The 68,756-nt window shown below is 48.3% G+C and overlaps 4 protein-coding genes across 4 annotated transcripts; 2 read left to right on the forward strand and 2 right to left on the reverse strand.

The window, feature by feature from the left end:
• Window positions 1–14,309: 14,309 nt before the first annotated feature.
• LOC127030969 (olfactory receptor 11A1-like) lies at window positions 14,310–40,669 on the reverse strand. The gene is made up of 2 exons (XM_050917648.1): window positions 40,495–40,669; window positions 14,310–15,279 (listed from the first exon to the last, which is right to left on the reverse strand). Exon 2 carries the CDS (start codon window positions 15,276–15,278, stop codon window positions 14,310–14,312), a length of 969 nt encoding a protein of 322 aa, XP_050773605.1. The 5' UTR covers window position 15,279; window positions 40,495–40,669.
• LOC127030970 (olfactory receptor 1020-like) lies at window positions 24,876–25,844 on the forward strand. Its single transcript, XM_050917650.1, has one exon. It carries the CDS (start codon window positions 24,876–24,878, stop codon window positions 25,842–25,844), a length of 969 nt encoding a protein of 322 aa, XP_050773607.1.
• LOC127030971 (olfactory receptor 11A1-like) lies at window positions 38,017–38,985 on the reverse strand. Its single transcript, XM_050917651.1, has one exon. The coding sequence runs from the start codon at window positions 38,983–38,985 to the stop codon at window positions 38,017–38,019; it is 969 nt and encodes a 322-aa protein (XP_050773608.1).
• Window positions 40,670–48,743: 8,074 nt separating the features above from the next.
• LOC127030972 (olfactory receptor 11A1-like) lies at window positions 48,744–49,706 on the forward strand. Its single transcript, XM_050917652.1, has one exon. It carries the CDS (start codon window positions 48,747–48,749, stop codon window positions 49,704–49,706), a length of 960 nt encoding a protein of 319 aa, XP_050773609.1. The 5' UTR covers window positions 48,744–48,746.
• Window positions 49,707–68,756: the final 19,050 nt, after the last annotated feature.

A 68,756-nucleotide genomic window follows, 5' to 3' on the forward strand; every position in this document is an offset into this window, starting at 1 on the left:
AATCTAGTCCTTTCTCTATCCCATGTAAAGAATTACGGCCGCCACTTCCCATGAAAACAACAATATGTACATATATTCAGTGCAGCAAGTCGCAGTTAAAGATAAAACCCATAAGCATGTGGGATGTACATGTACTCAGAATTACAGGGCCTGGTTCTGCTCTCACTTGGGCAGCTGTAAAATTTGGAGAATCTCCAGTAGAAGTTAATATTGCAAAAACCAGTTTGGGAGATCAGAATTAGACCTGGTGGATTTATTCATCTGAGGAAAGGCTGCACCAATGTTCCTGTTAAAGCTGTTCCTTTTCTCTCGCTTAGCTCCTCAGACCTCTTTTAGTGTGGTCTGAAACTTCCCAGTGGCTAGCACATGTTGAGGAACAAGAGATCCTTTGTGTCTCTGCATGGCTTGAATTCAGGGCATGATTTAGCAAAGCACTGAGCCTAGATTTCTAAAGCAATGTAGGGGCTGCTGAGCTCAGCGTTGCAATGCCTAACTGATTGAGGAGCCTAAATGCCATTTTCAAAAGGGATTGGGACACTGAGGAGTCTAAATCCTGTTGACTGTCAATAGAATCTGGGAAAATGAGATTTATGCTCAGGCATTGCGATTGAGTGCTGCAGCACATAAATAGCTTAAAAAAAATCTGTCCTAAGGCACCTTGGTTGCATAGGTACTTTTGAAAATCCCTCTAGGTGCCTATCTGCAACTTTGGATACCTAAATGCCTTGAAATATTTGTTCTGCATATGCTTTAATGGGTGGGATTTTGGTGCCACCTGCTTGTGCCTATGAAAGACCCACCTGAGTTTTTAATATTTTTATTTTGACCTAGATGCACTTCATAGAGAAAGCAGAAAAGGACAATTGAACAGTCATCACCGAATTCATTCTCCTGGGATTTGGGGATCTCCCTGAGCTGCAGACCCTTCTCTTCCTGCTGTTTCTAGTGATCTACATTGCAACAATGGGTGGGAACATCCTCGTTGTGCTAATTGTGACTGATCAGCATCTGCACACCCCATGTACTTGTTCCTGGGGAACTTCTGCTTGGAGACTAGCTACACCTCAACAATCCTGCCCGGGGTGCTGGCCAGTCTCCTGACTGGGGACAGAACAATCTCAGTCAATAAAATTGTGCAGAACAGCTGCTGCTTTGGGTCTCTGGCATGCACAGAATGCTATTTCCTGGTAGGGATGTCTTATCGGTATTTAGTGATATGTAAACCCCTGCACTATGCAATCCTTATGAACAGCAGGCTGTGCCTGCAGCTAGCAGCTGGGGCTTGGATCAGTGGATTTCAAATGTGTGTAATAGAGAAGTCTTTTTATGTCACAATTTTCTGTGGCTGCAATGAAATTGACCATTTCTTTTGTGATTTCACCCAACTAGTCAATTCTCCTGTAGTGACACCAGCCTGATCACACAGGTTAGTTTTATACTTGTGTCCCTTGATTCACTTTACCCATTTCCATTAACCCTGACATCCTACGTGTGTATTGTCAGCACCATACTGAGAATCCCCTCCACCGCCAGGAGTTTTCCACCTGCTCCTCCCACCTCTTTGTGGTAGCTCTTTCCTGTGGGATCCTGCTCATTGTCTACAGGCTACCAAAATCTGGCACCCTGAGGGCCCTGAACAAAGATTTCTCCCTGTTCTACACAGTCTTGACTCCCCTGGTCAACCCCCTCATCAACAACCTGAAAAACAGAGGTCCAGGAGGTCCTGTGGAAAGTCATCATTTAACAGGTGTTGGTCAAATGAATTCCAGTGGAGTCACTAATACTAAAGGAATCTACCTGGCTTAATGAGCAAGATAGTTAACATCTTTGGGGAATGAGGATATAATAAACTTTGGGATGGTGGTATCCTATTCCTGGCTAAAGCTGATGCTTGCTACTGCCTTAATTGGAAACCTGACTGTATCATGCACCCTACACAGTGACATTTGAAATTTAAGTTACGTGTTTCACCTACTTCTCTGCTCTCTCTGAGTTGGGGAAAATGCCATGTTTTATGCAGCACTGGCCTCAGACCTGTGGGTGGGATTAGCTTGTTAAAATAGTTTCTCTCCTCTTGGTGCCCTGGATTCCCAACAGCAACATACATTTATATCTAGGAATACTGTATTTAGAATATCAGGATTGGACTAATGACCTCCTGAGGTCCCTTCCAACCCCCTGCTCAAAGCAGGATCAATCACTTGTACTATGTCTGTGAGACTGCACCCCATATTCTTCAGAGTGATATTAGTATGATATAATCAAAATTATGATGTATTTTATGCAAGATAAGTCTGAGGGGTCATTGGAAAGGTTATGATTTGCTGAATGATTATCCTATTGGTATGCATGTATTGTTTTGTAGCCAAACTTCTGAATATTGACTATGTATCTATTTCACACAGCTATTCCTGGGCAACACCCACTAGGCAAAATGCTCTCAGTCTAGATGGCTGACTGGGAAGGGCCCACTCAGGTTAATGAGCCATTAGAGAGAACCATAGGCCTTAGGAGAAGCTTATCTCCCACTTGGGGAGCCTCCCTGAGGATGCCACAGACAGCCTCCGAGTAATGGCTGCTGTGACACTACAGGGACATATGACCAGGTCACCTGGTGCTGATCTCCATCTTGGGATGTCAGTATTTTTCCACTGACTAGTGTGGGAACCAAGCTTTGAAACAAAGGGTTCCCGCCATATGTGAAAGCTATAAAAGGCAGGGGAGTGACATCATTGTGGTTCTTCACTGACTCTCCACCCAAGGAGGCTCCTAGAAACACCTGAGGAACAAAGACTGAACTGGGGGGCGTGCTGGACCCAGGCTAAAGAGATTTTTGGCCTGTGAATGGAACACCTGGGGATTCCAAGCTGTAAAGCAAGTGCAACTCACTCCTTAAGAACCTGTAACCTGCATGTATCATCACTTAGAGTGAAGATCTGCTATTCCTATCAAATCTGTTAAAGCTTAGATTGTTTTGTTTATTTGCAAGGTACTCTGGTTTGATCTGTGTGCTATCTGTTATTATCTCTTTAAAGCTATCTTTTGTAATTAATAAACTTATTTTTGCTTTATTCTAAATCAGTGTGAGAATAATAACTGAGGCAGAAAGCTGTTGCATATTTCTCTCCACATTGGGAGGAATATGCAACATGGAGGGAATATGAATTTTATGAGCCTACGCTGTATAGTTCTCTGTGCAGCACTAGATGGTGTAATTTTGGGTTTATACTCCAGAGGGGCTGTGTGCCTTAGGAACTGGGAGGTGCCCTAGTTAGGCTTTCCCATGCAGGGGCCGGTCAGAGAGCCTGCATGTGATGCAGCTGGGTGTATCCTTACCTGTGTGAATGCTGGTGAAAGTGCAAGCTTGGAGGGCTTTGCAGCTTGTCTTAGGAGTACAGTGTGAGAGGGAAACCAGGCTGATGGGTCAGGGGACTCAGTTACACACCAGTTTCAGGTGGCACTCCAGGGAATGCATCACTGTCATTTTGCAATGGGTGGAAGGTGTGTAAGGGCGTGCCTATACTGCAGTGTAAGCCTAGGGGCAATGGGACTCAAAGCCGTAGTTTCAGGGTGTGTGAGCATCTATGCTGAATATTGACCCTCGGTTTATAATTTCTGGCCTCAGACGTGGACACTGCGTTACGCAGACCGAAGTGAAACCAGCCTGTGCCAGGTTGCTGAGCACCTCCCTAGCTGCAGCTGCTCTAGCCTTTAGTTTGTGGTGGCCTGTGGGAAAACTTGACTGTCCATCCTGCAGCCAATTGTCTTTTGGGTCTCCCTGCTCCCGGAAGATGGAGCCAGAAACATGGAGGAGTCGGTGTACAAAGCACTTGTCTTGCTTGAGATTTTGCTCCAGTTTCAGGCAATGGTGGACATGTCGACAGCATTTTATGACCTGTTGGAGGCAGCTGATACAGATGTGGTAGAATGAAACCGGCTGATGCTGTTCACGGCTTTCAAGATACCCCCTATGTAGACTGGCACTTCTGGAGCAGGGCCACAAGCACAGGCAGGTGGAACCACCGGGTCATGCAGACCTGGAATGACCAGCAATGGCTCCAGAACTTGCTCATGAAGAAAGCTACATTCCCAGCACTCTGTAAGCAGCTTGTCCTGACCCTCCAGCAACATAACCCATCCACAAAGGTGGCCCTACCAGTTTAGAAGTGGGTTGCTCTACTCAGACTTCTATAGGTCTGTGGCTAACCAGTTTGGTGGTTGAGCAAGTCAGCAAAAAGCAAGCCAGCCATCCTCCTTAAAGTCCTTTGCGGTTTATATGTGTGTGCCATTGACCAGCAAGGCAACAATGGAGCATTCTCGGAGTCCTTTCACCTGAAAACATGAGAGCCTGGTGTGACACGCTGTACCTCAAAATAGTGCCGTGTAACCACCATGTTTGAGCGACTACGACCAAGAAAAAAATCATACACCTTGCAGATTGGCTGGGAGTCTCCAATGGCACTGACAAGGGGATTGTTAAGAACTTAGTATACAGAACTAAACAAAGGAAGCCAATTTGCAGTTTGCAACAATAATTTTTATTGGTCCTAAAAAAACAATACACATTCTTGAGCACCATCTACTACCTCCTCATCCATTCATTGACTGTTTACTAGAGCTGGTGAAAACTTTTAGTCAAAGCTTATTTCAATAAAAACTTTTTCATGAAAAATGTCTGCTTCCCTCAGAGATACTGACTTTTTTTTTGACAGAAAACCAACCATTTTTTTCAACTTTCAGCTGCAAGTTTTTCAATTTTGCCTGCCAAAAAACAAAACTCTTTTCATTTTCATGGTTTTCGGTTCTTTGATGAAAAGTCAAAAGATTCTGTCAAAAATAATCCCCAAAATCATTTTCCAAACATCTCTATAATTTTCAAATATATTTATGCGCATGCATGTCTTTCATACAGCACTTCAGTATCAGGGACCACTTGGACCCTGCTGCTTTGACAATGGAAACCTGATTGACTAATCCTCATTTCAGCCACCTAATCTGAATTCTTTGTAAGGGTCACAGATCTCCTGACAGCATTTATCAGGGCCTCCTTGACCTCTCTATTTCTCAGCCTGTAGATGAGCGGATTGGCCAGGGGAGTCAGGACTGTGTAGCAGACAGAGAACATCCTGTTCAGGGCTCTCAAGGGGCCAGGTTTCAGTAGCATGTAGACAATCATGATGGTCCCATGGAGAAGTGCCACCACAATGAGGTGAGAGGAGCAGGTGGAAAAGGCCTTTTGCCTCCCAGTGGTGGACAGGATTCTCAAGATGATGCTGATGACACAAACATAAGACATCAAGGTTAATAGAAATGGGAGAACTACATTTAGGAAAGAGAATGTAAAAATAACTGGTGGGATCTTACTGGTGTCACTGCAGGAGAGTTTTACCATTGGGGTGAGATCACAGAATAAGTGGTCCATTTCATTGAGGACACAGAAAATTAACTCTGATGTGAGACACACTAATATTGTTGTCAAGGTTCCTTCCCCACTCTGAACTTTAGGGTACAGATGTGGGGGACCTGCATGAGAAGCTCTAAGCTCAATTACCAGCTTAGATCTGGTCTGGCTGCCACGACTTGCAAGCACTACTTTCCTTCCCTGGGTAGCCTTGAGAGACTTCACCAATTTTCTGGTGAATACAGATCCAAACTCCTTGGATCTTAAAACAAGGAGAAATTAACCATCCCCCGTCCTTTCTCCCACCAGCTCCTGGTGGATCCAGATCCAAACCCCTTGGATCTAAAAACGAGGAAAAATCAATCAGGTATTAAGAAAAGAAAGGTAAAAGAAAACCCTCTGAGAGAGATTAGCATACCAGCTGCTCTCACAGACAACAGATTCAAAACACAGAGGATGTTCCCCTGGGCAAAACCTTAGTTATACCAAAAGAAATACCCAAATACCCAATTTGATTCTTCCTCTAATTGCACAAGACAGATTACAAAGAAATAAACATAAACCTATTTATTCCTTTCTAAAACTTACTACTCTAATAAGAGGCTGGTTCCTTGATCTTTTTTTCTCAAGCTGAAAATGAAACTGACTAAACAAAGGAAAAAACCCTCCTTCCTTTTGAAACATCTTGTTCCCCCATTGGTTCCTCTGGTCAGGTGTCAGCTAGGCTAGGTGAACTTCTTAACCCTTTACAGGTAAAAGACGCATTAACCCTTAACTATCTGTTTATGACAATTGTACAAGCTAGAAATCCACTTATCCAAGACAGCTGCTAGCTGGAGGCACAGCCAGCTGTTCATAAGGATTCCATAGTGCAGTGGTTTCTATAAGGCTAAATACCGATCATAAGACATGGCCAAAAAGAGATAACATTCGGTAGTTGCTAGAAAATCAAATAAAGCCAATTGTGTGATGCAGCCCTCCACAGAAATGGTTCTGTCCCCAGTCAGGAGACTGGCCAGCACCCTGGGCAGGACGGTGGAGGTGTAGCAGATCTCCAGGCAGGACAAGTTCCCCAGAAAGAAGTACATTGGTGTGTGAAGGTGCAGATCAGCCACAACTAGTGCAACAATGAGCAGGTTCCCAGCCATGGTCACAACGTAGATCACTAGAAACAGCAGGAAGAGAAGAGTCCACAGCCAATGCTGATTCCTGAATCCCAGGAGGATGAATTCCATGATGAATGTTTGATTTCCACCTTCTGCTTTCTCCATGAGCTGTACCTGTATGAAGAAAAGCACCAAACACTGGAATAATTTCCTCAGCTATTAAACAATAGAAAGTTTCCTCCATTCAATTACATGAAAGTTCAAAGAGGAAAATGAGAAAGTCACATATTGTCTTCTAGGGCCATGTAATTTGGACCTGTGAATCTCAGTGAGGAACATAGGTACTGACATACACAAGAAGAGCAGTGATTCGTCTAATCTGGAGTCCTGTCTTTAAGAGCAGCCAATACCAGTTGCTCTAGAAAAATTTTCATCTCCCTTAAAGCCCTTGCCACAATCTCATATATATGGGAAATGTTTTCCCCAGACAGTGGAGTTGTAGCCATGTTGGTAGCCAGGTATTACAGAGACAAGCTAGGGGAGGTAACATCTTTTATTGTTCCAACAGAAATGATCACCCACCTTGTTTCCCCAGACAGTTAATTCTTGGCCTATGTCATAAAACCTTCTATGTTTTATACTTTGTTGGTGTAACTAGACATCTGCATTCGTTGTGAGGTGATTGTCAGGCCCCAATTACCGTAGTATCTGAGCACCTCACAGTCCTTAATGTATTTGTCCCCACAAGGCCGCAATGAGATTGGAAAACCTTTTAATGCCCATTGTACAGATGGAGAACTGAGGCCCTAAGTGATTCCCCCAAAGGCCTCCAAGCCCTAACCCTAACCCTGATGGAGCTTCTCTGTCCCATTCATCAGTCCTTAACCTCTCGCACATCCCCTTTTGTTCCTCTCCTCCTTAAATTAAACCCCCTCAGACTCTTTTCTGAGGTTGGGATATTCAAAGGGACCTAACAAAATTTACACTATTGAAAATCAGGAGGATTTGGTCACTGGATTCCCTTGAAATTCCCAGCCCCATTAAACTCTGCCCATCCAGGCATCTGCTTCTCTGCTCCATTCCCAGCCCCATTCAGCAGGTGGGAAAAGGAGAGACCCTCTCATCCCCCAGCTCTGATACACCAGGTGCAGCACAGGAGCCTGCAGGTTAGTGCCAGCAAACAGGGCGTGAGCATGCTCACCTCATGCTTGTGCCTGAGACACTGACCAGCAGCGCAGCAGGGAAACGGCCTCTGACCAGCGCCCTGCCCCGTGCACAAAGGGAGACCTCAGCAGCCATGCACAGAGCCCTCCCATGCCCCTCCTTGGCCACCAGAGACATGCTTTACCCCAGCCGCACTCTACAGCCCAGCTGACAAGTGAGTCTGGGCCTGGCCTGGTGCCATGCTCCCAGCAACGCTTTGCAGTGCCGCAAGGGCAGGGAGTAGGAAGTGAGATGGAGCAGGAAATGTACAGCTCCAGGGTGCTCCAGCTGGTCTCCTTCCCGCTACGGCACCGCTTCTTCCTCCCTGAGATCCCCAGTATCTGATTAAGGGCTTGTCAAAATGAAAAGCTGGGGTGTGACTCTCCAGCACACTAGCCTGCCACTTACTAACACTGCATCGACCCTGCTGCAGTGCACTCAACGTTCCCAAGTGCACTTTGACCTCCTCCCATTTCAAACAGCACTAGGGCAAAGTCCACTAGGGGACTTGTAGTGCACAGTAGCAGGGTCCATGCAGCCCCTTACTGCACGGCAACCTAGAGTGCTGCAGATTTCCACCCCAGCAGGCCATGCACTAACTCACTGTGTGGACAAACTCCAGGAAGGATCAAATTTAAATTGAATCTGCTGCAGGAAACAGCAATGCTGAGTGGCTATGGGGATTAGGACTTGGTTTCCACTTCCAGGCTGTTCCCCACTTTGTCTCTTCCTCTCAGAGCTTGTCAGCAGGGTGGGGGAGTGCACTCAAGAGCAATGGGATTTCTAAAGGGCACCAGCAAGTTGCACGCGAACTGGTTCATAGAGACTCTTGCTGCTGCCCATTGAAATTTCCTTTGTGCACAACATTTGGTGCACTGTAGAATTGACACCCCGCGGTTGTGCCCACCAACCCACATGGATAAACCTGCATTCACTCGACAAACCTACCTTCTCCTGATGCACTGAGCTGGCACTTGCTTTCTTGCTTAATGCACACACCTGTGTATATTACAAGGGACCTTCATGCCTCCTGCTCTGGAGCCTCACAGGGTTTATAGAGGAAAGCTGCCTCGTGCTGCCTCAGGCGGTTGTTGGGATCTCCACTGAGGCTGCTGATAAGATCCCAGTGAAAGTGCCCTCAAGAGGGAATTCAGTGCTATGTTGCTTGTTAAAACAGTGTAAACATCGAGGCCACTGACTACTGAGGCCTGGTCTACACTACAGAGGTAGGTTAACGCAAAGCATCTTATGTCAACCTAACTGTGGAAGTCTCTTTGCTTAAATTTTGCTCCTGCCGAAGTAACTGCCTAGCTACGCTGACTTAATAACGACACAAGAGGCATAGCATCAAGGTCCACGTAGTTAGATTGATGCAGTGTCAGCGTAGACAGTGCGTTGCTTACATCAACTGTTACTGGCTTTCAGGAGCCTTCCCCACAACACCCTGCACTGACAGTACAATCGATACCAATGCTCCTGGTGAAGCCGCGCACCACCAACACAGGGAGCAAAGTGTAGACACACACAGGCGATGTAATTACTGTGGCAGCTGTATGCCGACATATGCTAGGTTGACTTAATTTTATAGTGTAGACATGGCCTGAGTAGAGCAGAATAAGTTGTTTCGGATTTGGCCCATAGAAGTTATTCTTTGCTGACTTTCTGGCCTAGATTGCCCATTCCAGGATGAATTAACAGGAGGGATATATGTAAGACATGGGAGGGAATTGTTCTCTCTACTCAACACTGGTGAGGCCTCAGCTGGAGTGCTGTGTCCAGTTCTGGGTGCTGCACTTTTAGAGGGATGGGGACAAATTAGATACAGTCCAAGGGAGAGCAATAAAAATGATTAAGAGTTTTAGAAAACCTGACCTATAAGGAAAGGTTGAAAGAATTGGGCATGTTTAGACTAGAGAAGAGAATGGTGGTGGGGGACATGATCCCAGGCTTCACAGATGTACCAGGTCATTAGAAAGAGGAGGATGATCAGTTGTTCTCCATGTGTATCGAGGGTAGGACAAGAAGGAATCTATAACAAATATGCAGGAGGTGGGAGGCACTGTGGAGCAACCTTGAGGCCTAGTGGAGAGACCATTGGACTGGAACTATTCCCACTGTGCTCCTGGTCTGCTGGTTGATTGTAGGCAAGTCACATTACCACTATGTGCCTCAGTTTCCCATCTGTAAAATGGGACTATTGCTGTAAAGCTCTGAGGGATCTGCTGATGAAAAGAACAATAGCAAAGGTAGGTCTTTTGATTATTAGTGAGCCCCTGTAGCACGTCAACTGCAAATTTAGATGAGAACTACAGCTGTGTAAAAGGCATTACAGTACCTTTTATCAACAAAAATTTCTCCTTCTGTTTAAAAACCTAGGAAATACAATGTCAAAAAACCTTGTCAACATAGAATTAAAGTGCCTGGTGATAGCTCGGGCCCTTCCAGAATGCTGAGTTCAGCTAAACTCAAACTTCTGAAAACCAGGAAACACAGAGAGAAGATAAATATCTACACAACCTTAACTCTGCCCTACTTGAGCGATGCCCCAGAACTCCCATAATGCACACCATTTCATTCTGCTTTTTCACTAGAATAGACAGGCACTACCTGCACTTGCCTTGCACTCAAACACTTATCTCGCTCCCCAAAAAGAACACTACCCATGTAAAATTTAGAACCCTCTTCACCCCTTTTCACAACCTCTTCACACAGGGCACCACCTAAACCTAGACTTCTCCCTATCCAGATTTAAATCCACAGATTGTTCTCATGTCCCACCTCACTACAGACAATGCCCATTCCAATACAGAATTGTGTCCACTGGGGCAGGAGCAGGGAACTGGGGTTTCCTTGCCAGGGGTCCTGTCAGTGGGGAGGTGGGTCTGTGCATTCACAAAGAGACTTGGGCACTGAGTGTCACAACTCTTAATTTTCTGGTGCCTAGAAAAATCACAGGGCTGCACAAAGCCTGCGTGGTGTTGCTACAATGGAGGAGAGATTGGCACATAAGAACGGGATCCATAGAAGGACCGCACACTCAGCTGACAGACACTCGAGCTAGCCAATGGGAGATGACGACGAAGGTGTGTGTGTCCTCAGCACGACCCCTCTCAGGAAGTTCAGCACCTAAATCTGGGCTGGAGCGGGAAGCGTCGCTCTGCTTGGGACTCTCAGCCTCTCTCTGAGTTAGACATGGACACCTCCTAGCTTTGAGTGCAATGTTTAGGCTATGCCGGGGTCACACCCTGGGTTCAAGTCCCCCAGCCCCAGAGTGGAGAAAGGATTTGCCATCCCTTAGGTATGTGTACTAACCACTGGGGTTACTGGTGGGAGAAGGACTCCCGCAGTCTCTCCTATTGAAGCTGTTCCTCTTGGCATAAATAATAAAAGAGGCCTTGGCCCAGAGACAGTAAATACAAAAAGGACTCTGTAACCTGGAAGGCCAAGTCCTCCCTGGGATGTGGGAGTCCTGGAATCCAAATGACTCTTTCATTATTTAAAATCTAGGAATCAATTAATTCAGATCCCAACCCCCAAATAATCTGCTCCCCCAACCCATGCCACCCACCTCCCCTCAATTGCCCACCCAGCCCCTGCTTAAACCATCTAACCTCTTGCTGCCCCATCCCCAAATAACTCTCAACAGAACCTCCTGCCAGAGCACCCCACCCATCCCACCTCCCTGCCACGCCAACCCCTATCTTGCCAAAAAAAAAACCCACCCCCTGCCACAAAGCCCCCTAATAACCCCTCTCCCCGAAAATATCACCCTGCCCATACCCTCTGTGATGGGTTCCCCCAGGGTGCCACCTGGAACTGGGTTACCATCAAGCCCTGCTGACCCACCAGCCTGGGCTCCCTCTTACACTATGCTGCTATGACAAGGTGCCAGGCCCTCCAGGCTCCAACTTACACTTTCACCAGCATACATACCAGTAGGGATACACCCAGATGCAGTTACATGCAGGCACTCTAACCAGCCCCTGCATAGGAAGGCTACAGCTAGGGCACCTCCCAGCTCCTCAGGCACATACCTCCTCTGGACTATAAACCCAAAATTATACCATCCTATGCTGAACAAGGAACTGTACAGCATAAGCTCATAGAATTCAACCACTCCCTTAATGGGGAGAGGAATATGCAAATACCTTGTACCCTTGAGGTATGATTCCCACACACTGGTTCAAAATAGAGCAAAAATAAGTTTATTAACTACAAGAGATAGATTTTAAGTGACTATAAAGGACAGCAAACAAATCAAAGCAGATTACCTAGCAAATAAACAAAAAACACAGTGTAAACTTAATATACTAAATAGAGTGGCTTTGAATAGCAGATTCTCACCCTAAGATAGGATACAAGCAGGATACATATTCTTAAGGGGCAAGCTGCACTTGTTTATAGCTTGGAATTCCCAGGTGTTCCAGTCACAAGCTAAAAATCCCTTTAGCCTGGATCCAGCATTTCCCCCAGTTCAGACTTTGTTCCTCAGATGTTTCCAGGTGTCCTTCTGTAGGAAGAGTGAGGTACTATCATGATGTCATTTCCCCTTTTATATCTTCTCCCCGCTTGCTGAAAAGCTCTTTTGCTGTGATCTGGGTCAAAGAGTTCCCATTGTGTAGTGCTATCTCTGAGAGGTTTCTATTGTACACAGATCCTGAGGTAATCCTTGTGCTTGTCTGCATTTCCTCAGTAAACCATTAACACTATTTGTCCTTTTTACTGTTGTACCTGAAAGGTTGCTTGTGGGTGTTTTCAAACTCATGTTTCAGTAACACATACATAGCCAAACTTCATAACTTCACATACCATGATAACACATACAATCCAATAAAATATTACTGCCTAGCAGATCAAGACATTTATAATGATACCTCACAAGGCCTGCTTTGTACAAAACATATCCTGGGGAATATTGGGGTGCCAGGGTGACACACCCTGCAGGCCCCAAACGCTTTCCTCCACCACTACTCACCATCCCCCAGCCCCATCCCTCAATAAACCCACTTCTTAAAACCTCCTTCACCTCCATCCCCCACCATCCTCAAATCACTTCCACCCCCCAAAACTCCCTCTAAATTCACTCCAGCCCCACCCACCCCACTGCCTCACCACCCTTACTCCCGCCAGGCCATTCTGCATCCCCCAATATTCACTTCCTTCTACCCTACACATCAGCCCAAATTCCCCAATTCCTGGCTGCAACAACTCCCCTCTCCCTTCTTCAGCTGCTCCTGTCTCTTGGGGCTCATCATGGAATGCCCCACAGACCACCTCATCCCCCTACCCTGGCACCAGCATATCACCTTCACTGTGTGTGGGGCTGGGGAACTTTCCCCTCCTTAGCCCTCTCCTTCCTTGTCCCCTTCGAGTCATCGGACGGCTCTGCCCCCACTCACTCAGAGGAGCCCCCTCAGCAAATCTCTTCATGATGAGAGCCAATGGGATGGAGTGGGGAGCTGGGCCCAGCCCCAAAGGACACTGATGTGGGGTGAGTAGGGAGCAGGCTGGCTCACCAACCCCCTTTCCCCTCGCTGGGGCATCATCTCCATACCAGGCCAGGGTAGAGACAGCGAAAGCAGGGCCTGACAGTTCTACTGAGCTCCCCCAAAGAAGATCTTCACCACCCGCCAGGGCACTGGCTCTAAGGGAGCAATCCCGGCTGGCCTACTCTGGCCTCTGCTGAGCAGGAGATCAGACTAAAATGACCAGAATCGACTTTTTTTCACCTTAAAAGCTATGAATCTCCCAGCTCCCCTCCCCTCAGGAAGAATCGGTTAACAGGGAAGCATGACTCTTGCAAGGTGGAGAGAAGGGGGGCAGGTGTGAGTCCAGGGACCCCTCTCTCTCTCCTGACTCCTGCTCAGCTGAGTAGAAAAGAGCACAGTGAAAACCACAGTGATCTCCTGGGGCACAGACCATTCCTCTCCCCTCTCTGGAAACAGCCCAGGACTGAGCAGTGCACCTACACGCTAGTAATAAACCATAAACCTTGAACATTGGCAGGGAGTCTATAGTGCGACAGAGATGGGGCTTGTTAAAAACCCCACATACTGAGCTGAACAAAAGATGGCAGCCTGCAGTGTGCAACAGCAACTTGTATTGGTCCTACAAAGCCCATGAACAACGATATAGATTCTTCAGCACCGTCCCCAGCTCCCAGTCTATTCACTTACTATTTATCAGAGCTGGTGACAATTTTTCAGTAACAGCAAATTCCAAGAGAAATTGAATTTTGATTAAACAGTTTTTTCATGGAAAATGTCTCCATCCCTCACAGATGTTGATTTTATTTTTATTTTTTTACCAGAAAACTGAAAACACTGCAGCCAATTATTTTTCCAGTTTCCAGATGAAAGTTTTTAAATTCTGCCTGCCAAAAAACATGACATTTTCATTTTCCAGGTTTTTGTGTCTTTGATAAAAAGTCAAAATTTTCTGCCAACCCCTCCTCAGCAAATATATTTTCAAACATCTCTTTTCTTTATAAATATGTATATGCACGAGTATGTCGTTCATACAGCACTTTTGTATCCGGGCCACTTGGCCGTGCTGCTTTGACAACAGAAACCTAATAGATTCATCCTCATTTCATTCAACTAGTTTGGATTCTTTGTAAGGGTTACAGCTCTCCTCGCAATGTTTATCAAAGCCTCCTTGACCTCTCTGTTTCTCAGGCTGTAGATGAGCGGATTGGCCAGGGGAGTCAGGACTGTATAGCAGACAGAGAACACTTTGTTCAGGGCTCTCAGGGTGCTGGATTTTGGTAGCATGTAGACAATCATGATGGTCCCATAGAAAAGTGCCACCACAATGAGGTGAGAGGAGCAGGTGGAAAAGGCCTTTTGCCTCCCTCTGGTGGAAGGAATTCGAAGGATGGTCACAATGATACACACGTAGGATGTCAGGGTTAATAGAAAAGGGGAAACTGCATCTAGGAAGGTAAATATATGAATAATCAGTGTGATCTGGCTTGTGTCACTGCAGGAGAGTTGAATCAATAGGGTGAAATCACAAAAGAAATGGTCAATTTCATTAGGACCACAGAAAATTAACTGTGGCATAAGACACATGAATAATGTACAAGCTAGAAATCCACTTATCCAAGACCCAGCTGCTAGCTGGAGGCACAGCCTGCCATTCATAAGGGCTCCATAGTGCAGTGGTTTGCATATGGCTAAATACCGATCATAAGACATCACTGTCAGGAGATAACACTCTGTAGTTACCAGAGAACCAAATAAAACCAATTGTGTGATGCAGCCCTCCACAGAAATGGTTCTGTCCCCAGTCAGGAGACTGGCCAGCACCCTGGGCAGGATGGTGGAGGTGTAGCAGGTTTCCAAGCAGGACAAGTTCCCCAGGAAGAAGTACATGGGGCTGTGAAGGTGCTGATCAGCCATAACTAGCATCATGATAAGGATGTTCCCAGCCATGGTTGCAATGTAGATAACTAGGAACAGCAGGAAGAGAAGGGTTTGCAGCTCGGGGAGATCCCCAAATCCCTGGAGGATGAATTCCGTGACTGACGTTTGATTTTCCCCTTCTCCTTTCTCCATGAGCTGCATCCTGTAACAGTGAAAAAGTAACGAGCATCAAAAGATTTGGCTGTACCAGGAAACTGGGTCAATTTCCATCATTTGATCCCCTAAGAGTTCCCACTGCAAACAGAGAGTTGGGTTTATATTCTCTCACACTAGAGAAACTGTTTCAGGAGCTGGAGAGTCCACCACTTCCCTTGGTGGTTTGTTCCGATGGATAATCCCCGCACTGGCAACAGACTGTGCCTTATTTCCCATTGACATGTGTCTGGGTCTAGCACCCAGCCCTTGCTCTAACTGTGCCTGTCCCTGGGCGATGAAAGAGCCCTTTGGTAACCAGTGGTTTCTCCCCACAAAGGTGCTGAGACCTCTACTCAAGTCACTTCTCCTTGACAGACCGAACAGGCCCAGCTCTTTAAGTCTGATATTTCCTCCAGCCCGCAGATCAGTTTTGTGGCTCTATTCTGCACCCTCACCAATCTCTCCAAATCCATTTTACACTGTGCCCCCAGCCCTGCACACTGTATTCCAGCATTGGTGTCACCAGGGATTTCTGCAGAGGTGAAACCCCCTCCCTGGTCTTGTTCTCTACTCCCCTCTTTATACAGCCAAGGACAATATCAACCCGTGTCCCACTACAATACACGGGGAGCTGATGCTGGGTCTCTGGCCCTCTGTAGCCCCTACCCATGCTGTGATGGGGGCCAGGGTCACACAAACAAGCTGCCCCCCAGAAAGGGCAGGAGGGAGGTGGAGCCATGGCAGTGCCTGCGATGAGGGAGTGACGCTGACCCACAACACAAATGGGAAAGTGACTCTGCCCCCAGCCATGACCAGGCCACAAATCAAACCACCCTCAGGGCAGATGCACACACAGACTCTTCTCGTTCATAGCGCAGTAGTGACTGGTCCAGAGACACAGAAACTGCTGATAATGAATGACCAGCTATTACTGTTAACTATGAATTACTGGCTGTCAATCACTGTTTGTTTGTGTTGTGGCAGTGCCAGGGGATCGGGTCCTTATGGCGCTGGGTGCTGTGTAACCACCCAACAATTAATAACAATTCCCACCTGCTAGTTGGCCTGAGGGCGCTGGGTGGAACTGCAGGTAGAGTCTGTGCCTTATCCCAGCTGCCACAGGGACCCCCTAACTCAGCCCTTCCCAACACTCTCACTGCAGTGGTATCAGGGCCTGGGGTGGGAGATACTGGGGGAGAATGGAAAGTCTGCCTGTGCCCTGTACTCATCCGCCCCCGTTACTGCAGTGTCTGAGCTCCTCATAATCTCTAATGTTTTGATCTTCACGCCACTCCTGTGACTTAACAATGGGAGCTTGAGTGCTTCTGAAAATCCCACTATGTGCCTAAAAACCTTTCAAAATATGATCCAAAGTGACTTAGCCAAGGTCGCCCAGCAAGGCTGAGGCTGAGCAGAGAAGAGTCCCCAGGTCTCCTGTCACAGGCTGGGTCCCTAACTGCCATGTAACCTGCGCTCTGGAGAAAATGAAGGAAGAGCAGTCAGTGCTCAGGCAAAGGCTGTGACACAGAAATAAGGAGCGCTGCTTCTTGATCTGTAAGGATTCCAGTCTCTATTTCATGCATACCCCCCTTTCCTGTGGGGAGATCAGTAACACTCATAAAATGCTGAGAGCCTCTCTGCTCCCACGTGGAAAGCCATGGAAGAGACGCTCAGCAAGAGACACGAAATATCTCAGCACTGGACTGGGAAGGTGCATCGCAATCAGCCTCCCAGAAAAGGCTGGAGAGGCAGCTGAAAAGCAACTGAGAACCTGAAGGTCCCTGAGCAAACAATGAGGTGTCCACACGAGTGAGGGAATAGCCAGCCAGAGGGCAAGAAGGTGTGGGGAGGACAGACAGAGGGATGTGTAAAGGCTGAGATGAGAGCTGGGTCTCCTTTCTGATCCATCAATGTCTCTAGCTGCAAATCGCAAAGGCCCGACACTGAAGTCCTTCCTCCAGTAGAGCTCCCAGCATGTGAGGACACTGCCTGAGGGGGTGTCTCAGACCAATGGCTGCGTAGGCGTAAGGACCTGAAGATCTGCCCCAAGGCTAGTGACACTCACCTTCAATCCTCAGCATGCAGCAGCATGCTGTCCATGGGCAGGCACTGGGGCTGGTGTCAGTCAGCCTTCGTGTCTCAGTTCGTGGGCAGACTCCTGCCTGTGGCTGCTGGGACAGGCGCCTCTCGCTGCCTAGAGTGATTGCTGGCATCGCACACACTCTTAGTGCCTCCTGCTCTTGGCTCTTGCCGGGTTTATCAGAGAAAGCAGCTGCCCTCTGGGCCTCACTACTGCTGTTGGGATCTCCCTTGTGACTGCTGCCTGCGATGTTCTGGGTTCCCTGCAGAGGGGAGTTGTTGCTTTGTTACATGTTTTAACAATGTAACATCATAAGAAAGGCCATATGGGGTCAGACCAAAGCTCCATCTAGCTCAGTGTCCTGTCTTCCAACAGTGGCCAATGCCAGGTGCTTCAGAGGGAATGAACAGAACAGGGCGACTGTCGAGTGATCTGTCCACTGCAATCCAATCCCAGCTCCTGGCAGTCAGAAGTTCAGGGACACCTAGAGCCTGGGGTTGTGTCTCTGACCCTCTTGGCTAATAGCCATTGATGGACTTGTCCTCCATGAACTTATCTTGTCCTTATTTCAACCCTGTTATTCTTTTGGGCTTCACAACATCCCCTGGCAATGAGTTCCACAGGTTGATAGTGCGATGTTTGTCTGCCTGGCGTCAGACTCCGGCAGGTCTCTGCAGCGTTACCCCAAGCAGGTAAAGTTCATGCGACCTGAAACTTACAGGGGCTGCTCCTTGCTGGTTGCCCAGAGTGGGGAGAATCACCACTTGCTCCATGGTTTTGTGGCTTCCTCTGCTCCAGCGCACAGGCCAGGTGAGCCACAGAGGGTCCGATGCCGCAGTCTAGCCACAGTTTGGCAGCTTCACACCATCCCCAGCATGGGCCCTGCTTGGCACCATCTGGCTGGTCCAGAATGGACTGAACAGGGCCCTGTCCCCTCTGAAACTGGGGCCAGGAAGTCAGATGAGCAATTGTTCTGGTGACAATATTCTGAGCATTTCTGCTTGCTGTGCAGTTACTGGGCCCAGCCAGGCACCCCCGGTGTCCTTCTGAAGTCACCCCCATCACTTAAAAAAAAAGAATAATGAAGGAGATATCCTATCTCCTAGAACTGAAAGGGATCTTGAAGGTCATTCAGTCCAGCCCCCTGCCTGCACTAGCAGGACCAAGTACTGATTTTTGCCCCAGATCCCTACAGTGGCTCCTTCAAGGATTGAACTCATAACCTAGGGTGTAGCAGGCCAATGCTCAAACCACTGAGGTATCCCTCCACCCTACAGTGGCACTTGCTTTGGCTGGAGGGAGCTGGCTAGAGTATTAAATAAATATTAATTAAAATCAATTAAAAGAATATAAAACATCATTTAAGAGCATAAAATTAAAAAACATAATGATATTTTTAAATTTTTAAAAACCTCAGCAATTGAACCCAAACATGCTGGCTGAGAGACAATGGGACATGTGCTGCTCTCCTCACACTTCAGGGGTGTCTGAGCACCCCATGCCCTGCCCCAAAAGGACAAGTCTAGACAGCAGTCTCACCCAGGCCCTGCGGCCACTGCAGCCCTCATTATCAATGAACTGTGAGAGCCTCCAGGTTAAGGGAAATAGACACCCAAATCTCTTTAAAATCCCAGTCCTATTGAAAGTTAATCTCCCATACAGCCTTATTGTCTACACATGAGTCTGTCCAGACACGCTGGATTGGTTGGGCTGTGTTGAAATTTGACCGGCTGATAGCATTTTAACCTGGAATAACGAACGTGATGAGAGTGTCAATCCAAGTGACGATGGGGTAACTGCAGAATGATACGGGGGGGCTGGGCAGCTGAACTCAGAGTCTGGCCCCAATGTCTTCTACAGCAGAGCAGCTCAGATCATTGCCAGTGGAAGCGTTTTCCATCTGACTTCATAGCACCAATTTCAGGGGGTCTGAAGTTCTGCTTTGAGCTTTCAGTTCAGGCCATTCTGAGCCAGCCAGAGGGGGCCAATAAGCCCCATACCCAGAACAGGGTGGAGCTGCCTCAGGGTGTCTGGATAAAAGTAAACTCCATCACTGTTACCACCAAGCAGCCTCCAGTTCCAGATCACAAGCAGCTCACTATTAAGCTGTGTGGACCGGACATTAAGCAGGGAGCAGCTGTCATCAGAGATGGGGTGGGAGGATGTTCAAAAGATGTGGACGCTCTCTCATACATCAGCAGCTGCTGCCGTGTTCCGGGCGACTCAGTGACATCCGTGGGGACGTTATGACATCCAGCTTCTGGCATAGCTCCAGATCTATAGAGCCGCGCTTACACCAACTCTCCTGTAGGACCATGAAACCTGGGCTCCGAGGGCAGGCTGAGGAGTGGCAGAGTGATGGGTTTTGATTCTCGTTGTCTCCGTCAGCTGCTCCATAGGACGTGGCAGGACAAAATCAGCAATGAGAATGTTTGTAGCCAAACCCAGCAACTGCCTCCATCGGCACCATTTCGGTTTTGGTAGCTTTCTTGGTACAGACATATTGTTAGGATGGACGACCAATAAATGCTGAAGGGGGTTTACCAAGCAATGCCACTGTATGGTCGGCCGTCACGTGGGCACCGAAAGCTTTGGTGGCATGATAAGCACTCCAGTTATAGACAGACTGAACCTCCACCCAGATGTCAGGGCCTAGCTAGGGATGGACCCGGGCGGCCAGAGCACATCAGGGCCTAGCTAGAGATGGATCTGAGTGGTCAAAGCACGTCAGAGCCTAGCTAGGTATGGATCTGGGCGACCAGAGCACGTCAGGGCCTAGTTACAGATGGATCTGGGTGGTTAGAGCAAGTCAGGGCCTAGCTAGGGATGGATCCGGGTGACCAGAGCACATCAAGGCCTAGCTAGAGATGGATCTGGGTGGTCAGAGCACGTCAGAGCCTAGCTAGGGATGGACCCGGGCGGCCAGAGCACATCAGGACCTAGCTAGAGATGGATCTGGGTGGTCAGAGCATGTCAGGGCCTAGCTAGGGATTGACCTGGGCATCCAAATAACACAGGGCCTAGCTAGGGATGGATCCAAGTGACCAGAGAACATCAGGGCCTAGCTAGAGATGAAGATGGGTGCTGCTCAATGTGCATGGAATCTACATCTCCCCTATGGGATCGTTGCCTTGATGCTTAAGTTGGTGGCTGGCTCACAGTATTTCTAGTTGCACCAAGGCTCGGTTACCTTTGGGAATTGCCTTCCTTCTCAGTGCCCAGTTGTCTCGCCTGTGAAATGGGGATGAGGACACTTGCCACCCTTTGCCACGTGCTTTGAGATCCACAGCTGGAAAGTGGTATATAGGAGTTCAATCTGATCATTAAAGGGACTGAAGTTAATTTCCCATTCGCTTGGGCCCACAACGCACATATGGCACATGGGAACACAGGAGCTTTCCTTGGGGATTAGGATGCCAACTGCCCCCACTTTGCTATAACACTGTCTTAACATCAGCTCCCCTCTGCAGGGAACCTAGAGCATCGCCGGCAGCAGTCCCAAGGGAGATCCCAACAGCAGTAGTGAGGCCCAGGGGGCAGCTGCTTTTGCTGATAAACCCGGCAAAAGCCAAGAGCAGGAGGCACTAACTGTCTGTGCGATGCCAGCAATCACCCTGGGCAGCGAGAGGCGCCTGTCCCAGCAGCCACAGGCAGGGGTCTGCCCAGGAACTGAGACACGAAGGCTGACTGACACCAGCCCCAGTGCCTGCCCATAGAGAGCACACTGCTGCATGCTGAGGATTGAAGGTGAGTGTCACTAGCCGTGGGACAGATCTTCAGGTTCTTACGCCTTTGTCTGAGACACCTCCTCAGGCAGTGTCCTCACACACTGAGAGTTCTGCCGGAGGAAGGACTTCAGAGTCGGTTCTTTGCGGTTTGCAGCTAGAGACACTGATGGATCAGAAAGGAGACCCAGCTCTCATCTCAGCCCCTACACATCCCTCTGTCTGTGCTCCCTCCACCCTCTTGCCCTCTGGCTAGCTGTCCCCTCTGTCTTGCCCTCTGTCTCCCTGGCAGCTCGTTGTTTCCTCAGGGACCTTGCCCTTCAGGTTCTCAGCTGCCTCTCCATCCTTTCCTGGGGGGCAGATTCTGATGCACCTTCCCAGCCCAGTGCTAAGATGTTTCATGTCTCCTGCTGATCGTCCCCTCCATGGCTTTCCATGGGAGCGGAGAGGGTATCAGCACTTTGTGGGTGTTACTGACCTCCCTCCAGGAAAGGGGTGTACGTTAGAAATGCACGGAATGGAGACAAGAATCCTTACAGATCAGGAAGCAGTGCTCCCTATTTCTGTGTCACAGCCTTTGCCCGAGCACTAACTGCTCTACTTTCATTTTCTCCAGACCATGGGGCTGATGGCAGTTAGGGCTCCAGCCTGTGACAGGAGACCTGGGGTCTCTTCTCTGCTCAGCCTCAGCTTTGCTGGGCGACCTTGGGTAAGTCACTTTGGATCATATTTTGAAAGGCATTTAGGCACATAATGGGATTTTCAGAAGCACCCAAGCTCCTAATGTGGTGTCACAGGAATTGTGTGAAAATCAACATATTAGAGATTGCAAGAAACTTGGACACTGCTGTAACAGGTGCGGGTGAGTACCGGGCACAGGCAGACTTTCCATTTGTACCCCAGTATCTCCCACCCCAGGCCCTGGTTACCGCTGCAGTGAGAGAGCAGCTGGTAGGGCGAATTAGGGGGTCCCTGTGGCATTTGGGATATGGCACAGACTCTGCCTCCAGTTCCACCCAGAGCCCTCGGGCCGACTAACCTATGGGAATTGTTACTAATTGTTGCGTATTTACACAGCGCCCAGCGCAGTAAGGACCCAATCCCCTGGCACTGCCACAACACAACAATCAGCGATTGACGGCCAGTAATTCATAGTTAACAGTAATAACTGGTCATTCATTATCAGCAGTTTCAGTGTGTCTGGACCAGTCACTACTGCGCTATGAACGAGAAGAGTCTGTGTGTGCATCTGCCCCGAAGGTGGTTTGATTTATGCCCTGGTCACAGCTAGAGGCAGAGTCACTTTTCCGTCTGTTCTGTGGGTCAGCATCACTCCCCCATCGCAGGCACTGCCATGGCATCATCTCCATCCTGCCCTTCCCGGAGCAGCTCGTGTGTGTGACCCTGGCCCTCATCACAGCATGGGTAGGGGCTACAGAGGGCGAGAAACCCAACATCAGCTCCCCGTGCGGTGGGGTGGGACACGGGCTGATGCCATCCTTGGCTGTGTAAAGAGGATAGCAGAGAACAGGACAAGGGAAGGGGTTTCACCTCTGCACAGATCCCTGGTGGAATACCGTGTGCAGGGCTGGGGGCACAGTGTAAAATGGACATTCAAAGATTTTGGAGGGTGCAGAAAAAAGCCACACAAGTGATGTGAGGGCTGGAGGAATACTCTCCAGTGAGACACTTAAAGAGCTGAGTCTGTTCAGCGTATGAAGTAGAAGTGACTTGATTACAGCATCATGGTGCCTTCATGGGGAGAAAACCCTAGTTACCAAAGGGCTCTTTCATCGCCCAAGGACAGGCCTAGCCAGAGCCAAGTGCTGGAAGCTAAAGGCAGGCACGTTTCAATGGGAAATAAGGAGTAGGCTTTGTTTATTTTTCTACGTGAGGGTGTCGTAAATAGAAAGGGAAGGGTAATAGCCCTTATGTATGCAGTAACATAAATCCCTCCTGGCCAGAGGTACAGAATTCCCTTGCCTGTAAGAGGTTAATCAGTTGAATTAACCTAATTAGCACCTGACCAGAAGGGCCAATGGGAAAAGAAGACACAAGGAGATACAGAACAAGGACCAATGGTCTCAAGTTGCAGTGGGGGAAGTCTAGGCTGGATATTAGGACACACTATTTCACTAGGAGAGTGGTGAAGCACTGGAATGGGTTACCTAGGGAAGTGGTGGAATTTCCTTCCTTAGAGGTTTTTAAGGTCAGGCTTGACAATGCCCTGGCTGGAATGATTTAGTTGGGGATTGGTCCTGCTTTCAGCAGTGGGTTGGTCTAGATGACCCCCTGAGGTCCCTTCCAACTCTGATATTCTATGATTCTATACCAGGGGTAGGCAACCTATGGCACGCATGCTGAAGGTGGAACACAAGCTGATTTTCAGTGGCACTCACACTGCCCGGGTCCTGGCCACTGGTCCTAGGGGCTCTGCATTTTAATTTAATTTTAAATGAAGCTTCTTAAACATTTTAAAAACCTTATTTATTTTACATACAACAATAGTTTAGGAGGACTTGTGGCACCTTAGAGACTAACAACAGACTGACACGGCTACTACTCTGAAACAATAGTTTAGTTATACATTATAGTCTTAAAGAAAGAGAATGAATAAATGAAGACTCAGTACACCACTTCTGAAAGGTTGTCAACCGCTGTTCTATACTTTCAAATCTGGGTGGGGGGAGGTTTTGTTTGTGCTCTTTCTGTTTGTTCCCTCTCAGAGAGAGAGAGACCAGGGCACGAGAAAACATCTCCTAAAAACATACCTAAAATGAGCATCTAAGATTACAAAAATTGTAAGTAAAGCAAGGAAATGCTTTAGATTATCTTTTGCTTTAGCTTGTGAATTTTCCCTATGCTAAGAGGTAATTTTATTCCTGTTTTGGAGAAGCAAAGTCAGAGTGGAATCCTGTGTGTTTTAAATCTTTTTATATATCCTGCTAAAGTTATCCTCCATCCTGATTTTGCAGGTGTGATTCTTTTACTTTTTTTTCAATAAAATTCTTCTTTTAAGAACCTGATCAATTTTCAGTTTCCTAAAAAACAGGGATTTGGTTTGTGCTCCCATTGTAACCAATTGGTTGGTATATTATTCTAAAGCCTCCCCAGGAAAGGGGGTGAAGGGGCTTGAGGGGATATTTTGGAGGGATATTTTGGGCTCCAAGTGACACCTCCCTGAATGTCTATTTAAATCACTTGGTGGTGGTAACAATCCCGTCCATGGACAAGGAAAGGAATTTCTGCCTTGGGGAAGTTTTTAACCTAAATTGATGGAATATAAGCTTAGGGGGAATTTCATGTGGGTTCCCACATCTGTAACCCAGATTTCAGAGTGGGGAGGGAACTCTGACAGAGGGTGATTATCCATTGGAAAAAACTATCAGGGGAAGAGGTGGATTTTCGTCTCCTGCTATCTCCAGATCAGGACTGGCTGCCTTTCTGGAAGGTCTGTCTCAGTCAAACACAAGTTATTGAGATCAGCGCAGGGTAAGTGAGGAAATTCTGTGGCTTTTATTACATAGGGGCTCAGCCTGGAAGATCCAATGGTCCCTTTTGCTCTTCAATCTAAAAATCTGTGAATGAAAAACATTGCGGTGTGGGGCAGAAGAGTGGTAAATTAACTGGGTGGCAGCTCCTTGGGGTGGAAGTGAAGCAGTTTCTCTGGTGTGAGAGAATATAAACCCAGCTCTCCTTTTGCAGTGGGATCTCTTAGGGGATCAAATGATGGAAATCAACCCCATTTCATGGTACAGCCAAATCTTTCAATGCTCATTATACTTTCACTATCACAGGATGCAGCTCATGGAGAAAGGAGAAGGGGAAAATCAAACAACCATCACAGAATTCATCCTCCTGGGGTTCGGGGATCTCCCTGAACTGCAGACCCTTCTCTTCCTGGGTTTTCTAGTGATCTACATCGCAACCATGGCTGGGAACATCGTCATCATTGTGCTAGTTGTGACTCATCGGCACCTTCACAACCCCATGTACTTCTTCCTGGGGAACTTGTCCTGTCTGGAGACCTGCTACAGCTCCACCATCCTGCCCAGGGTGCTGGCCAGTCTCCTGACTGGGGACAGAACCATTTCTGTGGAGGGCTGCATCACACAATTTCATTTCTTTGGTTCTCTGGTAACAACAGAGTGCTCTTTCCTGGCAGCCATGTCTTATGATCGGTATTTAGCCATATGCAAACCACTGCACTATGGAACCTGTATGAACGGCAGGCTGTGCATTCAGCTAGCAGCTGGGTCTTGGATAAGTGGATTTCTAATTTGTACAATAGTCACATGCGTTATGTCACAACTAATTTTCTGCGGCCCCAATGAAATTGACCATTTCTTTTGTGATTTTACCCCACTGATTCAACTCTCCTGCAGTGACACAAGCCAGATCACACTGATTATTTATATATTTACCTTCCTAGATGCAGTTTCCCCTTTTCTACTAACCCTGACATCCTACATTTGTATCATTGCAACCATCCTGCGAATCCCGTCCACCAGCGGGAGGCAAAAGGCCTTTTCCACCTGCTCCTCTCACCTCATTGTGGTGGCACTTTTCTATGGGACCATCATGATTGTCTACATGCTACCGAAATCCAGCACCATGAGAGCTCTGAACAAAGTGTTCTCTGTCTGCTACACTGTCCTGACTCCCCTGGCTAATCCGCTCATCTACAGCCTGAGAAATACGGAGGTCAAGAAGGCCCTGAGAAATGCTGTGAGGAGAATTGTGACCCTTACAAAGAATTCAGACTAGTTAAATTAAATGAAGATCAGTCAGTCTGGGTCTTACTGTGAAAGAAGGAGGGTCTAAGTGAGCCCGGATACAGCAATGCGGTATACAAGAGAGGTTTGTGCACACACACACACACCCCTTTCTTTCTCTCTTTCTCTCTCACACACAAACAAACACAAACACAAACATAAGAGAGAGAGACAGATGGTTGGAATTTTGGCAGGGGGGGACAGAAGATTTTGACTTTTCATCAAAACAACTGAAACCTCAAAAATGGAAATGTTTTGCTTTTTGGCAACTGACATTTGAAAACCTTCAGATGGAAACTGTCAAAAAAAATGCCACACACTGTTGTTGTAATTGTGTTTATCGTCAGATGTTACAGAGACAAGACAGGTGAGGTAATATCTTTTAATGGACCATCTTCTACTGGTGAAAGACACAAGCTTTCAAGCTTACTCAGAAGAGCTCTTCTTCAGGTCTGGGGAACATACTCAGAGTGTCACAGCTAGATACAAGATGGAACAGATTGTTTAGATTAACTAGTTAGAACATATTGAAAGGGATGATATCAAGTGATCACTTTGAATAAAGTGTTCACATCAGGTGATGGCATGTTTTTGTCTTTTATCGTTTTTCAGTGAGTTCATTTGAGAGCACAGTGATTGTCTAGTTTCACCCACATAATTGTTATTGGAACATTTAGTGCACCACATGTTATGATAGGCTTCCGTAGGATCCATAGATCTTGACAGGTGTGTTCTGGTGGGTGTTGATCATTGTAGCACTGGAGACATGGCTTCTGCTTTTGCAGCTGTTGCTCTGGCCGGGTCTGGCATCACTTTGAGTCGGTGGGTTCCGGTCTGTGGAGAGCTGGCTCTGATGATGAAGTTGGAGAAGTGAAGGGATTGCTTGAAAGCCAGCAGTGGGGATTCAGGAAAGATTTCTTTCAGGTTGTGATCCCCACTGAGTGTAGACTGCAATTTTTTAAATGGCACATGTCACAAAATGATCACTCTACATCTGACCTCTCAGTCCTCAGCCTGAAAGGAAACGGTAGTGGGGTGGTCACCCCACTCATGCCCTGAAGGGCTTAAAACAGACCTGGAATAGGGCTGGAGTGGGGGAAAAGCTAGGCTGACTAGAGGAAGCAACCTCAGGTGGGGCCACACTTCAATCAGGCCACGGATGGCCCTATAACAGGGCTGAGGGCCAGAGACTGACAACACAGTATCTCTCTTCTTTCTGAGAGTGGAGGGCCTGGCTGCCTGGGAGCTGAGCAGGGTACCTAAGGTGGAGCAGTGCTGGGGAAGGGCAGAGGGAGCTGGGGAGCTCCAGCCTAGCAAAGCCCCAGGATGCAAGCCTTGCTAAAGGCCAGGAAAGGTACTGGGGCTACAGAAGTGTAGCCTGGGAATAGGCAACGGCAGTTGGTCCAACCTCCCCAGCTGATGATGAGTGATTTACAGACTGAAGTCTGCCCTAGTGAGCGGGGGCTAGATGATGACTGGCAGTAGGCACTGAGGCAAGATGGGGATAGAGGGGTGGGGGGTTCCCGTGAGTGGGAAGACACAAATTGTAGGGTATTGCTGGGGCAGAACCCCAGGGTAAAGGGCACCGGGGTCCAGGAGGGACACGGGGCCAGCGGCAGGTGAGACACTAGCCTGCAGAGGGCACTCCAGGCTGGAAAGAGCTAATTCCTGAGACAACCAGAAGGAGGCACCGCAGCAGTGAGTCGGCATCCCACCACAAGTGGTGGAGAATGCCGGGCATAGCTGGTCCATCCCTTACACAAGGGGCAGGGCAAGGTCTGTGGAACTATTGCCCAAATCTGAGCATTGAGGAATGGAAGGTGGAGATAATGATGGTGGACTTTTATTGGAAGGCCTGGATGACACAGCTTGCCAAGCAGCAGAGGGGGTTGTTCCTGCTGCTGCTGGAGCGGTCACCCGGACCATATGGGAGACCAGGTACCAAGGGCAGGAGGCCAGGGCCTGGATCTAAGAACTGTTTCACCTGTGGGCAACCAGGACACTACAAGAAGGAGTGTCCCTACTGGGATGGAGCAAGGAGGCCCCACTCAGAAAACGCACCCCCTGTGAGGGTAACGGGGGGCCACTAAGTTGTTGAGCCTGTAAAGAGCCCAGGCATATAAGGAGGCAGTGCCCTCAGGAGACTTGGGGGCCCCAACTAGCCCTGAAGTAAGGGCTAAGCCACAAACAGACTGTGGGAGGGCCATGGCAAAAGGAAGGCACAGGAAGTTTGCCCAGTGAGCAGGGGCTAGATGATGACTGGCAGAAGCCACTGAGGCAAGATGGGGATAGAACGGTGGGGGTTCCCTTGGGTGGGGGTTTTACCCTGGATGAGGAGATCCAAATTGTGGGGTACTTCTGGGGTGGAACCCTAGGGTAAAGGGCACCTGGATCCGGGAGGGACACGGGGCCAGTGGCAGGTGAGACACCAGCCTGCACAGGGCACTCTGGACTGGAAAAAGCTAATTCCTGAGACACCCAGCAGGTGGCACCACAGCAGTGAGTTGTCGCCCCACCACAGAAACTTGCACAACCCTGTCCAAAGATGAACCTGGGAATGTAAATTCATAACTCTGCTACACACTAAAAGGCATGGACTGAACAGAGACACTAGCTTTATGGCTTATTATCACAAACTCTAGCTAACAAATAACCCCAAAAAACACAATGTAAGTGTAATATACTAAATAGATTGGATATGAATAGCAGATTCTCACCCTTAGGCCCTGTCTACACTGGAAAGTTTCTGCGCAGTTGTCATAAACAGATGGTTAAGGGTTAATGTCTCTTTTACTTGTAAAGGATTAAGAAGCTCAGTGAACCTGGCTGACACCTGACCAGAGAACCAATGGAGGGACAAGATACTTTCAAATCTTGGTGGAGGGAAGTCTTTGTTTGTGCTGGGGTTTTTTTTGTTCTCTCTTGGGGATAAGAGGGACCAGACGTGCAACCAGATCTTTCTCTAATCTTTCTGAAACAGTCTCTCATGTTTAAAATAGTAAGTATTAGCTAGAAAAGGCAAATTAGGCTTATGTTTGGTTTTTTAACTTGTGAATGTGTATTTTGCTGGAAGGATATTTTACCTCTGTTTGCTGTAACTTGTATCCTAGGCTAGGGGGGAGGGAGTCCCTCTAGTCTATATAAGCTGAAGACCCTGTAAACATTTTCCATCTTGATTTTACAGAGATAATTTTTACTTTTTTCTTTCTTTAATTAAAAGCTTTCTCTTTTAAGAACCTGATTGATTTTTTCCCCTTGTTTAAGACCCAAGGGGATTGGGTCTGAACTCACCAGGGATTAGTAGGGGAAAGGAGGGCGGGGGAAGGTTAATTCCTCTCTGTTTTAGGTTCCAAGAAGTTTGGGTCACAGTAATCTCTCAGGGTAACCCAGGGAGGGGGAAAGTCTGGGAGGGGGAAAGGAGGGAGAATGGTTTATTTCTCCTTGTTTTAAGACCCAAGGGGTTTGGGTCTTGGGTTTCCAAGGGAAGGTTTTGGGGGACAGGGAGTGTACCAGACACTGGAATTTCTGGTTGGTGGCAGCGCTATCAGATCTAAGCTAGCAATTAAGCTTAGAAGAGTACATGCAGGTCCCCACTTGTAGGCGCTAAAGTTCACAGTGGGAAAAATACCTTGACATGGTGTGCAGCGGTGTGATGTAAAAGCAAAAGCCAGTAGGATTTTTTTTCTCTCCTTTCTAAATGCTTGGATACAGCCTAAGAGGAGTGAGTTTAAAAGCAAAAGCCAGTGAGTTTTTTTTTCTCTCCTTTCTGGCTGTTCGGATAGCAGCCTGAGAGCAGAGGTGTTAAGTTTTTTAAGAAAGGTCTTTGTTAAAAAGGAGGTGCAAGCTGTGAGTCAGCAGAAACCAGCAAAAGGCATTTGCAAGTGAATTGTTTTTTTTACTTTCTAACTCTTTGGGCATAGATAGTTAGAAAGTCTGTGTTAACCAAGCAGCCCTGAGGAAGCAGCCTGAGCTGCAGCATTCCAGTCAATAAGCTGCATAGGTAGTGTGGCCAGCACAAGGAAAAAAAACAGCACAAACAAAGACTTCCCTTCACCAAGATTTGAAAGTATCTTGTCCCCCCATTGGTCCTCTGGTCAGATGTCAGCCAGGTTCACTGATCTTCTTAACCCTTTACAGGTAAAAGAGACATAAACCCTTAACCACCTGTTTTTGACAGCAGTAAAGCAGCTTTCTGCACTGTAACTCCCTAGGTGTACACACTGCCAAGCCACTTAGTGCACAGAAACTGTGCAGTTGTAGCACTTTAAAAAAAAACACCCCGACAAGAGGCGTAGAGCTTTCTCTGCTGGGGCTATGGTGCTGTGGTGCCAGTGTAGACATTGTGGCAATTACAGCACTATGATTGGCCTCCGGGAGGTGTTCCATGAAGCCTGTTCTCACCTCTCTGGTCAACGGTTTGAACTCTACTGCCCTGCCCTCCGGTGACCAGCCATCAGCCCCAACCCATAAATTCCTTTGGAAATTTGAAAGTCTCCTTCCTGTTTGCTCGGTGATGTGTGCAGTGATCTCAGTGCATCTTTCCATGTGGCCACAACGGCTCCACGCACCAGGCAATCCCCCGCTTGGAGCAATGCTGAGCTACCGGACCCCATCAGCATTTGGGGAGAGGAGGCTGTGCAGTCACAGCAGGCTCCAGCTGTAGGAATTATGATACCTATGGACAGATTTCAGGATGCATCATAGAAAAGGGCCATGACCGGGACACATTGCAGTGCAGGGTCAATGTGAAGGAGCTGTGGAATGCCTACTACAAGGCAAGGGCAGCAAACCACCGCTCTGGTGCTGCGCCCACGAGCTGCTGGTTCTACAAAGAGCTGGACGTGATACTCAGTGGCAACCCCACCTCCACTGTGAAGGCCCCTGTGGATCCTTCATTGGCTCGTGTGCCGGTCAAGAGTGGACCCAGCCAGAAGGAGGAAATCTTGGACGAGAATGTGGAGGAGGAGGGGCAGGGGGACCCAGAGGCAGAGGATGACTCGGAGGCCAGAGATGCATGCAGCCAGGAGTTCTTTTCTGCCCAAGAGGAGGCTAGCCAGTCAGAGCTTGGCAAAGCACAAACAGGAGAGGAGGCCCCTGGTAAGTGGATCTGATTTGGGGAATCGCTGAAGTGAGTTGTTGGGGTAGGAGGGCAGGCAGGTTGCAGAAAGCAGGCTTGTCTCCCACCGCAAGCCTAGTCTGAGCGGCGGAACAGGCTGTTGATTGACTCCCTCACATCACAGGATTCTCCTTCAGAGATCTCCAGGAAACTCATGGAGATACTGGGCAATCTGCTGCTGCAGGTTCATCAGCAGAGTTCATTTGTTTCTTGCCCCATTAACGGTAACTTTCCCACACCACTGTGCCATCACGGGGATGACCATTGCTGCACACCAGTGAGCCACATAGGGGCCAGGGAGGAAGCCACAGGCTTGGAGAAGACCCTCCCTTGATTCCCTGCTCACCCTCAGCAGTGAGAGATCTTCCATAATGATCACCTCCTGTGGAAAGTGTGGGGACAAGAATGATTATTAGGCCCACCCCACAATGCTGGATCGCCAAGAGCCACACGCCCAGTGTAGAGCAGGGTCCAGGAAGAGTGATTTACCCTGCCCCTGCGACTCACCTTTTTGGGGGTCTTGTGCCTCATGTTTGCTTGCCTAGGGTCAACCAGTTAGTGACAGGTGTGTGAGTACTGGCTGTGTTTTAAAGCACTGAATCAGTGTCTGTGTGTTGCAAACAATACTGCTTCTGTAAAATTATGCATTTAACCTTCACAGAGAGGACCTTGGGAGCACAGCCTCCTTCTTTGTTATCAGCTGTGGAATGGCTGGGCAGAATTAGAAATCAGCCGAGAAGAGCTAAGGAGAACTTTCTGTGTGGGGTTATGAAGCCAAGAAACAGGAACTGGGGAAGTGGTGGGACAGCGAGAAGAAGGACCAAAAGGAGAATGCGGTGTGCCAGAATGAAGCCATGGAGTGGCTCTTATATGTTATGGAGTACCAAGTGGACACGCTCCAGACAATAATAGCTCTTCAAACCAAGCAGCTCTATGCCTACCCTCCTTTGCAGCTGCTGTCGCAAAACTCTTTCCCATGCACCCCACAGACAAAGCCAAAAAACTCTTATCAGCCTTCTGGCTTCAGTCCTCCCCCTCAAAGTCCAGCACTGTGGACTCCCACTACCCACTGCACTCAACACCCATCCCTCTGCAGTTTGGTCCTGCTGAAGTATAGTACCCACTGCATTGTACTCCAAAAGAGAATGTTGGATGTGATCCTTGGACATACACAAATCTTTAGCCATCCTCCTGGGACCTTCCCTCCCCACGTCCCCCTGATGTATTTTTTCGTTTGACTCTCTCCTCTGGTGGTTGTTTTTTAATAAAAGAACTATGTTGGTTTGAAAGCAAGCTTTATTCTATTAATTGAAAGCAAAAAGAGCCCTGCAAAGCAACATACATTTATGTTAAACCCCCTTCTTGCATCATGTGCACCAAGCACCTCCTGGCATTACAAGCACTGCACTCCTGAGCATAGCAACAAATATTAGTAGCTTTCAGCTTTAAATTGCTGCCCCAAGGTATCCCTGACCCTTATGGCCCCACATTATGGCCTTATAATAGCCCTGGTCTCTGGCTCTTCAATTCAGCCTCTAGGCGCTGAGCCTCTGTGGTCCAGCCCTGAGTGAAGCTTTCATCCTTCCTTTCCAAATATTATGAAGCATACAGCATGCGGCTATAAGCATAAGAATGTGGTCATTGGCCAGGTCCAGCTTCCCACAGAGGCAATGCCAGCAGGCTTTTAAACGGCCAAAACTCAACAGTCATTCTGCACTTGCTCAGCCTGTTGTTGAACTGCTCCTTGCTGCTGTCAAGTTGCCCCATGTATGGTTTCATAAGCCATGGCAGTAAGGGGTAGGCAGGGTCTCCCAGGATCACAATGAGCATTTCGACCTCCCCTACGGTGGTCTTCCAGTCAAGGAAGAAAGTCCAAGCTTGCAGCTTCCTGAACAGGCCAGTGTTCCGAAGGATGCGTACGTCATGTACTTTTCTGGACCAGCCTACATTAATGTCTGTGAATTGCCCACAGTGATCCACAAGCACCTGGAGAACCATTAAGAAATACCCCTTGCAATTAATGTACTTGGTGGCTAGGTGGTCTGGTGTCAAAATTGGAATATGTGTGCCACCGTCCCACCAGTTAGGGAAGCCCATTTGTGCAAAGCCATCCACAATTTCATGCACGGTGCCTGGAGTCACAGTCTTTTGGAGCAGGATGCGATTAATGGCCTTGCACACTTCCATCAACACGAATCCCATGGTCGACTTTCCCACTCCAAACTGATTAGCAACCAATCGGTAGCAGTTTGGAGTAGCCAGCTTCCACAGTGCAATTGCCACCTGCTTCTCCAATGACAGGGCAGCTCTCATTCTCGTGTCCTTGTGCAGGGTGAGCTCATCACACAGTCCCATGAATGTGGCTTTCCTCATGTCATAAACAGATAGCTAAGGTTAATGTCTCTTTCACCTGAAGCACCTGACCAGAGGACCAATCAGGAAACCGGATTTTTTCAACTTTGGGTGGAGGGAATTGAGTGTCTGAGTCTTTTGTCTGCCTGCCTGCTTTCTCTGAGCTTTGGAGAAGTAGTTTCTACTTTCTAGTCTTCTGTTTCTAAGTGTAAGGACAAAGAGATCAGCTAGTAAGTTATATGGTTTCTTTTCTTTGATATTTGCATGAATATAAGTGCTGGAGTGCTTTGATTTGTATTCTTTTTGAATAAGGCTGTTTATTCAATATTCTTTTAAGCAATCGACCCTGTATTGTATCATCTTAATACAGAGAGACCATTTGTATATATTTTTCTTTCTTTTTATATAAAGCTTTCTTTTAAGACCTGTTGGAGTTTTTCTTTACTTCAGGGAAATTGAGTCTGTACTCACCAGGGAATTGGTGGGAGGAAGAAATCCGGGGAGATCTGTGTGTTGGATTTGCTAGCCTGATTTTGCATTCCCTCTGGGTGAAGAGGAAAGTACTTTTTGTTTCCAGGACTGGGAACAGAGAGGGGGGGTCACTCTGTGTAGTTTCACAGAGCTTGTGTCTGTGTATCTCTCCAGGAGCACCTGGAGGGGGGAAGGGAAAAGGATTATTTCCCTTTGTTGTGAGACTCAAGGGATTTGGGTCTTGGGGTCCCCAGGGAAGGTTTTTCAGGGGGACCAGAGTGCCCCAAAACACTCTACTTTTTTGGGTGGTGGCAGCAAGTACCAGGTCCAAGCTGGTAACTAAGCTTGGAGGTTTTCATGCTAACCCCCATATTTTGGACGCTAAGGTCCAAATCTGGGAGATGGAAGATGCTTTAAGTGTAATGAACTGGGACATATCAAGGCCAACTGTCCCAAGAACACCATGCGAGTGCAATTCATTACACCACCATCACACCAAAGATCCCCAGGCCCGGATGCCTCTCAAATACCCTTGGAGCGAAGGGAAAATTTGAGAATGGGCGGAAAGAAGGTTACTGCGTGGAGAGACACGGGGGCACAAGTGTCAGCTATCCACCAATCCTTCGTTGACCCCAAATTCATCAACCCAAAGGCCAAAGTTACAATTTACCCCTTCATGTCACAAGCTGTAGACTTGCCTACAGCTCAACTGCCTGTCCAGTACAAAGGCTGGTCAGGAATGTGGACTTTTGCAGTCTATGACAATTATCCTATCCCCATGCTACTGGGGGAAGACTTGGCCAACCAGGTGAGGCAGGCCAAGAGAGTGGAAATGGTTACACGTAGCCAAACCAGGCAAGCTTCCAGACCCATTCCTGTTCCTGAACCGTCCACAGACGCCCCGTCTGGGTTACCAGAGGCCCAGACAGAGGTAGTGGATCCAGATTCCATGCCAACCACTCAAACAGCCACAGCACCTCCAGTCCCAGGCCCGTAAAAAGTTCTGAAGCCACTGCCCATCATCCCACATCTGCACAAGGATGTGATCCCACCACTTACTGCTTGTTTCCGAAGCCTAAAAGTGGTGTGCCACGGTGGTCAGCACCTCCGTGAATGCCACAAGCAATCGCATGTCGTAGCTACTGTGTGTGGCAAGATCAATATCTTGCACCTTGTCATAAACATATAGCTACAGGTAGCATGAAATCCCTCCTTTACCTGTAAAGGGTTAAGAAGCTCAGATAACCTAGTTGACATCTGACCAAAAGGACCAATAAGGGGAGAAGATGCTTTCAGATCTGTGCGGGAAGGCTGGTTTTTTTGGTCTCTTTGTGTGTTCTCTCCAGGTCAGTGAGGAAACAGGGCAGGGAAAATACATCTCCCTAAGCCATATCTGAACTAAGCATCCAATATTGCAGAAATAGTAAGTAATAGCAAGGAAATGCGTTAGATTATCTTTTGTTTTAGCTTGTGAATTTTCCTTGTGCTAAGAGGGAGGCTTATCCCTGTTTTTAGTAACTTTAAAGTTTTGCTTAGAGGGGAAATCCTCTGTGTTTTGAATCTGATTACCCTGTAAATTACCTTCCATCCTGATTTTACAGAAGTACTTCTTTTGCTTTTTCTTCATAATAAAGTTCTGTTTTTTAAGAATCCGTTTTTAGTGTCCTAAAAACCCAAAGTTCTGGTCTGTGCTCACCTTGGTTACTCTCAAACCTCCCCAGGAACGGGGGTGAAGGGGCTTTGGGGGATATTTTGGGGAAACAGGAACTCCATGTGGTTCTTTTCCTGAATTTTTGTCTAACTCACTTGGTGGTGGCAGCAGTACTCATCCAAAGACAAGGAAGGACTTGTGCCTTGAGGAAGTTTTTAACCTAAGCTGGTAGAAATAAGCTTAGGGGGTCTTTCATGCGGGTCCCCACATTTCTACCCCAGAGTTCAGAGTGGGGAGGGAATCTGACACACCTTTTGCCTTTGTAGTTTAAGGAATAACTCCACTGCCACTCGTGGTGTGTTGGTCAGCGCGAACAGCGTACTGACCATACTGGTCAACAATTCGGGATCCATCCCTGCAGCCTGAAGAGGCAAGGTGCACGGTACACAAACTGTTGAAAGATGGCACCAAATGCAGACGGAGGCACAGGGATTTCTGGGATGCAAAGCAATGCATCACGGGGCTTTAGGACTGGACCCAGGATGCCCCAGGACCCCCTCCGCCTTCCCACAAGTCTTAGTGGCAGAAGAGAAAGAGGTGCTCTGTGGGATAGCTGCCCAGAGTGCACCACTCCAAATACCGCTGCAACTGCCACAAGTGTGAATGCTCTATTGTGCTGGCAGCTGACCGTGTGAACACACAACAGTGGTTTCCCTTCAGCGCTTTCTGAGCAGCGCTGTAATTGTCGGTGCTGTAACTTTGCCAGTGTAGACGTGCCCTAAGAGATGATACAAGCAGGCAGCAGAGTCTTAAGGGGCAAGCTGCATTTGCTTACAGCTTGGAATTCCCAGGTGTTCCAGTCACAGGCTAAAAATCCCTTTAGCCTGAGTCAAGCACTTCCCCCAGTTCAGTCTTTGTCCCTCAGGTGTTTCCAGGTGTGGTGTTGTAGGGAGAGTGAGGTACCATCATGATGTCATATCCCCCTTTCGTATCTTCTTCTTCTTCCTCTTCCTACTTGCTGGAAAGCTCTTTTGCTGTGACCTGGGTGAAATGGTTCCCGTTGTATAGTGCTAGTTCAATAAACCCACTTCTTTAAACCTCCTACACCTCCACCACCACCATCCTCAAACCACTTCCAACCCCCAAACCTCCATCTGTCTTCACCCCAGCCCCACCCCTCACTGCCCCACAACCCATACTCCCCCCTGGGCCCTTCTGCAGCCCCCAATACGCAGGTCCATCTACCCTACACATCAGCCCAAATGCCCCCAACTCCTGACTGCAACAATTCCCCCCTCCGTTCTTCAGCTGCTCCTGTCCCTGGGGCCCACCTTCACTGTGTGCTGGGCTGAGGAACTTTCCCCTCCCTAGTCCTCCCCTTGCTTTTCCCCTTGAGGTGGTCGGGCAGCTCAGCCCCCATTCACTCAGAGGAGCCACCAGAGCAAATTTGTGAGTGATGAGAGCCAATGCGCTGGAGCAGGGAGCTGGGCCCAGCCCCAGAGGACACTGATGTGGGGTGAGCAGGGGGAAGGCCCCATTTCCCCTCGCTGGGGCATCATCTCTGTACCAGGCCAGGGTAGAGACAGCGAAAGCAGGGCCTGGCAGTTCTATTGAGCTCCCCCAAAGAAGATCTTCACCACCCCCCAGGACACTGACTCTAAGGGAGCAATCCCGGCTGGCTTGTTCTGGCCTCTGCTGAGCAGGAGATCAGACTAAAATGACCAGAATCGACTTTTTTCACCTTAAAAGCTATGAACCTCCCAGCTCCCCTCCCCTCAGGAAGAATGGGTTAACAGGGAAGCATGACTCTTGCAAGGTGGAGAGAAGGGGGGCAGGGGTGAGTCCAGGGACCCCTCTCTCTCTCCTGACTCCTGCTCAGCTGAGTAGAAAAGAGCACAGTGAAAACCACAGTGATCTCCTGGGGCACAGACCATTCCTCTCCCCTCTCTGGAAACAGCCCAGGACTGAGCAGTGCACCTACACGCTAGTAATAAACCATAAACCTTGAACATTGGCAGGGAGTCTATAGTGCGATAGAGATGGGGCTTGTTAAGGACTCCACATACAGAGCTGAACAAAGGATGGCAGCCTGCAGTGTGCAACAGCAACTCATATTGGTCATACAAAGCCCATGAACAATACAGATTCTTGAGCGCCAGCCCCCCACTCCCAGTCTGTTCACTTACTATTTATCAGAGCTGGTGACAACTTTTCAGTAACAGCAAATTCCAAGAGAAATTGAATTTTGATTAAACAGTTTTTTCATGGAAAATGTCTCCATCCCTCACAGATGTTGATTTTATTTTTTGCCAGAAAACTGAAAACACTGCAGCCAATTATTTTTCCAGTTTCCAGATGAAAGTTTTTAAATTCCGCCCACCAAAAAACAAGACGTTTTCATTTTCCCCATTATCTGCCAGCCCCTCCCCCTGAAATATATTTTCAGCTACCTCTATTCTTTATAAATATGTATATGCACAAGTATGTCATTCATACAGCACTTTTGTATCAGGGCCACTTGGCCGTGCTGCTTTGACAACAGAAACCTAATGGATTGAGACTTATTTCATTCAACTAGTTTGGATTCTTTGTAAGGGTTACAGCTCTCCTCGCAATGTTTATCAAAGCCTCCTTGACCTCTCTGTTTCTCAGGCTGTAGATGAGCGGATTGGCCAGGGGAGTCAGGACTGTGTAGCAGACAGAGAACACTTTGTTCAGGGCTTTCAGGGTGCCGGATTTCGGTAGCATGTAGACAATCATGATGGTCCCATAGAAAAGTGCCACCACAATGAGGTGAGAGGAGCAGGTGGAAAAGGCCTTTTGCCTCCCGGTGGTGGACGGGATTTGCAGGATGGTCACAATGATACACATGTAGGATGTCAGGGTTAATAGAAAAGGAGAAACTATATCTAGAAAGGAAAATATATAAATAATTGGTGTGATCTGGCTGATGTCGCTGCAGGAGAGTTGAATCAGTGGCATAAAATCACAAAAGAAATGGTCCATTTCATTAGGGCCGCAGAAAATTAACTGTGGCATAAGACACATGAATAATGTACAAGCTAGAAATCCACTTATCCAAGACCCAGTTGCTAGCTGGAGGCACAGCCTGCCATTCATAAGGGCTCCATAGTGCAGCGGTTTGCATATGGCTAAATACCGATCATAAGACATCACTGTCAGGAGATAACACTCTGTAGTTACCAGAGAACCAAATAAAACCAGTTGTGTGATGCAGCCCTCCACAGAAATGGTTCTGTCTCCAGTCAGGAGACTGGCCAGCATCCTGGGGAGGATGATGGAAGTGTAGCAGGTCTCCAAGCAGGACAAGTTCCCCAGGAAGAAGTACATGGGACTGTAAAGATGCTGATCAGCCACAACTAGCGCCACGATGAGGATGTTCCCAGCCACGGTTGCAATGTAGATAACTAGGAACAGCAGGAAGAGAAGGAGCTGCAGCTCAGGGAGATCCCCAAATCCCAGGAGGATGAATTCCGTGACAGACGTTTGATTTTCCCCTTCTTCTTTCTCCATGAGCTGCATCCTGTGACAGTGAAAAAGTAACGCACATCGAAAGATTTGGCTGTACCAGGAAATTGGATCAATTTCCGTCATTTGATCCCCTAAGAGTTTCCACTGCAAATGGAGAGTTGGGATTATATCAGGGGTAGGAAACCTATGGCACGAGTGCCAAAGGTGACACACGAGCTGATTTTCAGCGGCACTCACACTGCCTGGGTCCTGTGATGTGCGTCTGGGTCTAGCACCCAGCCCTTGGCTCTAACTGTGCCTGTCCCTGGGCGATGAAAGAGCCCTTTGGTAACCAGTTGTTTCTCCCCACGAAGGTGCTGAGACCTCTACTCAAGTCAATTCTCCTTGACAGGGCCAGCTCCAGGCCACAGCGCGCCAAGCGCGTACTTGGGGCGGCACGCTGCGGGGGGCGCTCTGCCGGTTGCTGGGAGGGCGGCAGGCGGCTCCAGTGGACCTCCCGCAGACAAGCCTGCTGCAGCTTGATCGGAGCCGCGGGACCAGCTGACAGTCCGCAGAAATGCCTGTGGGAGGTCCACCGGAGCGGCAGGACCGGCGAGAGGCAGATCGCCCCCTGCGGCATGCCGCCGTGCTTGGGGTGACGAAATTGCTAGAGCCGGCCCTGCTCCTTGATACACCAAACAGCCCCAGCTCTTTAAGTCTCCCACTGCATGGTATTTCCTTCAGCCCTCACATCATTTGTGTGACTTTTTTCTGCACCCTCCAAAATCTTTCAATGTACATTTTACACTGTGCCCCCAGCCCTACACATGGCATTCCAGCGTCGGTGGCACCAGTGCTCTCTAAAGGGGTGAAAATTCCTTTCTGCTTCTCTTCTCTGCTCCCCTGTTTATACAGCCAAGGATGGCGTCAGCCCGCTGCCCTCAGCACTGCACTGGGAGCTGATGTTCGGTTACTTGCCTTCTGTAGCCCCTACCCGTGCTGCGATGGGGGCCAGGATCACACACACAAGCTGCCCCCTGGGAAGGGCAGGAGGGATGTGGGGCTATGGCAGTGCCTGTGATGAAGGAGTGACACTGACCCACAGCACAGACTGGAAAGTGACTCTGCCCCTGGCTGTAACCAGGACATAAATCAAACCACCCTCGGGGCAGATGCACACACAGACTCCTCACGTTCATAGTGCAGTAGTGACTGGTCCAGACACACAGAAACTGCTGATAATGACTTACCAGCTATTACTATTAACTATGAATTACTGCCATGCAGAGGACACCTGATCCTGGTCTGGGTCTTTTATTGACCCCTAAGGCGTGGTCTCAGGGCTTGCGTTCAAGATATCTCTGGTCACAAGGCCCAGGGCCTTCACAGAGTACTCGGGGCATCTTCCTGAGACCCTCACTCACACCGGTCTGTCGACCTGAACTTTCCTTCTGACACACCAAACCAGAAGTCTTCCTTTATAACCTACCTAGTCACTTCTAGTGACTCTTCCCGGGGAACCAGAACCCAAAGGCATCAGGCATGGCTGGCAGCAAAGTTCGAATAGAGCATCTGACTCACCCAAATCCCGAGCCTACAGACAGTCCTCCACCAGAAACCCACTATAGGGATTTCAAAAGGTCTCTTATCTTTTCGAGAGGCCCGGGATCTGGTGGGGAATGGTCCACGGTCCTTGGGGTCTCAGGGGTCTTCATCTAATCCGATTCAAGGCACCAAATGATGTGGAAAAATCAATCCACATGTTGTGTTTTTAATCAGATCAGCCTGAGGCCTTTTTATTGATTACAAGCGTGCAGGGGAGAACTGTTAAGGAAAAGAGCCTCCTCGAAGCTGGTTATAGACAGCCTTATAAAGCTTAAAACCACAATCTTAATATGCAAGTTACATACATCATTTTCTTAGTAACTGGTTACAAAACATTGCAAGGCTAAAGCTGATTGGAGCAAGAGTAAATTTCTTCCACATTAGGCTTTTCCTGTTATTGCTTATCTGTTCTATGCATGTTGACAGTAAGGGATATGACAAAATTTTTATTCAGTCGAGGACTGTTAGGTACTTTCCACTGCCTCCTCTGTGCCCCCGCCCCCTGTTGCTCATCTAGCCGGCCCTGGCCACTTGACATGAGGCCTGGGCCTACGTGGCCTTGGATAACACTGGATTTTCCCTTACGCTGTCAACCACTGATCATTGTATTGTAGCAGTGCCAGGGGATCAGGTCCTTACTGCACTGGGTGCTGTGTAACCACCCAACTATTAGTAACAATTCCCACCTGCTAGTCAACCCGAGGGTCCTGGGTGGAACTGGAGACAGAGTCTGTGCCATATCCCAGCTGCCACAGGGACCCCTAACTCAGCCCTGCTCAATGCTCTATCACTGCAGTGGCTTCTGAAAATTCCACTATGTGCCTAAATACCTTTCAAAATATGATCCAAAGTGACTTACCCAAGGTTGCCCAGCAAGGCTGAGGCTGAGCAGAGAAGAGTCCCCAGGTCTCCTGTCACAGGCTGGGGCCCTAATCACCATGTAACCCTCGCTCTGGAGAAAATGAAGTTAGAGCAGTCAACGCTCCGGGAAAGCCGACACCACAGACACAGGGAGCGCTGCCTCATGATCTGTAAGGATTCCAGTCTCCATTCCATGCATTTCTAACATACATCACTTTCCTGGGGGGGGGGGGCGGATCAGTAACACCCACAAAATGCTGAGAGCCTCTCTGCTCCCACAGAAAGCCATGAAGGAGATGCTCAGCAGGAGAAACGAAACATCTCAGCACTAGGCTGGGAAGTTGCATCAGAATCTGACCCCCCAGAAAAGGCTGGAGAGGCAGCTGAGAAGCAGCTGAAAATCTGTAGGTCCCTGAGCAAACAATGAGGTGTCCAGACAAAAGAGGGAATAGCCAGCCAGAGGGCAAGAGTGTGCGAGGAGCACAGACAGAGGGATGTGTAAGAGCTGAGATGAGACGTGGGTCTCTTTTCTGATTATCAGTGTCTCTAGTTGCAAACCGCAAAACAACAGACTCCGAAATCCTTCCTCCGGCAGAGCTCCCAGTGTATAAGGACACTGCCTGAGGGAGTGTCTCAGACCAAGGGCTGCATAGGCGTAAGAACCTGAAGATCTGCCCCAAGGCTAGTGACACTCACCTTCAATCCTCAGCATGCAGCAGTGTGCTCTCCATGGGCAGGCACTGGGGCTGGTGTCAGTCAGCCATCACGTCTCAGTTCCTGGGCAGACCCCAGCCTGTGGCTGCTGGGACAGGCGCCTCTTGCTGCCCAGGGTGATTGCTGGCATCGCACAGACCCTTAGTGCCTCCTGCTCTTGGCTCTTGCCAGGTTTATCAGTGAAAGCAGCTTCCCCCTGGGCCTTACCACTGCTGTTGGGATCTCCCTTGGGACTACTGCTGGCAATGCTCTGGTTTCCCTGCAGAGGGGAATTGATGCTTTGTTACATGTTTTAACACTGTAACATCATAAGAAAGGCCATATGGGGTCAGACCAAAGCTCCATCTAGCTCAGTGTCCTGTCATCCAACAGTGTCCGGTGCCAGGTGCTTCAGAAGGAATGAACAGAATAGGGCAACTGTCGAGTGATCCGTCCCCTGCGATCCAGTCCCAGCTCCTGGCAGTCAGAAGTTCAGGGACACTCAGAGCCTGGGGTTGGGTCCCTGACCCTCTTGGCTAATAGCCATTGATGGCTTGTCCTCCATGGACTTATCTTGCCCTTATTTCAACCCTGTTATTCTTTTGGGCTTTACAACATCCCCTGGCAATGAGTTCCACGGGTTGACAGTGCAATGTTTGTCTGCCAGAGGTCAGACTCCAGCTGGTCTCTGCAATGTTACCCCAAGCAGGTAAGTTCATGGGACCTGAAGGTTACAGGGGCTGCTCCTTGCTGGTTGCCCAGAGTGGGGAGAACCACCACTTACTCCGTGGTTTTGTGGCTTCCTCTGCTCCAGTGCACAGGCCAGGTGAGCTACAGAGGGTCCTATACTGCAGTCTATCCACAGTATGCCAGCTTCACACCATCCCCAATGTGGCCCCTGCTTGGCACCTTCCATCTGGCCCAGAATGGACTGAACTGGGCCCTGTTCCCTCTGAAAATGGGAAGGGAAGTCAGATGAGCAATTGTTCTGGTGACAATTTTCTGAGCAACTCTGCTTGCTGTGCAGTCACTGGGCCCAGCCAGCCGCCGTCAGTGTCCTTCTGAGGTCACCCCCTTCACTTCAACTGACAGTCGCTTTGGCTGGAGGGCAGGGCCGGCTTTAGGCCGATTCAGCCGATTCCCAGGAATCGGGTCCCGCGCCTAAGAGGGCCTGGTGCCAAGAGCCAGAACCCCAGCCGGAGCTTGGCAAACCGCCCTGCAGCCCCGCTCTCCCGGCTGGAGCCGCGGCCCGAGCGTGGCAAGCTGCCCCGCAGTCCCGCTCTTCCTGCTGGAGCTCCGGGCCCTTTAAATAGCCCCCATAGCCCTGAGATAGCAGGGGGCTCAGGGGGCTATTTAAAGGGCCGGGGCTCCAGCTGCCTCTACCACCCCGTCCTTTAAATAGCAGCCGAAGCCCCGCTGCCCCCATGTATTCTCCAGGGCTCTCGCCACTATTTAAAAGGTCTGGGGCTGGGTAGAAGCAGGGGAGCCCCAGGCCCTTTAAATAACCCCCAGAGCCCTGGGATAGCAGGAGCCTTGGGGGCTATTTAAAGGGCTGCCTGTGCTGCACCCCCTGCCCTGCCCCCAGCTAGCTCTGCCCCCGAGCCAGCTCTGCACTCTGTGCCCACAGCCAGCCCCTGCCAAACCCCCTGCCGTGTCTCCAGCCACCCCCTGCCACACAACCCTATGGCCCTGCCCAAAGCCAGCCAGCCCCCACGCACCAGCCCTGCCCACACCAGCCCTGCAAACCCTGCCCTGTCTCCAGCCAACCCCGCTGCACTACCCTGCCTGAAGCCAGCCAGTTCTGCACTCCTCTGTCTCCAGCCCTCCCAACCCCTGCTGCATACCCCTGTGGCCCCACCTGAAGCCAGCCCACCCCACACCCCCTGTCTCCAGCCAGCCCTGCACCCCTTTCCCTGCCTGCAGCTAGACCCTACCTCCAGTCAGCCCCTGCCCTGCCTCCAACCAGCCCCATGTCCACTGCTGCCCTGCAGTTTCCAGGACAGTAACCCTGCACACCTGCTTAAATGAGGGGGGCAGGGAGCAGCTGGGACCCACACATGTGCATGCCCGCAGGGAGTGGCAGGGACCCACATGTGTGAAATGGCGGTCAATAATAAGCAATCAACAGCATATATGATGCAATGTACATAATATATAATTGTATTATTTATATAGTTATGGAAAGTAAATAATACATGGAAGAAATGAAAGGCTTTTTCTTACAAGTTTGTTTTTTTTTTAGTCATCCCTGCCAGGGCCCCACCAAAAATGTTCGAATTGAGCCCCGCACTTACTAAAGCCGGCCCTGCTGGAGTGAGCTGGCCAGAGGAGCATGGGGGTGGGAGGCCCAGGCTGGAGGGAGCTGGGCAGAGGAGGGTGGAGGTAAGAGGCCCAGGCTGGAGGGAGCAGGTGAGAGGAGGGTGGGAGTGGAAGGGCCCAGGCTGGAGGGAGCTGGGCAGAGGAGAGGGGGGGTGGGAGGCCAGGCTGGAGGGAGCTGGGCAGAGTATAAAACAAATATTAATTAAAAATCAATTAAAAGAATATAAAACATCATTTAATAAAATTAAAATAAAACATAATGATATTTTTAAATTTTAATAAAACCTCACAAGTTGAACCCAAACATGCTGGCTGAGAGACAATGGGACATGTGCTGCTCTCCTCACACTTCAGGGGTGTCTGAGTACCCCATGCCCTGCCCCTCAAGGACAGGTCTAGACAGCAGTCTCACCCAGGCCCTGCGGCCACCGCAGCCCTCATTATCAATGAACTGTGAGAGCCTCCAGGCTAAGGGAGTTGGACACCCAAATCCCATTAAAATCCCACCCCTATAGAAAGTTAATGGGGGACATGGGGTCTCAAGGTACCTTGAGATCCCCTCCCATACAGCCTTATTGTCTACACATGGGTCTGTCCAGACACGCTGGATTGGTTGAGCTGTGCTGAAATTTGACCGGCTGATAGCATTTTAACCTGGAATAACGAACGTGATGAGAGTGTCAATCCAAGTGACAATGGGTTAACCACAGAATGACACGGGGGGGGCTGGGTAGCTGAACTCAGAGTCTACAGCAGAGCGGCTCAGATCATTGCCAGTGGAAGTGTTTTCCATTTGACTTCATAGCACCAATTTCAGAGGGGCTAAGGTTCTGCTTTGAGCTTTCAGTTCAGGCCATTCTGAGCCAGCCAGAGGGGGCCAATAAGCCCCATACCCAGAACAGGGTGGAGCTGCCGCAGGGTGTCTGGATAAAAGTAAACTCCATCACTGTTACCACCAAGCAGCCTCCAGCTCCAGATCACAAGCAGCTCACTATTAAGCTGTGTGGACCAGACATTAAGCAGGGAGCAACTGTCATCAGAGATGGGGTGGGAGGATGTTCAAAAGATGTGGACGCTCTCTCATACATCAGCAGCTGCTGCCGTGTTCCGGGTGTCTCAGTGACATCTGTGGGGACGTTATGACATCCAGCTTCTGGCGTAGCTCCAGATCTATAGAGCCGCGCTTACACCAACTCTCTTGTAGGACCATGAAACCTGGGCTCTGAGGGCAGGCTGAGGAGTGGCAGAGTGATGGGTTTTGATTCTCGTTGTCTCCGTCAGCTGCTCCATAGGAAGTGGCAGGACAAAATCAGCAATGAGAATGTTTGTAGCCAAACCCAGCAACTGCCTCCATCGGCACCATTTCGGTTTTGGCAGCTTTCTTGGTGCAGACATGTTGTTAGGACGGACGACCAACAAATGCCGAAGGGGGTTTACCAAGCAATGCCACTGTATGGTCGGCAGTCACATGGTCACCGAAAGCTTTGGTGGCATAATAACCGCTCCAGTTTTAGACAGACTGAATCTCCACCCAGATGTCAGGGCCTAGCTAGGGTTGGATCCGGGCAGCCAGAGCACATCAGGGCCTAACTAGGGATGGATCCGGGCAGCCAGAGCACATCAGGGCCTAGCTAGAGATGGATCCAAGTGACCAGAGAACATCAGGGCCTAGCTAGAGATGGAGCTGGGTGGCGCTCAATGTGCAAGGAATCTACATGCCCCCATGGGATTGTTGCCCTGATGCTCAAGTTGGTGGCTGGCTGACAGTGCTTCTAGCTGCACCAAGGCTCTGTTACCTTTGGGAATTGCCTCCCTTCTCAGTGCCCATTTGTCTCGCCTGTGAAATGGGGATGAGGACACTTGCCACCCTTTGCCATGTGCTTTGATATCCACAGCTGGAAAGTGGTATATAGGAGTTCAATCTGATCATTAAAGGGATTGAAGCTAATTCCCCATTCACTTGGGCCCTTCGTGCACATACAGCACATGCGAACACAGCAGCTTTTCTTGGGAATTTGGATGCCAACTGCACCCGCTTTGATATAACACTGTTTTAACAAGTAACTCTGAATCAGCTCCCCTCTGCAGGGAACCCAGAGCATCGCCAGCAGCAGTCCCAAGGGAGATCCCAACATCAGTGGTAAGGCCCAGGGGGCAGCTGCTTTCACTGATAAACCCAGCAAAAAGCCAGAGCAGGAGGCACTAACGGTCTGTGAGATGCCAGCAATCACCCTGCACAGCAAGAGGCGCCCGTCCCAGCTAGGGTGACCAGATGTCCCGATTTTATAGGGACAGTCCCAATTTTGGGGTCTTTTTCTTTTATAGGCTCCTATTATACCCCATCCCTGTCCCGATTTTTCACATTTGCTGTCTGGTCACTCTAGTCCCAGCAGCCACAAGCAGGGGTCTGCCCAGGGACTGAGACACGAAGGCTGACTGACACAAGCCCCAGTCCCTGCCCATGGAGAGCACACTGCTGCATGCTGAGGATTGAAAGTGAGTGTCACTAGCCTCAAGGCGGATCTTCAGGTCCTTACGCCTACGCAGCCCTTGGTCTGAGACACCCTCTCGGGCAGTGTCCTCACATGCTGGGAGCTCTGCTGGAGGAAGGATTTCAGAGTGGGTTGCTTTGTAGTTTGCAGCTGCAGACACTGATGGATCAGAAAGGAACCCACATCTCACGTCAGCCCTTACACATCCCTCTGTCTGTGCTCCCCGCACCCTCTTGCCCTCTGGCTGGCTATTCCCTCTCTGTCTCCCTGGCAGCTTGTTGTTTGCTCAGTGACTCTGCCTGTCAGGATCTCAGCTGCCTCTCCACCCTTTTCTGGGGGGCAGATTCCAATACACCTTCCTGGCCCACTGCTGAGATGCTTCATGAGTGCCTCCTCCATGGCTTTCCGTGGGAGCGGAGAGACTATCAGCATTTTGTGAGTGGTACTGAGCTCCCCTCAGGAAAGGGGTGTAGGTTAGAAACGCACTGCATAGAGACAAGAATCCTTACAGATCGGGACGCAGTGACCCATGTCTGTGTCACAGCCTTTTCCCGAGCACTGACTGCTCTCCCTTCATTTTCTCCATATCGTGGGGCAGATGGCAGTTAGAGCTCCAGCCTGTAACAGAAGACCTGGGGTCTCTTCTCTGCTCAACTGCTGGGCTACCTTCGGTAAGTCACTTTGGATCATATTTTGAAAGGTTTTTAGGCACATAGTGGGATTTTCAGAAGCACCCAAGCTCCCAATGTTATGTCGCAGGAGTGGTGTGAAGATCAACACATTAGAGATTGTGAGAAGCTTGGACACTGCAGTAACAGGGGCAGATGAGTACCGGGCACAGGCAGACTTTCCATTCTCCCCCCCGTATCTCCCACCCCAGGCCCAGGTACTGCCTTGGTCACAGCCAGGGGCAGAGTCACTTTCCCGTCTGTTCTGTGGGTCAGCGTCATTCCCTCATCGCAGGCACTGCCATGGCGCCACCTCCCTCCTGCCCTTCCCGGGGGGCAGCTCGTGTGTGTGACCCTGGACTCCATCACAGCATGGGTAGGGGCTACAGAGGGCGAGAAACCCAATATCAGCTCCCCGAGCGGTGGGGTGGGGCACGGGCTGACGCAGTCCTTGGCTGTGTAAACAGGGGAGCAGAGAACAGGAGCAGGAAGGGGGTTTCACCTCTGCACAGATCCCTGGTGACACCAATGCTGGAATACAGTGTGCAGGGCTGGGGGCACGGTGTAAAATGGACTTTGAAAGATTTTGGAGGGTGCAGAAAAAAGCCACACAAGTGATGTGAGGGCTGGAGAAAATTCCCTCCAGTGAGAGACCTAAAGAGCTTTTTGGTGTATCAAGGAGATGTGACTTGATTACAGCATCTTGATGTCTTCACGGGGAGAAAACCCTTATTACCAAAGGGCTCTTTCATCACCCAGATACAGGCCTAGCCAGAGCCAAGGGCTGGAAGCTGAAGCCAGGCACATTTCAATGGGAAATAAGGCGCAGGTTTTGGTTTTTTTTCCCAGTGAGGATGATTATTTATTGGAAAAAACTGGCAAGGGAAGAGGTGGATTTTCATCTCCTGCTATCTCCAGACCAGGACTAGCTGCCTTTCTGGAAGGTCTGTCTCCACCAAACACAAGTTATTGAGCTCAGCGCAGGGTAAGTGGGGAAATTCTGTGGCTTTTCTTTACATAGGGGCTCAGCTTGGATGATCCAATGGACCCTTTTGGTCTTAAATCTAAGGATCTGTGAATGAAAACCATTGGGCTGTGGGGCAGAAGAGTGGCAAATTAACTGGGTAGCCGTGCCTTGGAGTGCAGCCAAAACTTTCGATGCTCATTACATTTTCACTATCACAGGATACAGCTCATGGAGAAAGGAAAAGGGGAAAATCAAACGGCCGTCATAGAATTCATTCTCTTGGGGTTCGGGGATCTCCCTGAACTGCAGACCCTTCTCTTCCTGGGTTTCCTAGTGATCTACATTGTGACCATGGCTGGGAACATCCTCATCGTTGCACTAGTTGTGACTCATCAGCACCTTCACACCCCCATGTACTGCTTCCTGGGGAACTTGTCCTGCTTGGAGACCTGGTACACTTCCACCATCCTGCCCAGGGTGCTGGCCAGTCTCCTGACTGGGGACAGAACCATTTCTGTGGAGGGCTGCATCACACAATTTCATTTCTTTGGGTCTCTGGTAACAACAGAGTGTTATCTCCTGGCAGCCATGTCTTATGATCGGTATTTAGCCATATGCAAACCGCTGCACTATGGAACCTGTATGAACGGCAGTCTGTGCATTCAGCTAGCAGCTGGGTCTTGGATTAGTGGATTTCTAATTTGTACAATAGTCACATGTGTTATGTCACAGCTAATTTTCTGTGGCCCCAATGAAATTGACCATTTCTTTTGTGATTTCACCTCATTGCTTCAACTCTCCTGCAGTGACACCAGCCAGATCACACCAGTTATTTATATATTTTCCTTCCTAGATGCAGTTTCCCCTTTTCTATTAACCCTGACATCCTACATTTGTATCTTTGCAACCATCCTGCGAATCCCGTCCACCACCGGGAGGCAAAAGGCTTTTTCCACCTGCTCCTCTCACCTCATTGTGGTGGCACTTTTCTATGGGACCATCATGATTGTCTACATGATACCGAAATCCGGCACCATGAGAGCCCTGAACAAAGTGTTCTCTGTCTGCTACACAGTCCTGACACCCCTGGCCAATCCGCTCATCTACAGCCTGAGAAACAGAGAGGTCAAGGAGGCCCTGAGAAATGCTGTCAAGAGAGCTGTGACCCTTACAAAGAATCCAAACTAATTGAATGAAATGAGGATCAGTCAGTTTGGGTCCTATTGTGAAAGAAGGAGCATCTAAGTGGTGTGAATACAGAAATACAGTATATAAGAGATGTGTGTGCCCACTGACACCCCTTTATCATACTTATCTATATCTATATCGATATATATATGTGACGTTGCACTCCATAATGCTTTATGAGAATATGCTTATGAATATATATGAGATAACTAGAATATGTGTTATGCCATGTAACATATCTCTGTAAAGGTTATGATCTATTGAATATATTTGTCCTATTTGTATGTATGTATCATTTTTGTATTCGAAGTCATGAATATTGGTTATGCATTTGTTTAATTTTAAGTAGCCTGAGTGAAGCAGTTGGTCAGCTTCCTAAGAAAAGACTATTCTCAGGAAGTGCCCATTCAAGAAACACTTAAGCTAACAATGAACTTGGAGACACCAATCCATGCCTGAGTTTTCCCAGGAATCTGGCCTGGCTGGTAAGGAACTCAGTTATGCATGGACATGTGACTAGCCCATGTGACTCCAAAACTCCATCTTGGAGCTGAATTCCAGATAGGAGAAAGGACGGGAGTCTCCACCCACAAGAGAAAGTCTATTTAAGCCCCTGAAAGACCCATCCATTTTGTCTTCAGCTGGCTAAAGAGAGAGACTCTCCACCTCCAAAGGATACCTAAAGAAACTGGAACAAAGGACAGTAACCAGGGCTGGCTCCAGGCCCCAGCACGCCAAGCACGTGCTTGGGGCGGCATGCCGCAGGGGATGCTCTGCCGGTTGCCGGAAGGGCGGCAGGTGGCTCCGGTGGACCTCTTGTAGGCGTGCCTGCAGAAGGTCCGCTGGTCCCGAGGCGCGCGCTCGCTCTCTCTCTCTCTCTCTCTCTCTCTCTCTCTCCAGATGATTGGAATTGTGCAGGGGGCAGGGAAGGAAGAGAAGATTTTGACATTTTGTCAAAACAATGGAAACCTGGAAAATGGAAACATTTTGCTTTTTGGCAACTGACATGTGAAAACCAAGACAGGTGAGGTAATATCTTTTATTGGACCATCTTCTACTGATGAAAGACACGAGCTTTCAAACTTATACAGAAGCGCTCCAGTTCAGGTCTGGGAAACACTCAGTGTCACAGCTAAATACAAAGTGGAACAGATTGTTTAGATTAAGTAGTTAGAACATATTGAAAGGGATGATATCAAGTGATCGCTTTGTGAATAAAGTGTTCACATCACATGACTGGGTGTTTCTGTCTTTTATCATTTTTCAGTGAGTTCATTTCAGAGCGCAGTGATTGTCTGGTTTGACCCACATAATTATTATTGAGCATTTAGTGCACAGGATGAGGTACAGCACATGTGATAAGCATGTGTAGGATCCATAGATCTTGACAGGTGTGTTGCGGTGGATGTTGATCATTTTAGCACTGGAGATATGGCTGCTGCTTTTGCAGCTGATGCTCTGGCCAGGGCTGGCGTCTCTTTGAGTTGGTAGGTTCCGGTCTGTGGAGAGCTGGCTCTGCTGATGAGATTGGAGAGGTGAAGTGGTTGCTTGAAAGCCAGCAGTGGGGATTCAGGAAATATTTCTTTCAGGTTGTGATCCCCATCGAGTGTAGACTGCAATTTTTTAAATGGCACTTGTCACAAAATTATCACTCTATATCTGACCTCTCAGTCCTCAGCCTCAAAGGAAACCTGCACAACCCAGTCCAAAGATGTGCCTGGAAACATAAAGTCATAAATCTGCTAGACACTAAAAGGCATGGACTGAACAGAGACGCTAGCTTTATGGCCTATTATACAAACTATAGCCAATGAACAACCCTCACCAGCTGCCTTCTCTTCCTCTCCCCCCCATCCCTCCATGACTGAAAGGGTGGTAACGGGCCACTTCATTTTGAATGGTCCCTTCAAATATGTGTTAATTGCTTATGATTAACCAGGAGAGCAAGTAGGGGAATACCGTCCGGTAAACAGTACCTGCAAGAGTTTTCTAGCCAGTACAGGGTACTGGAAACACATCGGGCTAGCCTCTGTGACCCTCTCCTACCCCCCGCCCCCCGCCCCGGAGGTGGGATTGGGCTGTGCTCAGCTCCTGAGCACGGGGGCATTCATTCTTTTTATGGCTTTAACAGCACAATACATATGCTTACAAACTTAAACAAAGGCTTTGTTTAAGTTTGTTGGCATATATATTGTGCTGTTTTACATTGGTGAAGATCGGAGTCCTCAAGAGGGGAGGGTGGGGTGGGGGAGGGACAGAAGGTGTTTTTTATTCTGTTTCTTGCCATTGGTCTGAATTATCCATGACATTAATACTGTATCACATCAAGTCCAAATCATTAGAGGAATACTTCTGCTGACCAGAGGATGTTTGGATTCTGATGTCAGCCCAGTTCTGCAGCCTGACAGGAATCAGTGGCGTTGTCCCGAGTGTAAATATAGAATTCTTCTTTGCAGCCAGACTAGTCAAACATGCATTTTGTTAACTGGAATTGGAGCATCAAAACAAAACAAAATACCAAATGCCTCATTTTCCAGCTTTGTGAGTGACAGAAATATAAGTGAAGATTATAATACCGGACGCTGACTGCCTTAACCTAGCTACCTTAGAATTGGAATCTGCCAAGAACTTTGCTGAAAATACGTTCCTCATCTTAGCAACGGACCTAAGACTTACCACACATCCGCCCACTTTTATTCGAATGAAGCTTCTTCTGATCTGACAGCTCAGACATTGTCAGTTTCATCCACAACAATTTACAAACTTGGAACCTAATCCTGTAAACCCTTAACCATTTGATCAATCCCATTGAGGACAATGGGACTCATTGCATGACAATGGGCCACTTTTGTGGTAAGAGTTTCAGAAGTCTGTTCTGTTCTTATAAAGGAAGTTGAATCTTCCATTGAAATGCAATATTTGGGTACAATACCATAATGCAGTTTAGGATACTATTCTGCTTAAAATTTGTCTTTAATAAGTCACATATATGCTGAAACAGCTCCTCACCCAACTCCAATATTCCATACACACAGACTGAAATACTACATATTTTGGGGGGAAAGTGAATAATTAAGCATGTTGATGTTTGTATATACAAACACCCATTTCATCACTGTACTGGAAAATAGAGCTGAACTTAATTTTCTATGGAATTTGAAGAAAGTTTAACAGCCCTCATTGTTTTCTGTGTTTAGTCGTGTGTATTGAAAAAACTGTATGCCTTCTAAGAGAAAAGAATCAGTCCACACTTACTAATAAAAAAATACTTCCAAATGATGTTCAAAAGAGTGCTACAAAACATATAACCTCATGAGAAGAGGGCAGACAGGATATTTTCCCACATTATGACCAGCAAAATAAATACATAAATAATAAAATATCAGAGGCAGAGGTTCACAGATTTGCAAACCTAAAAACCTGTGTTGTGCTTTAAACCACCTCAGCACATAACTTTTTAATGTTCATAAATCTGGTAACTGCAAAGACACACTGAAGCCCATTAACCTGAACGTGTGCCAGTATGCCCTCACTGACTAAAGGTGCAGTCACACCTGCACAGCTAAAAATTAACCTTGCCCTTTTACGCTAAACAGGGTCATGTCTCTGGCTCCATCTCTGTTGTTACATAACAAAAAAAAAATCCAGTGGGGCATGGTGCTGGTACATAGGGTCTCAGGTACATAGTGTGCGATTTTTCCTAATCTCTTTTGGAAATAGTCATGTAGGTGAAATAGCTGGTACTTATGATTATGCTATTTCTATGCATGTATCATCTTGGTATCTGAAGTTATGAATATTAGCTATGCTTATTACATGTTTGCTCCTGTGGTAACGCCCGCAAGGTATTTAGCCAGCACGTGAAAGGACAAATCAAGTTGAATGGCTCATTAAGGAAACTTAGCTCTCAGTGGACCCTGGAAAACACCTATCTACATTTAATGGACTTCTTGTGAATGTTCTAACTAGAATATGAGTGGGGGTGATGGACATGTAACTTGCCCATGTGACTCCAAACACCATTTGTCACACTGAGAACAGATTTCCCTTCACTTTGCAGAAGGTGGGGGCCCTGGGCTGAGGACAGGATGGGGAGGAGTCAAATAGAGGGTTACATGGGAAGGTTACTTGCCCTCCCCCCCTTTGTGTCCCTCCCATGAGTGCAGTACTGGCAAGAAATAATTTCTACTTGCACCACTGTGATAAACTCAGTGAAAAAGTACATTCTGATCATGTTAGTCCCATCTCCTGTCCAGCAGAGCACAGAGCAAGCCAGTAAGGAATCATTCCCTCAGCACCCATGCCCTGGGGCAGATCTCCTTTGGGGGAGATCAGTAAAACTGCCAGGCCCCCTTCACTGTCTATCCCAGCCTGGTGGGGCTGTGAGGCTCTAGCGAGAGGAAAGGGGGTTGGAGAGCAAGCCTGCCCCCCTCTCACCCCACAGCAGCATCCTGTGGGGCTGGGCCCAGCTCCCTGCTCCAGCCCGTTGGCTCTCATCAGGCAGAGATTTGCAGTGGGAGTTCCTCTGAGTGAGGGGTTAAGCCATCCGACCACCCCAAAGGGGATAAGGAAGGGGAGGGCTAAGGAAGGGGAAGGTCCCCAGCCCCACATACAGCGAAGATGGGATGCTGGTGCCAGGGTAAAGGGGTGAGGGGCCCTGGGGAGGGGTTCCTGGGTTAGCCCAAGGGGTCATCAGAAACGGAAGAAGGGAACATAAGAATGTCCAAACTGGGTGTAACCATGCCTTAGTGGGTCAGAACTGAGAATGCCAAATTCAGGACGAACTGCTGGGAAATAGGGCAATGAACCCAAAACTAGTGGTTATTCTTTTATAAGATATATGAAACCAGCCACAAAATTAAACTCCTGTTTCACCACATGGGCTAACAAGAAAACATAAAGGGAGTTTCCTCAGGCATTCCAGCTCTTATATCACCACCAAAAACACTGGCTTCAGAGATGAGTGGTTCTTTACAACCAGTCTCATCTAATAATAGGTTCTTCTGATCCCAAAGGATCAGCCACATACCCAGATCAATATACAACTTAGATCTTACCCAAAAATCATGCTGATGTTAATTCCTTAGTATCTAAAATCTAAATCTATTCATAAAAAGGAGAGAGAGTTAAAATTGGTTAAAGGAACCAATTACTTACAGTAATGGCAAAGTTCATGGTTCAGGCTTGCAGCAGTGATGGAATAAACTGTTGGCTTAAGTCAAGTCTCTGGAGCACATCCACAGCTTGGATGGGTCATTCAGTCCATTGTTTAGAGTTTCAGTCTGTAGCAAGTTCCTCCAGAGGTAAGAAGCAGGATTGAAGACAAAATGGAGAAGATGTAGCTGCATTTTATAGTCCCTTGCTATGCAGACTGTGCTTCCTTTGTTCCAAACACAAGCACTCTGCCATGGCTTGGAAGCCTTACAGTTCTCTCCATAGGCATGTCCCTGCATCCTTGCTGAGTCACAAGATGTACCTGCCTTCTCTTCAGTGGCGGCTCCAGGCACCAGCACTTCAAGGATGGCAGTCAGGCAGCCTTTGGCAGTGTGTCTGCAGGACACCCCCCAATCCCACGGATTCAGCGGCAATTCAGTGGTGGGCACGCCGAAGGCATGGGACTGGCAGACCTCCCGCAGGCAAGCCACCTGTGATGTTATTGATATAATCTGGGACCATATAGAACATGGTTGCAACCAAAGTCCTGTAGTGGCACCGAATCTTGCATAAAGGTGGCCAAAGGAGGTGTCTAAGACCAAGTTATGAGTTGCTGGTTATGATTATGCTCTCTGTGTGTATGTATCATTTTGTAGTTGAAGTTATGAATATTGACTCTGTACTGTCTGTATTTCAGACTTGTGCTGTGCTTCTGAGTGACATCCCAGACAAGTTGGTGTTAGCTCTGCCTAGCCTGCTTGATGGCCTATTAAGGACAATCAGCTATAAAACTGACCCATTGAGAGAAGGCAGATACACCTTGTAACTCAGCAGGGTGTGCAGGGACTTGACCATGTGACTCCAGACTCCATTTTGCTGTAATTTTCCACAGTAAGAACAAAGAGGTGTTCTTACACCTGGAAAAGACTATAAAAGGCTGATGCCGCATCTCCATCTTGTCTTCAATCCTTCTTCTTACCTCTGGAGGGACTGCTACAAATGGAAGCTCTACACAAAGGACTGAATGACCCATCCCAGCTGGGGATGTGCTCCAGAGACTTGATTTGAACCTGCAGTTTATTCTATCACTGCTACAAGCCTGAACTAAGAACTTTGCCATTACTGTATGTAACTGATTCCATTTAACCAATTCTAGCTCTCATCTCTATCTTTTTCCTTTTATGAATAAACCTTTAGATTTTAGATTCTAAAGGATTGGCAACAGTGTGATTTGTGGGTAAGATCTGATTTGTATATTGACCTGGGTCTGGGGCTTGATTCTTTGGGATCAAGAGAACCTTTTTCTTTTATTGGGCTGTTGGTTTTCATAACCATTTGTCCTCATAACGAGTGGCACTGGTGGTGATACTGGGAAACTGGAGTGTCTAAGAGAATTGCTTGTGTCACATGTGGTTAGCCAATGGGGTGAGACCAAAGTCCTCTTTGTCTGGCTGGTTTGGTTTGCCTTAGAGATGGAAAAATCCCAGCCTTGGGCTGTAACTGCCCTGTTTTAAGCGATTTGTCCTGAATTGGCACTCTCAGTTGGGTCCTGCCAGAATCGCATCGTCACACCACCGAAGAAAGCCTGCCTGCCATACTTGGGGCAGCAAAAAAGCTAGAGCCGCCCCTGCTTCTCTCAATGGGTCAATTGTAAAACTGATGGTCCTTAACCTATCCCCTGTCACCCATTCCTAGCCTCTGGCAAACAGAAGCTAGGAACACCATCCCTGCCCATCCTTCACAACATCCTCTGGCAAGTAGTTCCACATGTTTGACAGTGCATTGTGTGAAGAAATACTGCAGTGAGCTAAGCTGGGAAAGCGGTCTATGGCTTTAGCAATGGGCAGGGAAAATATAGCATGCAATGGAGAAAAGGTTGTTGTGACACAGGGCCCAACTGGTGTCAGCTGACAAAGAGTTCCCTGTTTACAATTAATTCCTATCACATATCTGACAAACTCATTACACCTAATGCAACACATTCTAGGTGTTTATCCATCAAGGACAGTGTCCAAGGTCACTACTGAAAGCTCGTAACTTATCAATACTCATAATCATTACGAGATGCATATCTGGGTAATACTTGGAGAAGAATACAACTTTACTACAAATTTTGCCTTTTATGGCCTTGGAGTAAGAGTTGGGAATCCTATGTCTCGGTGATGGCCCATATAAGCTGGAAAGAATTGTCACCTCTCTCTGGCTTGCCTATTACGTAGTGTATTGTTCAATTGTCTACCTTTGCACCAACCTGGAATAGCCAACAGAAAGACAAAAATACATCACGACCCCGTGGAAGTGAAAAGGATGATATAACAGCAAGAGGACAGCCCCATCTGGAAATAGAGACAAAAGACTGATTTCCATGTATCACAGGAGAAAGACTCTCAATACCCATTCATTGAGGAGGTACCTTGGTGAGCAGGGGTGCTTCATGAAAAATGGTGCTAGCTCCTTGGGGCCAGCAAGTGCTGCAACAGCCTGAACTTTGGGGTGAGAATTGACTTTATTAGCTAGGGAAGGTGACTATTAATGAACACAGGCCCTAGCTCACATTTTATGGTTTGAGCAGCATAGTTATTTGTTTCCATCACTCACTCTTGTTTCTGTGTGAATTTCTTTTCTGACATTTCTTTAAAAAATTCCCTTTTCTTTTACTGTAACTGAATGCAGGTGCTGTGTGATACAGGAGCAGTGGGTTAAGGTGAAACTGGAGGACATGGGTCTTTGGGAACCCTGCTATCGGGGTGGAGGGCAGAATGGGGCACTTTGAAGGGACTCCAGCTGGGATGCAGCAATTGGCCTGCAGGGCTGGTGGAGCCCAAAGGAGAGTAGCTGACGGGCTGGTTGTGTCAGGGAGCTGTCACCCAGTCGGCACAGACAGGACTCCCACATTCCAGAGGTGGAAGGTAACAAGGCGGCTGCCAGCCCTGGGTGCCTCAAGCAACATCACTATTATAAGTGTGTTACATTTCACGGGTACAGGCTCAGCCGGAAGGGCCAGGCAGATACAGGTAGCACCAGTGCATCACCGGGACAGGGCAGAGAGGCAGTGTGTGCATTATGGGCATGGGGGGAGGGAATCACTTACTAAGAGCAGAGTTAAGGTGAGACAAGCCTTTGCCTTACCAGAAATTTGAATTTTGCTGAACTCGATAGTACAGAAGGGCACAAGCTCTATCCTAGGACACACAGTGGTGCTGTGATTCCTCAATGTTTCTCCCCCCACCCCATACGTCAGTTATAGGTCAGTGGTTTTCAGCCTTTTCTCCTATGTGAACCCCTAAAAAATTTCAAATGGAGGCTGTCATGGTATAATTCCCCACTCTGAACCTTAGCGTCCAAAAGATGGGGTACCAGCATGAATTCCTCTAAGCTCAATTACCAGCTTAGTACTTGTAGCGCTGCCACCAACCAGGAATTCCAGTGCCTGGTACACTCCGGTCCCCCCAAAACCTTGCCCGGGGACCCCCAAGACCCAGTGCCTCTGGATCTTAATACAAGGAAAGTAAACACTTTCCCTCACCATTGCCTCTCCCAGGCTTCCCCTCCCTGGGTTACCCTGGAAGATCACTGTGATTCAGACTCCTTGAATCTTGAAACAGAGAGGAAAATCCACCTTTCCCCCTCCTTCTCTCTCCCCCTCCCAGACTCTCCCTGAGAGAGAAAGTAATCCTAACACAGAGAAAAAATAACCTTTCTCTCCCCATTCCCTGGTGGCTCCAGACCCAGTCCCCTGGGGTCTCACCAGAATAAAAAAACAATCAGGTTCTTAAACAAGAAAAGCTTTTAATTAAAGAAAGAAAAAACAGTAAAAATTATCTTTGTAAATTTAAGATGGAATATGTTACAGGGTCTTTCAGCTATAGACACTGGGAATACCCTCCCAGCCTAAGTATACAAGTACAAATTAAAATCCTTTCAGCAAAATACAAATTTGAACTCCTTCCAGCCAAATATGCATTTGCAAATAAAGAAAACAAACATAAGCCTAACTCGCCTTATCTACCTAGTACTCACTATTCTGGACATATAAGAGACTGTATCAGAGAGTTTGGAGAGATACCTGGTTGCACGTCTCATCACTCTCAGAACCCGGAGAGAACAACAACCAAATTCTAACAGCACACACACAAACTTCCCTCCCTCAAGATTTGAAAGTATCCTGTCCCCTGATTTGTCCTCTGGTCAAGTGACAGCCAGGCTCACTGATCTTGTTAACCCTTTACAGGCAAAAGAGATATGAAGTACTTCTGTTCTATTAACTCTTACTTATCTGTTTATGACAGAGGCACAGACCCCTTTGGAAATCTTTGACTTAGTCTGCAGCTCCCGCAGGGGTCCACAAACCACAGGTTGAAAACCACAGTTACAGTGCAATGTAGATAATGGCCATGCTGTGCAATGTTTGCTGTGCACAGTTGCTAATGGGCTGGGGAGAGAAACCTCATCCATGGTCTAGATCCCCAAACCTCAGCAACTTTATTACATGGTGGTTACAGTAACTGTAAGTGTTTTATGGACAACTGGAATGTCTCCCTCCTTCTGCACTGCCTCCCCATTAACATGTAATACCTCCCCCCCCAACATTTCCAGTGCCCCTCCCCTTCCCATTAACACATCTGGAGTTGCTCCTTGAGGTGTCCTGTAATGATACCTGCACACATCACAGGCTGCTGCTTCCTGGAGGGCCACATACTACTTTGGTCACGTGGCTCGAGCTGCACCCTGAGCTGGGCTCCTCACACCCCCTACCTGCCGCCTGCTGGGACTCTGCCCCTGCTTCAGCCAAGCTCTCTCAACCATGATCCAGGGCCACCCTGTCCGCCGTTCCCGAAAACAGGGTCCCTCCTTCACTCTCCAGCCACTTTCCTCACCCCACCCAGGGGTGATACCCATCATTTTCTGGATTTCAGATGTTTATGTTTGTTACTTTCGCTCCTCCCACCCCAGCTGACACAAAGGGGCAGGGAGAGGGCTCAGACACCCCAAAAGGAGTAGGGTTCCCCAGCTCCCAGCGCACAGTGGGCGAGGGAGGGGCTCACAGGGAAGAAGAGAATTCAGGACTCAGAAGCTTCACCCCTTAAACACTTCTGCTACTCCTTTCATTCTCAAACCCCTCCTGTCTCTTCCCCTTCTACTCCCCTAATCCACTCCCCCAACCCTCACTTCCCCCTTTCTACCCATTCCAATTTAGCCCCTTCCCCATAATATCCTGTGATGGGGTGAGTTCACCTCATTCCTCCTGCTGTCCTTTAACTTCAGGTGGTAAGGCCTAAGAACTAAAATTGGCAGTGTAACCCCTGGTTCACAGGCCAGTGAGGCCTAGTGGCCATGCTCAATATAGTTACCCTGATTTGTAGGCAGTGAAACCTAGTAGCCAGGATCAATAAAACTGATTCACAGGACAGTAGGGCCTAGTAGCCAGAGCCAATGAGGTTTACCCTGATTTTCAGGGCAGCACAGCCTAGTGGCCATAGAGCAGTTGCCCTAAGTGGCAGAGTGGTAAGGCCTACTGGTGAGAGTCAATTGGCCACCACCTGGGGGAAGCAGGGCAGCTGGGGTAAGGAGACCCAGGCCCACCCTGCTTTACCAGATCCCGGTCAAGGGGGTTAACAGTGGTGGATGGTTCTGTCACTGAGTCAGCAGGACTCCAGTCAAAACATGCCAACTTTCCACTATACTATAGTTAGGGGTCCCAGACTACTTCCCACCATATCTTTTGGAGCAGTAGCTGAGGTGTCAGCAGGGTTTCCAGGTTTTTTGGCACATGCGTTTCCCAGGGTCTCTGACCCCTGTCAGATGTCCACAGGCACTTGGGCATTGGTCTGGGCTTCCACAGTTGGGAATTCCAGCTGCTCCCAGGGTAGGGCCAGCAAGGAGCATCCTTCTTTCCTGGCAATCAGCCCAGAGTACCCTGGGTTGCTCCCTTTTATACTAGTGTTGCATCTGGAGCATGCCCAGTAGGGACATGGTGGTGTGGCTTCCTCAGCCCACAGTGAGGAGTTAACCCTTTACCATCCAGTGAAGGGTCAGTTCACCCCATCACATACCCTCTCCCCTCACTGCAGAGCCAAATCCCTATTCTCATCTAATCCTGCACCCTCCCAGTGAGTATTCACAGGTGACATTTGTTCTTTTAAAAAGTAACTTGAGCAACTTCTTAATTATCTGCTCTATTCAGATCACATTAAAAAATACACACACAAGGAAATACCTTGACGAGACAGTTTTCCCCAGATGGTTACAGTTCATTCTGATTGCTGCCTAGGGTGAGTTTCAAACTTCAAGGTTGCTAGAAACTGCGAACACAAACCTTTCCCTCTCTGTCAGGGGCTGTACCTCAGGAAGCCCTGGCTCAAATGACCCCATACAATATTAAAAAAGTTGTAGAGCAGTTTTTAAACTAGGAGATGGGGGAAAGCCGACTGCTGCAGAGGAGCATGTGGATCGGACACAGACTTCTCTTAGGGGAGAGTCTGATGATAGAGAATCTCCAGGTTATAGTCAGGAGCAGAGGATGGAAGAGGATAATGTAAGGGCCAGATCAGATGACAAACAGTCACATAAAGAATCTGACACATCAGAAAAGGGCAGACAAATAAACAGAGACAAGTTTTTAAAGTGCTTGTGCACAAATGCTAGAAGTCTAAATAATAAGATGGGTGAACTAGAGTGCCTTGTGATAAAGGAGGATATTGATATAATAGCCATCACAGAAACCTGGTGGACTGAGGACAATCAATGGGACATAATCATTCCAGGGTACGAAATATATCGGAAGGACAGAACAGGTCGTGCAGGGGGAGGAGTGGAACTATATGTGAAAGAAAATGTAGATTCAAATAGAATAAAAATCTTAATCAAATCCACATGTTCTATAGAATCTCTATGGATAGAAATTTCACGCTCTAATAAAAATATAACATTAGGGATCGATTATCGACCACCTGACCAGGACAGTAATAGTGATGATGAAATGCTAAGGGAGATTAGATAGGCTATCAAAATTAAGAACCCAATAATAGTGGAGGATTTCAATTATCCCCATATTGACTGGGAACATTTCACTTCAGGATGAAATGCAGAGATAAAATTTCTTGATACTTTAAATGACTGCTTCATTGAGCAACTGGTAAGGGAACTCCAAGAGGAGAGGCAACTCTAGATTTAATCCTGAGTGGAGAGCAGGAGCTGGTCCAAGAGGTAACTATAACAGGACTGTTGGAAATAGTGACCATAATACAATAGCATTCAACATCCCTGTGGTGGGAAGAACATCTTAATTTCAAAAGGGGGAACTATGCAAAAATGAGCGGGTTAGTTAAACAGAAATTAAAAGGTACAGTGACCAAAGCGAAATTCCTGCAAACTGCATTGGCGCTTTTTAAAGACACCATAATAGAGGCCCAACTTCAATGTATACCTCAAATTAAGAAACACAGTAAAAGAACTAAAAAAGAGCCACCGTGGCTTAACAACCATGTAAAAGGAGCAGTGAGAGATAAAAAGACTTCCTTTAAAAAGTGGAAGTCAAATCCTAGTGAGGTAAATAGAAAGGAGCATAAACACTGCCAAATTAAGTGCAAGAGTATAATAAGAAAAGCCAAAGAGGAGTTTGAAGAACATCTAGCCAAAAACTCCAAAGGTAATAACAAAATGTTTTTTAAGTACATCAGAAGCAGGAAGCCTGCTAAACAACCAGTGGGGACCCTTGATGATCAAGATACAAAAGGAGCGCTTAAAGATAATAAAGTCATTGCGGAGAAACTAAATGGATTCTTTGCTTCAGTTTTCACGGTTGAGGATGTTAGGGAGATTCCCAAGCCTGAGCCGGCTTTTGTAGGTGACAAATCTGAGGAACTATCACAGATTGAAGTGTCACTAGAGGAGGTTTTGGAATTAATTGATAAACTCAACATTAACAAGTCACCGGGACCAGATGGCATTCACCCAAGAGTTCTGAAGGAACTCAAATATGAAGTTGCGGAACTATTAACTAAGATTTGTGTAACCCGTCTGCCCCTCTGAGTGGGCAGCAACAAGAGCCGGGTTCAGTATCCAGGGGTTCCGTTTCAATAACGCAATGCAAAACAGGCTCGAGCCCCCACCCAGTGACCTGGGACAATTACATACCACCCCCCTGAGCACCTCTAGGAGGCAATACTTACCCTCTCGCAAGCATAGAGTCTGAGTGTAGCAAAATCCTTTTAATAAAGGAGGGAAACAATGTGGCATCATATTGGGGAAGCACCACAAACAGGATTCGTAACGTAAACCATGAGCAAAAGACCCATCAAATAAGTTTTGGCAATGTCATTTTCCCCTTCGTGACTTAAGTCCAGCCACCCCAAAGTCCAACAACCCAAAAGTCTCTGTCCCTGATCAGTGCAGCACTAGAGTTCAAAAGTTTATCTACAGAGTTTCACTCCCCCCCAAGCCTGGGTGGAAATGGAGGGGGCACACAGAGTGCTAAGGGGCACCTTACGTGGGCCGGGGCCAACATCTCTGCTTCTCTGTGGAGTTCTGCTGCAGCCTTCACCACAACCGGTTCCACTCCACCAGCTGTGCCGCTCCTTCAGCCAATCTGTGAGCCACTTCCACAAACCGCTTCGCTCTGCTCACTGTTCTGTGGGCCGCTCCAACCATGCTGTAAACTGCTCCACCCTACCAGCCACTTAGTAATAGGTCTTCAGGCTCCCCCACTAGTTAACACAGCACTCAGTGATCTCAGCTCAGTAAGTTTAGCTCTTTTAGCAATCAGCTCATAGTAGGGGAGCCCCAATACTGGTGCACCATTAGCCCAAAGTGAATTCAGCTCAGCAGCCACTGGATGAACTCCTAATAGAATCAAAATTAGCTCTACTCTTCAACAGTGGAGAAAGAAAGAGATGCAATTGGTATTCCAGACCCTCAAAAGGGGGCCCATACCAGCAGACAGGCACACCAATCCCCAACCTCTCTCCATTCACGGGGGGGCTGGGGGGGTTGGCACCCATGTCCCTTCTCTAGTGAGTGCTACTTAATTGATGGTGAGACTCTCTGTCATAAATCAGTCTCATAGTTCCTCATTCACATAATCAGGGTGACAACACTTTATTCCTTCTACCCCAATAACAAAGAAAATGGGAATCCCAGAGCTGTCAAAATAACCATCCCAGGCTGCCATGGGCTATGCTAGGCAGGGTGGGAGTGCAAATGCAAATATCTGAAATTTCTTTCCACACTCCCCATAATTCACCACCAGATGTCAGGGTAGAGCTCATCCTGACTCTGCTTACATCCCTAACCTGACCTTTAGATCAGCTTCTGTACCCAATGACTGGAAGTTCGCTAATGTAAGGCCAATATTTAAAAAGGGCTCTAGAGGTGATCCCGGCAATTACAGACTGGTAAGTCTAACGTTGGTACCAGGAAAATTAGTCAAAACAATAGTTAAGAATAAAATTGTCAGACACATAGAAAAACATAAACTGTTGAGCAATAGTCAACATGGTTTTTGTAAAGGGAAATCGTGTCTTACTAATCTATTAGAGTTCTTTGAAGGGGTCAACAAACGTGGACAAGGGGGATCCAGTGGACATAGTATACTTAGATTTCCAGAAAGCCTTTGACAAGGTCCCTCACCAAAGGCTATTACGTAAATTAAGCTGTCATGGGATAAAAGGGAAGGTCCTTTCATGGACTGAGAACTGGTTAAAAGACAGGGAACAAAGGGTAGGAATTAATGGTAAATTCTCAGAATGGAGAAGGATAACTAATGGTGTTCCCCGAGGGTCAGTCCTCAGACCAGTCCTATTCAATTTATTCATAAATGATCTGGAGAAAGGGGTAAACAGTGAGGTGGCAAAGTTTGCAGATGTTACTAAACTGCTCAAGATAGTTAAGACCAAAGCAGACTGTGAAGAACTTCAAAAAGATCTCACAAAACTAAGTGATTGGGCAACAAAATGGCACATGAAATTTAATGTGGAGAAATGTAAAGTAATGCACATTGGGGAAAAAAAACCCAACTATACATACAATATGATGGGGGCTAATTTAGCTGCAACGAGTCAGGAAAAAGATCTTAGAGTCATCATGGACAGTTATCTGAAGATGTCCACGCAGTGTGCAGAGACGGTCAAAAAAGCAAACAGGATGTTAGGAATCATTAAAAAGGGGATAGAGAATAAGACTGACAATATATTATTGCCCTTATATAAATCCATAGTACGCCCACATCTTGAATACTGTGTACAGATATGGTCTCCACACCTCAAAAAAGATATATTGGCACTAGAAAAGGTTCAGAAAAAGGCAACTAAAATGATTAGGGGTTTGGAGAGGGTCCCATATGAAGAAAGATTAAAGAGGCTAGGACTCTTCAGCTTGGAAAAGAGGAGATTAAGGGGGGATATGATAGAGGTATATAAAATCATGAGTGATGTGGAGAAAGTAGATAAGGAAAAGTTTATTTATTTATTCCCATAATACAAGAACTAGGGGTCACCAAATGAAATTAATGGGCAGCAGGGTTAAAACAAATAAAAGGAAGTTCTTCTTCACGCAGCGCACAGTCAACTTGTGGAACTCCTTGCCTGAGGAGGTTGTGAAGGCTGGGACTATAACAGCGTTTAGAAGAGAACTGGATAAATTCATGGTGATTAAATCCATAAATGGCTATTAGCCAGGATGGGTAAGGAACGGTGTCCCTAGCCTCTGTTTGTCAGAGGATGGAAATGGATGGCAGGAGAGAGATCACATGATAATTGCCTGTTAGGTTCACTCCCTCTGGGGCACCTGGCATTTGCCACTGTCGGTAGACAGATACTGGGGCAGATGGACCTTTGGTCTGACCCGGTATGGCCATTCTTATGTTCTTATGTTTGGCTCACTAGCCCTACCCTGCACTCCTATGAGGCATGACAAGTCTCAAGACAAACTGCATCAGCAGATGAGTTTTAGAACACTTAGAAGAGTCATTCATTAAACACAGTAGGCTTTCCACCTGGACTAGGGTGGAGCTGCCACGGCCCTCTATTATACTGTACACTGCTACTGTACAAAGTAGAGGGAGAATAGAGGGGAGGGGGCTCCACCTAGCCATCAGCAGTTTCTGATGTATCAAGTGCTCCCGTTCTCAGCAGTGCGTTCTTGGGGCATGCCTTGAGCCTGCCTGTTCTCTGCTCCCCATCCAGAGGGCAGGGCTCCCCAGACTCTGGCTCATGGAAAAGCAAGTCCCACCAGAATTGAGCTCACCTAGGAAGAGACTGGGGGGGTAGGTCAGACCCCCATGGGTGGGCAGGGGCCCCAAAATACTGCAGAATGGTGTGGGGACCATAAATTGGAGTGAACAGGACATGGCTGCGAGTGCATGTTAGTGAGTCCTGACCGCAGTGCTGACACAGACCATCTTTCACTGCCATGTGGCTGGCTGTGGCCATCCTCCGCCACTTGGCCCTTTGGAAATCTCAGCCTCATTGCCATTCACTGCCATTGCACTGCCACACAGCTAGGCCTGGTGATTAGCTCTCACCCCATGGGGTGTCCTCTTCTGTCAGCTGACTCAGGATGCTCCCTCTTTGTGACTCAGCCCTTCAGCCAGGTCACTATATGGCCCCTGCCTCCACCAGGGTAACGATGTCCCAGCAGACAGGCCATCCATCTGCCTTCTCAGGCAGCCTTCTGTCCCACCACCAGCTCCTGGACCACTCTGCCAGCGACTGGTGGGGGAACTCAGGTCTCCCCACTCTTCCAGCTTCCAGCCCAGGGACCCTATGACTAGCACACCAGATCTGCTTCGTCTTAGACCCCGTGGCTGTCCCCCAGCTCTCTATCTCCTTGCCTACCTCTGCTTTTACCCCTGCAACTTCACCCACTCTCACTTCACCCCTCTTGTGAGACCTCCTAAGTCTAGGGAAGAACCACTGGATCTCCTCCTTGTCCCAGGCCAACTCCTTGTCTCTCTAGGAAGCAGCTGCTGACATCTTGCCTCCCAGCAGCCCATGGCTGCTCAGGCTTCCTGGCTTTGTAATGCTGTGTCTGCTCCTCCTACAGCTGGCTCCATCTGCTAGTAGGACCAGGACAGGCTCTGGCTTTTTTGCCACCCCAAGCAAAAAAAAGTGGGGGGGCCACTGGAGCAGCAAAGGAGGGGGGAAAAAAGGGGCGGCTGGAGCAGCAAAGCGGGGTGGAGAAACAACAGTGCGGCCGGCAGAGCAGGGGAAAAACAAAACAAAAACCCTACAAGGCAGCTGGAGCCAGGGGGCTCCCTGTGCTGCAGAGTGCATGCCCGGTCTAATGGGGGTGGGAGGGAGGGAACGGGGAGGGAGAGAGAGAAGAGGGGCGGCCAGCACTTAAGCGGGATGCTCACCACGTGGCCCCAACCGCCACGCCTCCTGCCGGGAGGGCTCTGCTCCGCTTCAGACGGCGGGGAGGGAAGGACGTGAGCTGCCCTGCCAAGTTTGCTGCAGGGCGCTCCCCTTCTCTGCGCCGCCACCCCCTAAAGGGCTGCCGGAGCACAGAACAAAAAAAAATGGCCATGCCGCCCTAGGTTTGGGCGGGAAGCCACCCCGTAGAATCTGCCGCCCCAAGTACGAGCTTGCTCAGCTGGTGCCTGGAGCCGGCCCTGAGTAGGACCCCATCAAGCCCTGGGTTCCCTCCAGAGTAGCATCTAAAGGTAATTGGCCCCTCCCAGCCCACATTAACCCCCTCAGGGCTTGTGCAGGGGGGACACCCCATCACACACCCCCAGTGCAATTTTCATTGGTGGAGGCAAAAAACCAAACTGACTTCCAGCCTGGGTGTGGTAAGTGTCTGGAGGGGCTGGGATGATGGAACTGCCTACAATGCATGTAGCCAATCTACGCCTGCTAATCAGCAAATATCTCCCAACAGCTGGTGACAGGTCACTAGCTGGGGAGGGCTCGGAGTTACTACCGAAATTCTTTCCCAGGGCCTGGCTAGTGGGTCTTGCCCACATACTCAGGGTCTTCCTGATCACCATATTTGGGGTAGGGAAGGAATTTTCCCCCAGGTCAGATTTGCAGAGACCCTGGGGCGTTTTCCCCTTTCTCTGCAGCATGGGGCATGGGTCACTTGCAGGTTTGAACTAGGATAAATGGTGGATTCTCTGTAATCTGAAGTCTTTAAATTGGGAGCTGAGGATGCCAGTAACTCAGCTGGAGGTTCGGGGTTTGTTACAGGAGTGGGCGGGTGCGGGTCTGTGACCTGTGACCCTTCTGGCCTTAAAGTCTATGAGTCTAAGTGACCTCATTATTCTCTGATTGAGGGGGGGAAACTGAGGCAGCCCACAGCAGAACCACACTTGGCTGCAATGGGGTGCTCCTGGAGACGATGGTGCCCTTCTACACACCCCGGATCAATTGCATTTGAATCCCATTAATTTCAATAATGCTCTGGTTAAGACAAAAATAATCATTCATAAAGAACCCAAAAAAAACCTGCTTCAGTCAGTGCTTGTTAAAACCATCCCTCTTAAGAGCAGGTTAGACAGGCCTGGCAGGGATGGTCTAGATAATACTTAGTCCTGCCTGAGTGCAGGGAACTGGACTAGATGACCTCTCTTGCCGTCCTTTCCAGCCCAACACTTCTACGCTTCTATTAGCCAAGCACCTTCTACAAAGAACTCTCTTCAATTAGCCTGGCGCACCTGTGGCTGTACAGAGACCTACAGGAGGAGACACGTGGGTCATTAGAGCTTCACATGCCTTAATGAGCACTCCAGGGGGTCAGCCCAGCTCGGAGCTGGGCCCTGCCTTGAGAACTCGCCAAGGCTTACACCAAGATAGGCATCAATTTAATGGGCCCTGCTGAGGGCCATTAGCCTGGAGATGCCACTGGGAAATGCTGGGCTCAGGGATGGTCTCATGGGGGCTGATTAGAAGAGAAAGCCAG

The sequence above is a fragment of the Gopherus flavomarginatus genome, chromosome 11 (assembly GCF_025201925.1).
Source record: "Gopherus flavomarginatus isolate rGopFla2 chromosome 11, rGopFla2.mat.asm, whole genome shotgun sequence".
In the NCBI taxonomy this organism is placed as follows: Eukaryota; Metazoa; Chordata; order Testudines; family Testudinidae; genus Gopherus; species Gopherus flavomarginatus.

Coding starts and splice junctions, on each gene's coding strand:
- LOC127030971 (XM_050917651.1), bottom strand. CDS start 38,985: ATGCAGCTCATGGAGAAAGAAGAAGGGGAAAATCAAACGTCTGTCACG.
- LOC127030969 (XM_050917648.1), bottom strand. CDS start 15,278: ATGCAGCTCATGGAGAAAGGAGAAGGGGAAAATCAAACGTCAGTCACG.
- LOC127030970 (XM_050917650.1), top strand. CDS start 24,876: ATGCAGCTCATGGAGAAAGGAGAAGGGGAAAATCAAACAACCATCACA.
- LOC127030972 (XM_050917652.1), top strand. CDS start 48,747: ATGGAGAAAGGAAAAGGGGAAAATCAAACGGCCGTCATAGAATTCATT.